Source organism: Armigeres subalbatus, chromosome 1, assembly GCF_024139115.2.
Source record: "Armigeres subalbatus isolate Guangzhou_Male chromosome 1, GZ_Asu_2, whole genome shotgun sequence".
NCBI classification, from domain to species: Eukaryota; Metazoa; Arthropoda; class Insecta; order Diptera; family Culicidae; genus Armigeres; species Armigeres subalbatus.
Genome location: NC_085139.1, coordinates 316,368,972 through 316,429,919, shown reverse-complemented (window position 1 = coordinate 316,429,919; position 60,948 = coordinate 316,368,972). Strand labels below are relative to the sequence as shown.

General features: G+C 42.7%; 1 protein-coding gene across 1 annotated transcript; it reads right to left on the bottom strand.

Annotated features, from left to right (window-relative positions):
- Positions 1-999: 999 nt before the first annotated feature.
- On the bottom strand, positions 1,000-23,488 carry LOC134217994 (cholesterol 7-desaturase nvd). Its single transcript, XM_062696873.1, has 6 exons — positions 23,309-23,488; positions 22,416-22,777; positions 2,424-2,628; positions 1,784-2,288; positions 1,432-1,723; positions 1,000-1,370 (listed from the first exon to the last, which is right to left on the bottom strand). Exons 2-6 carry the CDS (start codon positions 22,662-22,664, stop codon positions 1,209-1,211), a joined length of 1,413 nt encoding a protein of 470 aa, XP_062552857.1. The 5' UTR covers positions 22,665-22,777; positions 23,309-23,488; the 3' UTR covers positions 1,000-1,208.
- Between the last annotated feature and the right edge of the window lie 37,460 nt (positions 23,489-60,948).

The window sequence follows — 60,948 nt, the reverse complement described above, 5'->3', positions numbered from 1 at the left end:
GATCTTGTAGACCTTCAAGATCTGAACTCAAGAATAGTTTAGAGTACCGTTGATGTTCTGGTAACACTGTAATTTGATAACAATAGTTTAAGTATGTCTCAAGTAGCATTGCCAACTTCAAATTAGGATTGAGGCCCCGTAAAACGCTTTGTTGTTTATGTAGATCATCAAGATCTGAACTCAAGGAAGGTTTGGAAGCCCTAGAAGAACTCAAAAAAATATTTTCCCCCATATTTCTACTGTTTCATGGTTTGCATACGTTTTTGAAGCAGAATGTCCAAAATTTATGTTGAAACACAACGAAAAAAAAACCCTATTGAATCGGTTAAAGAAGCTTTTTCCCATCCCTTTTTCATTGAGATAGTTTCTGTCAGATGAAATTATATAAACTAAATGAATAAATAAATATCCAGCTAATATAAGCCAATTCTCCGCATACCTTCAGTTCTGTTTTCGCAACATTTTGCATTTTTCTATCACAACTCGGAATTTCCTCGGTGCAAGCATTATCACGTCTCTGGACGAATGTTTATCATATGCGCTGGTCAATCGAGGAATTCATGAATCGGCGCAGCTGCAACGAGTGACATGAACTGACAAGGCATCTCGTATTGAGGAGACCGGAGTGTGTTACGATTGTCTCCTGCTACGACTAGCTCCTTGCATCCTTAGTGTAATTATTCAATTCAACAAATTATAACTGCCAGAGGCAATCGAAATGTGATAATATCAATATAAAAAATGTATCATAGCAAATAAGAATGATAGTGTTGATCAATCACGCAACACCTAGGCTAAGAGATGAATGCATGCATTAGAAAATTAGCAAATAAAATGAGTACTAAAAAGAATAGATCGTGAGTACTCGACTTGATGGGTTTGGTTAGATTTCGAATTCATCGGTGGCTACTAAATATTGAAGGTCGACGACGACCTCCTCATTTTTCTCTAAATTAAATATTCCATACGTTATGCATCTAACTACAAACATCTATCAGATTCACAGAACTAATTTATTCGTTTATTCAAGTAAGCATATCGTCACAACCACTTTACAGTTCTAATGGCAGCAGTATTTCAATGTTCGTCGGAAATCACAGGTTGCCTCTGGTATCAGCCATCTAATTTAATTCTAACCTAAAGCATCTAAGATCGTTAAGCAATATAAGTAATAGGTATGATCTGGCAAGGCAACTTCCGCCCCCGATTCACCAGTCCAAGTTTTCCTTGGCCAATGTATAGCTGACGCTGTTCTCCGAGTAGAACTGGCTGTACCACTTGCGGTAGGACTTGATCAAGCGGTCCTCCTTGATCAGCAGTGGACTGTCGATGAACTGCTTGTGGTTCCAAATCATCATATCCCGTTCGAACTAAAAAAAAACAATATTTCTTATGAACATTGCATGAAAGTAGCTGCGAAAGTTTACCCACCATAACACTTTCGGCCCAGATGGCAAATTTTTGGAAGAAGGCATTGCCCAAGCTGCGTGGGGCGTAGAATCGATGCACGACCTTTTGGACGAGCGGTTCCACTGGGGTGACTGTCTGCAGAGCCACCATCGGACCAAGGCCTGTGTGCATCAGCAGCTGCACGTAGCCCGGTCCGATTTGGAACGCCTTGACGTCGACGGTGCAGAATTCGAACTTTTTGAAGAATTTAAACGAATGCTTCAGATCCATTCGGGCGATGTGAGGCGGATCGGACTCTTCCGGAGCGAACCAGCTGAAATGGGAGAATAAGTTCAATATTTCTATCAATAGTTACTAGAAGTTTTCGAGATACCTTGCATTCCAGGCGTGCATTCCGAATTCCGCCCAAGCAGGTCTATATGTTCGGAGATCACTACCGGACATACAGTTTGGCCCGTGAACCGCTGACAAGTGAGCAACGTCAGCCCCATTTTCCGGTATATCCTGGATGTGAGCGTTGACCAGGAACTCATTCCTCCCGTAGTACGCCCATCGGCCATCGTCGACTTCTGGGACAATCTTCATCTCCCACGGTTCAGCCGTTTCGTCCACGTGGTGCCACACGAAGATGAATCCATTGGCTTCCAACGATTTCCACTTTTTCAGCTTGGCCGATTTCGGAATCGAACCGGATTTCATGTACGGAATGTTGGTGCACTGCCCATCGCGACCGCTGAAAGACCAATGGTGGAACGGGCATTCAATGCAGTCACCTCTGACGACGCCACCAACTCCGAGATTCGCTCCTAAATGGGGACAGTATGCATCCAGGACGTTAACCTCGCCGCTGGCAGTGCGGAAGACGACGAAATTTTGACCTGCAATAGATGAGCAGATGTAAAGCTATGCAAATGGATTCGTGTTTGCGCTTCGAAAGGGGGCATATTCTTGGCTGGCTGCAACCGCGTGCAGTTGCGAGTAACGTGACGGTTGGTTGGCGAAGGATAACTCACCGAGACAATCGACGCTTTTGGCCTGACCGATGGCCAGGGTTTCCGACTCCAGGATGCTGTACCAGCCGTTTGGATACGGCGGTGGAATCCGTTGGCCTACGCTTCGGAGCCGTCTTATTCGGTTGATGGTGTGGGCTCGCTTTTTGTCGTTTCGGCGTATCTGCTCGTTATCCAGGACATGGTTGTAGCCAATGTCGGTAAGGTCCTGCGGATTTATAAGAAATGAAAAATTAAGGTTCCAGTCGATATTATTCAATAGCTTCAATATTAAAAACTCAGAAGAGTTTGTACATTGTGATTGCTCAATAAACTAGAAACTTCATCGCTGGCGGCGCCAGAGCACTGGTAATGGTGGGGCACTAGCATTTTAGGCGTGATTGGTTCATTAATAATTTGGCGTCAAAAAAAAAATTCAAATTCTGTGTGAAAATGGTTAGACTGTAATTGCGACATTTTAGAGGGGGGAGGGGGTGATTTCTAGCAAGCAATTCCAGAGTCAAAAGCGGGTTTTATTACTGATCAGAATTCTTCGGAAGTTCTCAAGAATTCCTTAGGAATAATTCGCTAGGAAATACGTCCAGGATTGATAAAAAAAAATTCAAGAATACTGCCAGAACTCTTTCGAAAATTATTTCATATTTACCATCGAAGATGCCATTCCCTAGGAACTTTTTTCCCATAATTCCCCCGGATTTTCATGCAAGAATTCCTAACGGAATTTCCAAAGGAATTCCTCAATACCTTCCTGACATTCTTAAATTTCTTCAGAAATATTTTTGTACATTCCTCTAAGAACTCTTTCGTAATTTCATTTATAGATTTCCCCAGAAAATCCTCCAAAATAACTTCGGAGATATATCCAGAAATTCGTTTGGAAATTCAAAAAACGAATTCCTGGAAAATTTCGAAGATTTCTTCGGAAAATACTTTATAGAACCTTTCATTCATTCTTTTGGAAATTTCTTTAAGAATTCCTTTAAAATTCGTCTGAAAATTGCTTGGGAAATACCTAAGGAAAATCTTTCGGATATTCCTTTAGGAATATCAACAGGAATTCGTTCAGGTATACCTTCGAAAATTGCTTTAGGAGAAATCCTTCCTAAATTTCTTTGGAATTTGATCGGAAATTGCCTTAGCGCATAACATCGATCCATAAAACTGACCGAAAAGGGGTAACTTTTCAGAGCGAAGGACTTCCGCTAAAAACTTTTCGGAGCGGAGGAATTTCGCAATAAACTGATCAGAACGTCAGTTAAACGTTGACAATATTCAGATCGCATTTAAAAACGAAAGGAGAGAAAAAAATCGCAAAAAGCGTGGCTCACTCTGAGAGCGACGGCTTTCGTATTCCTGCTACACAGGACTTGGTCGGTTGGTATCAAGATCCAGAGCGTGGGGACTTACAGCCCTGGGAAGACCAGGGAGGCTTGTTGGGGTGCCCGGAAAGTCCAAGCTGGATCTAGATCTGGTGGTACAGTCCTCTATTTTTGATGAAGCAGGCTAGCGATATCGTCAGCTAAGGCATCTCGTATGTTTGTCGGTATTCCGTAGCTGTAGTGAGGAAAGTCATACATCAGTAGATCACATATTCCACTGAGTTTTGTACTTCGCAAATGTCACAAATGGTCTTCCGCCGAAATTATTTGAGAATCGGATGTGGCCGGTGCGGATGCGGGAGATGACTCGCTGGTCCTTGAGACTGGGCATGTTGTTCCAGGGTGCCATGGATCCCTTGAACTTCCGCAATTGCGTGGTTTTGGAGGCAGGCCATTGCTTTACCCAATCGTGGTTGACGATCTTTTTGATCCAGGCTTCAACGTCAGCCGTAGGGAACCGATGCCCAAGTAGCACAGTTCAAATCGATTTAGTTGCAGCAACTTCAATGTGACTGGATTTGGTCGCATATGAGTCACAGTGACTGATATGTGACAAGTGTGCTACTCGGGATGTTGTGAAACGCCGGTCTTGGTGGCCGACTACAGCCAGATGGTCCACAGTAACATTGTCTGGCACCCTGCAGTGTTCGGGAATCCAGGCGAAGGATGTCGCTAACGAGGATGGCCTGGATCCATGGGTATTTCGGGTGGTCACTTTTTTTCAGTTTGTTTATTTGGTAGGCTCAAATGTCGTAAATACAACTCTACGGAGCCAGAATCATTTATAAGTAATTACAACAAATACATATTATTAATAATAGTTTCTTTTGGGCAGCGTAAAGGAAGGAGTTTTCACCCGGGGTATTTTTTTCTTCCTTTGCTGCAGCATCCATTCTCCTTCCGCTTCATTATCTTTCCGTATCTCCTCCAATTTTTTCTTCCCAATCGGCTGTATTCCCGTGTTTTCATCGCACCTCGGGGTCGGATCGTCCATTTCGATTTCGTTTTCTTCTTTCAGCACCTCCGTTCTTTTTGCAGTATGATTCAAAGACTCCACTACATCAGCGTACGAAGCGTTATTACTGCTTCGCTTTTCGTTTTTCTGTGTCTTATTGTGGTCCTGGTGTTGCTCAATAGATTGTTTTCTTCTTTTGCGCTTTGAGCAAGAATCCATTCGATGTCCTTCCATTTTACAAAGGAAACATTTGTCTTTGTTCCCGCTGTAGAATATATTACCCTTCCGATTGAGGAAGTGCAGCGAGGTAGGGATTTCCTTTTTTACATCCATATAAACGCCGCGTACACCTGTGTACGCGTCGAAGCACAAATCTGCTGGAAACTTTTCCCGTACCACATTCTTCACTTTGCCATTTTTTCCAAAACTGAAACTACCTCATCAGTAACCTCTGGTGGCAAATCGTATACACGCACATATTGAATGTAATCTCCCGCATGTGACATGGATACCTTTGCCTTTTTTCCATTCGCATAGTGAAACATTAGTTCGTCAGAATTGAACGTCAATGCGTGCAGCATTGCTTCTTCTGACTTGTATTTCATGAATACGGACTTTTCTTGAGCTATCCTATATACAGCTTCTATTTGGCCGGAATCTGTATCCAACGACTTCACAAAGTGAACAATTTCACCCATATTCGGCTTCTCACTTCCATTCGGGAAACTAAACTCGATGGTATTTTTAATTTCGCACATCGCAACGACAAAAGATACCGAAACGCTAGCAATAAAATTGCACAGTCTATAGCAAAGCTATTCAATAGACAGCTACCGCGTGGTTTGAACCGAAAACAACTACCTGTTGCTCGCTTGAAAGCTGGAAACAAACAATGGCAGAATCAGTCACAACTAGGACAGATATGTCGGAGGGGGTAGTAGCGGCAATCAACAGCTCTAGAGCTCAGTCAGTCAGTCCAAGATTAATTTCTAGATAATATATTTGGCTTTCCGAACAGTTTCGAACAGTACACCATTGAATATTTCTCCATTTCTCTCAGATTTCATTATATCATAGGCCAACTGGTAGTCTCATGTACGTCGCCAAGTGGCTTCATGAAATCTAAATTTGTTTTAATCAAAATCAATGCTCGCAGGACTTTTAAGTTTTCTAGATCGTAAACCATTTTCCGTTGGTCTTCCATACGCACCTTGTAGTTTCACAAACTACAATACATTTTTTTTCGGCCACCTTTCAGACACGCCTTATAGTTTTCTAAACCACAAACCATTTCCACCGATCTTCCAGACGCGCATTGTAATTTTGCAAACCACAAACCAATTTCTTACGGTCTTCCAGGCGAGGCTTTGATGTTCTTCAAACCACAAACCATTTTTCCAGCGGTCTTTCAGACGCGCCACCACAAACCATTTTCCGACGGTCTTCGAGACGCGTCTTGTGATTTAGCAAACCACAAACCATTTTCCGACGGTCTTCGAGACGCGTCTTGTGATTTAGCAAACCACAAACCATTTTCCGACGGTCTTCGAGACGCGTCTTGTGATTTTGCAAATCACAAACCATTTTCCGACGGTCTTCGAAGCGCGTCTTGTGATTTAGCAAACCACAAACCAGTTTCCGACGGTCTTCGAGACGCGTCTTGTGATTTTGCAAACCACAAACCATTTTCCAACGTTCTTCAAGACGCGTCTTGTGATTTTGCAAACCACAAACCATTTTCCGACGGTCTTCGAGACGCGTCTTGTGATTTTGCAAACCACAAACCATTTTCCGACGGTCTTCGAAACGCGTCTTGTGATTTTGCAAACCACAAACCATTTTTCGACGGTCTTCGAGACGCGTCTTGTGATTTAGCAAACCACAAACCATTTTCCGACGGTCTTCGAGACGCGTCTTGTGATTTAGCAAACCACAAACCATTTTCCGACGGTCTTCGAGACGCGTCTTGTGATTTAGCAAACGACAAGCCATTTTTCCGACGGTCTTCGAGACGCGTCTTGTGATTTAGCAAACGACAAACCATTTTTCCGACGGTCTTCGAGACGCGTCTTGTGATTTAGCAAACCACAAACCATTTTCCGACGGTCCTCGAGACGCGTCTTGTGATTCTGCAAACCACAAACCATTTTCCGACGGTCTTCGAGACGCGTCTTGTGATTTTGCAAACCACAAACTATTTTCCGACGGTCTTCGAGACGCGTCTTGTGATTTAGCAAACGACAAGCCATTTTTCCGACGGTCTTCGAGACGCGTCTTGTGATTTAGCAAACCACAAACCATTTTCCGACGGTCTGCGAGACGCGTCTTGTGATTTTGCAAACCACAAACCATTTTCCGACGGTCTTCGAGACGCGTCTTGTGATTTTGCAAACCACAAACTATTTTCCGACGGTCTTCGAGACGCGTCTTGTGATTTAGCAAACCACAAACCATTTTTCCGACGGTCTTCGAGACGCGTCTTGTGATTTAGCAAACGACAAACCATTTTTCCGACGGTCTTCGAGACGCGTCTTGTGATTTAGCAAACCACAAACCATTTTCCGACGGTCTGCGAGACGCGTCTTGTGATTTTGCAAACCACAAACCATTTTCCGACGGTCTTCGAGACGCGTCTTGTGATTTTGCAAACCACAAACTATTTTCCGACGGTCTTCGAGACGCGTCTTGTGATTTTGCAAACCACAAACCATTTTTCCGACGGTCTTCGAGACGCGTCTTGTGATTTAGCAAACCACAAACCATTTTCCGACGGTCTGCGAGACGCGTCTTGTGATTTTGCAAGCCATAAACCATTTTCCGACGGTCTTCGAGACGCGTCTTGTGATTTTGCAAACCACAAACCATTTTCCGACAGTCTTCGAGATGCGTTTTGTGATTTTGCAAACCACAAACCATTTTCCGACGGTCTTCGAGACGCGTCTTGTGATTTTGCTAACCACAAACAAACAATTTCCGACAGTCTTCGAGACGCGTCTTGTGATTTTGCAAACCACAAACCATTTTCCGACGGTCTTCGAGACGCGTCTTGTGATTTTGCAAACCACAAACAAACAATTTCCGATGGTCTTCGAGACGCGTCTTGTGATTTTGCAAACTACAAACCATTTTCCGACGGTCTTCGAGACGCGTCTTGTGATTTTGCAAACCTCAAACCATTTTCCGACGGTCTTCGAGACGCGTCTTGTGATTTTGCAAACCACAAACCATTTTCCGACGGTCTTCGAGACGCGTCTTGTGATTTTGCAAACCACAAACTATTTTCCGACGGTCTTCGAGACGCGTCTTGTGATTTTGCAAACCACAAACCATTTTTCCGACGGTCTTCGAGACGCGTCTTGTGATTTAGCAAACCACAAACCATTTTCCGACGGTCTGCGAGACGCGTCTTGTGATTTTGCAAACCACAAACCATTTTCCGACGGTCTTCGAGACGCGTCTTGTGATTTTGCTAACCACAAACAAACAATTTCCGACAGTCTTCGAGACGCGTCTTGTGATTTTGCAAACCACAAACCATTTTCCGACGGTCTTCGAGACGCGTCTTGTGATTTTGCAAACCACAAACCTTTCCGATGGTCTTCGAGACGCGTCTTGTGATTTTGCAAACTACAAACCATTTTCCGACGGTCTTCGAGACGCGTCTTGTGATTTTGCAAACCTCAAACCATTTTCCGACGGTCCTCGAGACGCATCTTGTGATTTTGCAAACCACAAACCATTTTCCGACGGTCTTCGAGACGCGTCTTGTGATTTTGCAAACCACCAACTATCTTCCGACGGGCTTCGAGACGCGTCTTGTGCTTTAACAAACGCAAAACCTTTTTTCCGACGGTCTTCGATACTTGTCTTGTGATTTTGCAAACCACAAAGCCTTTTTGCCGACGGTATTCGAGACGCGTCTTGTGACTTTGCAAACTACAAACCATTTTCCGACGGTCTTCGAGACGCGTGTTGTGATTTTGCAAACCACAAACCTTCTTCCGACGGTCTTCGGGACTCTTCTTGTGATTTTGCAAACCACTAACCATTTTCCGACGGTCTTCGAGACGCGCCTTGTGATTTTGCAAACCACAAACTATCTTCCGACGGTCTTCGAGACGCGTCTTGTGATTTAGCAAACGACAAACCATTTTTCCGACGGTCTTCGAGACGCGTCTTGTGATTTAGCAAACGACAAACCATTTTTCCGACGGTCTTCGAGACGCGTCTTGTGATTTAGCAAACCACAAACCATTTTCCGACGGTCTGCGAGACGCGTCTTGTGATTTTGCAAACCACAAACTATTTTCCGACGGTCTTCGAGACGCGTCTTATGATTTAGTGAACCACAAACCATTTTCCGACGGTCTCCGAGACGCGTTTTGTGATTCAGCAAACCACAAACCATTTTCCGACGGTCTTCGAGACGCGTCTTGTGATTTAGCAAACCACAAACCATTTTCCGACGGTCTTCGAGACGCGTCTTGTGATTTAGCAAACCACAAACAATTTTCCGACGGTCTTCGAGACGCGTCTTGTGATTTTGCAAACCACAAACCATTTTCCGACGATCTTCGAGACGCGTCTTGTGATTTTGCAAACCTCAAACCATTTTCCGACGATCTTCGAGACGCGTGTTGTGATTTAGCAAACCACAAAACATTTTCCGACGGTCTTCGAGACGCGTCTTGTGATTTTGTTAACCAAAAACCATTTTCCGACGGTCTCCGAGACGCGTCTTGTGATTCAGCAAATCACAAACCATTTTCCGACGGTTTTCGAGACGCGTCTTGTGATTTTGCAAACCACAAACTGTTTCCGACGGTCTTCGAGACGCGTCTTGTGATTTAGCCAACCTCAAACCATTTTCCGACGGTCTTCGAGACGCGTCTTGTGATTTTGCAAACCACAAACCATTTTCCGACGGTCTTCGCGACGCGTCTTGTGATTTAGCAAACCACGAAACATTTTCCGACGGTCTTCGAGACGCGTCTTATGATTTTGTAAACCAAAAACTATTTTCCGACGGTCTCCGAGACGCGTTTTGTGATTTAGCAAACCACAAACCATTTTCCGACGGTCTTCGAGACGCGTCTTGTGATTTAGCAAACCACAAACAATTTTCCGACGGTCTTCGAGACGCGTCTTGTGATTTTGCAAACCACAAACCATTTTCCGACGGTCTGCGAGACGCGTCTTGTGATTTTGTTAACCAAAAACCATTTTCCGACGGTCTCCGAGACGCGTCTTGTGATTCAGCAAATCACAAACCATTTTTCGACGGTTTCCGAGACGCGTCTTGTGGTTTTGCAAACCACAAACTGTTTCCGACGGTCTTCGAGACGCGTCTTGTGATTTAGCCAACCTCAAACCATTTTCCGACGGTCTTCGAGACGCGTCTTGTGATTTTGCAAACCACAAACCATTTTCCGACGGTCTTCGCGACGCGTCTTGTGATTTAGCAAACCACGAAACATTTTCCGACGGTCTTCGAGACGCGTCTTGTGATTTTGTAAACCAAAAACTATTTTCCGACGGTCTCCGAGACGCGTTTTTGATTCAGCAAACCACAAATCATTTTCCGACGGTCTTCGAGACGCATCTTGTGATTTAGCAAACCACAAACCATTTTCCGACGGTCTTAGCGACGCGTTTTGTGATTTTGCAAACCACGAAACATTTTCCGACGGTCTCCGAGACGCGTCTTGTGATTCAGCAAACCACAAACCATTTTCCGACGGTTTTCGAGACGCGTCTTGTGATTTTGCAAACGGAAATATATCACTCGTTACAATTTAACCATTTGAGATCAACTAACCTCATGAAATCAGCGACAGGATCCAAAAAATAGACTGGCAGGATCGCCAAAATGTGTGGCTCTAAATGGCCGGAATGAAGTTATGACAGCGACTCTCCGTGGATGTGTACGCACGCCGCGGAGGTCTGACTTGAAGAGGCAGAGCTATGGCTTGCTACTCGCCGATTGACACGCTGATGTGTGAATCTATTAACACACGCTGAAGGCATTTTACTCAAACCCCACACCCTTGAACAAGGAGAGGGTTCCTATGGTTTCCGGATGTGGCGGAAGCATACGCGGCGGCTTTTAGGCAAACAGCCGCTTGCATACGATGGCGGAATGGGAGGACACCTGCTTCGGCGCAGGCCGGAAGAAGTCCGGAAGCTATGCGGATGTATTGATTGAAGACTGGGTAGAGCATGTTTACAAGTTCACAACTTGCTACACAAGTCAGTTTCAGTACGTACAGCAGTCTGCTGTCAATCAGCGCTAGGTCGATACAATACCGAGCCTGTTATTCGTCTTATGCGGTCTTGATATAGCTTTAACAAGGTTGATCCTTGATTTGCAGCGGACTTTGACCGCTAGGAAATAAGGAACGAAGGTCAGTCCTCGATCGATGGAGACTCCGAGGATCTTGACGAGTTTCCGGTTTGGGATCGGCTGCCCATTAATCTTGAGACTAGGGCCGGAGAGTCGATGCCGTCCATTGCACACATGCCAGCGGACGGTTTTTCCAGCCTGCACTAACTGCTGCTTGGGTTCGGAGGTCAGCAAGATAGGCCGGTTATCAGCGGCGTCGCGGGAGGAGATACTGTTTTTAGGTATACGAATAACGTGGCTGAAGCGCTACACGTCGGGAAAAGTTTGATTGGTCCAGGCTTGATTTACCAGCTCGAGGAATACTATTTTGGCGGTAGGGATATCGGATACCCTATTCCATCCCGACCAGAAGACTTCCCCTTGCTTCTGGCAAAAGCGAAGGAGAGCTCGGCGAACGAAAAGAGCTGGTTTATTGGCGAACTCAGCAAGTCCGGCGGGATTATCAAAGGACTCCCAGTCGGCGGCATCATAACGCCATCGCGGCCTCTTAGAAGTGGTAGGAGGAGAGGCGTTGGCAGTGACCTGAATTGGAAAATGGTTGCTTCCATAGAGGTCGGAAGCATTCTCCCAATTTAACATGGAAAGGAGGGATCGGCTGATAGTGGTCACGTCGATGGCTGAGGCCGAATGGCCATTAAACAAGGTAGGTGAACCATCATTTAGGGGAACTAGTTCTGCCTCCTCGAAAGCATCGAGTAGGGCAACACCACGGAGGTTCGACCTTGTAGCTCCCCAGGTCGGGTGGTGGGAGTTCATATCTTCCAGAAAAAGAAGGGGAGATGACGAGAAGCGTTCCACAGGGGAGATAGACATTTACAATGTTAATAGGAATGCTACCTCGGAAATGGACTCCAACGACTGTGAGGTCTTCATGAAATTGAAGAACGTCAAAGGGGATCTCCCGGAGGATTCCTATCGCCACGGAATGCCGGATGTTTTCTTGAAAATCCATTTGTATTTGCCTCCAAGGGAGCGATCCATGGAGGCAGGTGAGATGCGATTGGTCTCATGGAGGTCTATAATCCAGGGTGAATTATTGTTTGTCTACAGTTCCAGGTTGGGCAGGTTGTTCCCAAAGGCGTTAATTGATATTCCATTGAAGACAAAGTTTCACCTCTAGTGGAAGCGTAAAGGTCGGAAAAGAGACCAAAGTAGGGTAGGGGTGATGATGATGTTGTATCAGTTTCGTTGCGCTGATCAAAAGGGAAGAGATCGCTTTGGAAGTCGGAGTGGATATCCTCGGAGGTATCCGGAAGGGTATTGTTGTAGACGGGAGTGTCTTGAGTGGTCGAGCCTGGGTGATCTCTAGACCCGTAGACAGGGCTGACATAAGGAGCTGGATTGGATTTGGTGACATGCTGGCAGTGGTAGGACTTATCACTCGGGTTGGAGTGCCCGAGGAGCCTAGGACACTGGATCTGTTGGGACTTAAACCGCAGGTTGATATCCCCGGGATATCCCGTCTAATGTAATTCTACCGGCGGACTCATACTCGCCACCGAGCTTGATCGAAAGAGAGGTTGTAGGTAGCACGTGCTGATGATAGGAGATAGCATTTCATTTGTAATAGCACGCTGCTGTGTAAGGAAGGCACAGCGAACCAGGGCCAATCGAGAAACAATAGTTCCAAGGTTAAAATACTTCAAACTTCCATTTACTTCCGCTATATTCTTTGTTGCGAAGAAATCTTCGCGCCGACTATAAACGTGCTCTCATAGGTCGAGAATTTCCAGACTTGTACTCGTTACAAATGGCGGGTCAGGAAATAGATGCCACAAACACCTACCTCTTCTTCAAGCCACCAGGAAATGTACAGACAAATGCTATCCAGGTAACAGGAAAACCACCAGCCTTCATCAATCCTAATCGAAATAATGGAAAAGGCGCTCAACAATCCGGAGGTAAAGGCCCGAGCCAACACCCCAATTCATTCGATCAGCAGTACCGATCCAAACAGGGAGTCAATGCAGGAAACCAGGGCGGAAAACAGCCATCCAAATGGGAAACTTCCAAACGTGATGGAAGGAGCAAGGATACCCAGATGGAGAAGCCGTGTTTAAGTAATGGGGTTTTTCAGGAAAGTTCATCGAAAACGCAGGGGAGTAATGGATGGGAGAGTCAATTGCGTACACATGTTCCATTGAACGATAAGTTTGTGTGCTTCAACTGCCGAAACCAACAACACACTACCGAGTAAAAATGTCTGGATTCGGAAAAAAACTCCCAGCGCCGGAAGGACAGGAGTCCTTCCAAGTAGAAACGCATCCTTCGTCAAACGACCATCTCTTACCTAACGTTATAGATACTTTAACCGCACTAGGGTACAGCCCTTTACCCGAATTCGAGGACGATACTGACGAAAATCTCCAATGTTCGTCGGTATTGTCAATCATCAACGATAACCGACCATACATAAAACCAAAAATCTTTGGTACATTCATTCGTACACTCTTAGATTGCGGAAGCCAGAGAACGTTGATCTCTTCGGAAACCGCTCCGCTGTGGAAAACTTCTTGCACCAAAATTTTCCCAAGCAATTTGACACTCACCAGCGCTTCAGGGGATGTTCTGAACGTGGTGGGTCGTGTGTTTCTTCCCTTTTGGTTTGAAGATCAAATCAAAATAATTGTAACCACTATTGTTGAAGTTATGCCGGTCCAGTGCATTGCTGGAATGGATTTATTTACATCTTTTGATCTGCACATTACAAGGGGAGAAGATATTCTATTCCTCGTAGATGTAGATGAGTGTACGAATAGTAACCCACCTTGTCTCGTCGAGCTAAGCTCCGAGCAGGTTGCGGCACTAGAAATAATTAAGAAAAAGTTCAAGCCAGCTATGAAAGATCAGCTGGAGGTAACCTCGCTGATTGAACATTCCATAAGACTGAAGGAGGAATTCAAGGATTCTCCACCTGTACGGGTATGTCCCTATCCATACTCCCCCACCATACATAAGGCATTGAACGAGGAGGTAGACCGACTACTCCATCTCGGTGTGATCGAAGAATCCTTCTCTGATTGGGCACTCAATGCAGTTCCTATCAAAAAACCCAACGGAACTGTCCGATTATGTTTGGACGCGCGCAAGCTCAACGCCCGGACTACCAGAGACGATTCCTCAGCACGATTGATCTAAAGGATGCCTTTCTACAGATTCCTCTGAGCGAAGACTCGAAACATCTTACTGCGCTCTGCATTCAGGGACGAGGCATGTTTCAGTACACCCGTCTCCCGTTCGGCTTGACAAACAGTCCGGCAACTTTATCTCGGTTGATGGATAAGATCCTCGGAGCTGGCGAGCTGGAGCCATGGGTATTCGTTTACCTGGACGATATAATTGAGGTTCCTTTCCTGGGGTATTTACTGTCGAGAGATGGAGTTCGACCCGATCCCTCGAAAGTCCAGGGTATCTTGGATTTCGAAGCCCCAAAGACCATCCGACAAGTACGACGGTTTCTTGGGATGGTGAATTATTATCGTCGCTTCATACCGGACTTCAGCTGACTCAGCTCAGCAAAATTATTCGGCAACGGAAAAAGAAGCGCTTGCGGTCCTAGTGTCGGTGGAAAAGTTCCGCGGTTACATCGAAGGTAGTCACTTCACGATAGTGACCGATGCTTCCGCGCTTCAATACATCCGTAACAACAAATGGCGTCCGTCATCCAGGCTCAGTCGCTGGAGTTTAGACTTGCAGCACCTGGACATGACCATCATTCATCGGAAAGGTACTGAGAACGTAGTACCCGACGCACTATCACGTAGCATATGTGCCATACAAACGTCTAAGTCAGGAACATCATCCTTCGAAGATCTGGTACGTAAAGTGGACGAAGACCCGGCGGATCATCCGAACTTCCGCCTCGAAGATGGTCAGCTTTGGAAATACATCGCCGTGGATGACGAACCTTTCGATGTTAGGTTCGAATGGAAAATGGTTCCTCCACCAGAGAATCGTCAAAGAATCATAGAACAGGAACACGAACAATCGTTTCACCTTGGAGTCGAGAAGACACTAGATCGACTGAAACTCCGATTCTTCTGGCCGCATATGGCCACGGACACGCGGAAATTGATCCAGAAGTGTGTCATCTGCAAAGCGAGCAAGCCTGCCCCAGTCCCCACCATCCCAGTGATGGGAAGACAAAAGCTGGCGGATCATCCATGGCAAATTGTCGCTATATAGGTCCACTGCCCAAGAGCAAGTCAGGATTTATGCATATCCTGGTGGTGCAGGACTTATTTAGTAAATGGTGCCAATTACACCCCGTTCGAAGGATCGAAGCGGGAAACCTCTGCAAAACGATTCGTGAGGGCTGGTTTCTGAGGAATTCGATACCAGAGATCGTTTTGACAGATAACGCCACGACCTTTCTGTCGAAAGAATTCGAGGCGCTGCTTAAGCAGTTTGGAATCAAGCACTGGACAACCTCACGACATCACAATCAAGGAAATCCGGCCATAAGGATGTACTGCCAGAAGGACCAGCGGAGTTAGGATACCAAGATTTCTGACATCGAGCATGTTTTTAATAACACGGTGCATTCCGCCACAGGATTTGTATTTGTATTTGTATTTGTATTGGGAGTTTGGCCAGCTGAGCATATAAAGGCATAGCCGGCCGAAAATTATTAAAAATTTCAAAACTCGATCGCGAGAGAAAACTAATGTGTCTTCCAATTGTGTAAGATGGCCAAATGAGGACGTTCTCTAGCGATCAAACCATGAGTGAGTATGAGGTATCTCTGTGAGTCTGTGAGTACAATTGAACGGGCAGAGTTGGAAGGAAAGGGTAGTGATCTTCCCATGCGAAACTATTCTACTCCGACAATAGAGGATGAGGCAGCGACGATTCTGTGACGGTTAGGTGGGACGAAGATAATTAGTCGACCAGCACGATCTGTCGATTTGGCAGAATCCTACGGGTGTTTGAGGAGTCGAAAACAAAACTCTGGATTCACCGTGATGGCGTGCCAGATCACGGGGATCCCCCCAATTGCGCGTACCCGAATCAATCACCTTATAAATCTTTAAAATCCTTAAATGATCAACCTTGTTTTTGTAAGATTTGTTTTATTTAAATTTCATTATTTTGTAAATTAAATTCACACTAGTTTCATATTTGCTGTTTACTCTTTTAGTTTATTTGTAGATTTAGTAGATCAAAAAAGAAAATCATTTTTTTTATTCAGACTCGGGGGAATTGTTACATTTTGCAATGTCCCATAAATTACTTAATGCAGCCCTTTATAATTGTAATTGTTTTGATGTAGGAGTTAGATTTGTGTAATTGTAAAATTTAAATAAAATCCCCTTTTTGCTATGCCGCCTGAACGCAAACCCCACTCCGACTCTAAAAGTAAAGCGACTCATCCCACTCCGACAAAAAGGAGAACGCCGAAAAGAGGATCGGAAAGTGATTTTCGATCGATGAGAAGAGTCCTGGGGTGGCATTGTGCATCTCGATTCGAACGTAATTCTATCGAGTCAAACATGTTTGGCATTACGGGTTTCGATTCGATCTCGAAAACGACTCATCGTTCGAGTATGATCGAGGAGGTACAAGAATAACGAGATGTTTTGGCATTATGGAAACTCGTTAGCACACTGAAAAACGACTCAAGTCGAATGAAAAACACTCGTCACCTTTATAGCTTTCGAATGTTGTTCGAGAGTTATTTCTTGCTGAAAGATTTTAATTATATTTGTTATTATTTATCTACGGGAAGAGAATAAATGTTTTATTATTGTCTCTTGAGGATAAGAATGTCATTAGTATACCTACTTTTATAGTTTCCAGATAACATGCAATCTCGAATCATCTAACGACTTCAATTAAATCGGTTTTTTGAAGTTTTCACGTATTTTTTGATTTCGATAAATCGTGTGAAAAAACGAGTATATTCCAAAATCGTAAAAATAGATGAGTTAAATAAAAAATCGCGCAGGAGATGACCCAAGTGCATTTAATTAAAATACATGGAAACATCAAAGTAATTTATTATCGAATCCTTCTTTAGCTTTAAATTATTTAGCTCAAATTTGGATCTGTGGCATATACTCGAATAAACATAAAACTTATAATTTGGGTCGTAACAATATCTCAATTTACAAAACATGTCGTATCGGCATAATGTTTTAATCGGTTGCAACTGCTCAATAAATAATATTGCTTTTTAAAGTTATTTCGCCCAATTTGCTTGTTTATAAATTAACTGCCAATTCATGCCCTGAAGGATGCCTTTCCAACAGGCAACATGCTACACGCAGATGAAATTACTCTTATTCTCTCTGTTTACTCACATTCGCCATGCGCTGAAGGTTGTCTCTCCAGCGGGCGGCATAGAGATGAGTGACGTTTAACGCTCGCACACTGATGTGCAATTCGGCATGTGTAAATACATGTTTGTTTTCCTTCTGCTCATAACCTCAAAAATGATTGGGTCATCACAATTATTGCGAAGGAGTCAAAAAATATATGGAAATAAACTCATTTTAACCCAAGCTTCGCTGAGTGGTACCATCCTATAGGAGTCCTTTTATCGCTACTCACACATTCGGACGTGAGAATCTCAATACTAAGGGTCTGTCTCATTTGGAGAATTAAACTGAAATTAAACTTAAAAGTGACATTTCAATAATTATCAAATAACCCTGCTCGCAGAGCAAGATTACTTTTGACAGATATCGAATCATTTTGCATCGATGTCTTATTGGAATTGCTGGGTAGCACCAGCCATTCTTATCACTGGGTTATTTGCTAATTTTCGAACTGTCACTTTTAAGTTTAATTCTCCAAATGAGACAGAGCCTAAACACGGAGACAGCTATCTCTGTTTACATTTAGTTTGACAGAACATACTCGCTTGTCATAAGACGAGTTAAAACAATCCCATTGAATTCCACCACTTAATTGTATCTTGACAGATACGTATTTTGACCTCAACAGTAAGGCCGTCATCAGTGTCTCGTACTTGACTCGACTTACGAGACGGCCTTACTGTTGAGGTCGAAATACGTATCTGTCAAGATACAATTAAGTGGTGGAATTCAATGGGATTGTATTAACTCGCCTTATGACAAGTTATGACAAGAGAAATTTATTGTTATCTTTGATTATTTAGCTACTACTGGGACTTCAGAAATTTTAATCTATTTAGTCCATGTGGTGGAATTCAATGGGATTGTATTAACTCGTCTTATGACAAGTGAAGACATTCCACTAAAAAGCTCAAAATAATTTTCTTATCAGAACATACTCGATTGAACTAGTACAGCACCATTCGAAATCTTGTACTGCGACTGAATGAAGTCGAACGAAATAGATAATGCCGCAATTTTTTCGAAACGAATCCAAAAACTTACGAATCGCGTGATTCGATTCGAGATGCGCAATGTCACCCCAGGTCTTGGATAGAAGGGAACGAGATCGGTTAGGTTGGTTGGTGACTGATCGCCGAAGTAGACGGTTGTCTGTATAACTAGTCCACGTGTGATAAGAATAGACTGAACCGTGATATCCAAAGACTACCCGTTGGTCTCATAAAGATTTTGTATGGACGTGGCCGAGGAAAACGAAAATCGGACAACACTAATTATCCGTGTGCCGTGTCCCGGGAAGAAATTTAAGGGTGCTGAAACTGTCCGTGTGTGAGCTCTACGCCAAAAGTCTAGACTGGCGCAGAACATTGGTAGTGCAAATATCTACCAAGTTGCGCCTTTTCCCAGGTGAAGTATAGTTGGCATCAGTGTCGGTTTCGGCCTTTCCGAGACTTTGTGTCGGTCCTAGTATTTGTGGGAACGTGATTGCTGGTGAAGTCACCGGCCTGGAAAGCGGCGGAAGGAACTCCTTCCCAACGTAAAACTGTCTCGATTAGGGAAGCCAGGAATTCCCCGGAGATGAGTCACCAGGTGAGTCGCATGCATCCATAGCAAGAACATCGTAACTTACAGGTCCTAAAGCGCCCCGACTATCTGGATCAGGCAACGGTTCAAGGATTGTAGCAGTGTGTGTTGTTTTTAGCTCGTTATAGGCAACAGGGTGGTGGGTGCTTGCGTATGTATTGGTTAATGTCTGGCGGAAAGACCGCCACTCTTCTTGTTGATCGTATGCTGGGTTTTTGGGGTATTTCTGGGTCCTCTAGTGTCTGGTGAAGTGTTCGTAATACTCCGTTTCGGAGTGTTGGAATCTCTAGAGATGTCTTTAGGTGCGGGGGATAGAGAACGTCCTGACCTGGGGAGATCTTGAACGTAGTGGGGAGGACGGTGGGTGATTCGTCGCTAGTGGCAGCGACAGATGGAAAAAAGCCAGACAATAACTTTGACGGTTGAACGGTAGAGAGAGAAGAATCGGTTTGGGGTTAATCGCGGCTCCTGGGGGAGGCAACTCTACACTGTCTTGTTGCCTTTTGAGAAGGTCATTCTCGATCCTCAGGGTTTCGACTCCAAATCGGAGGGATTCCAGCTCCGAGCGCATAGTTCTCATCTCTTGCAGCAGAGCGCAAACATCTACTGCTGACTTCAGCGTAGGACCATTCTGCCTTTTCTTCCTGTTGGAGGATTCTTCTGGCCTCCGGGTAAGTGCAACTGTAGTCGATTTTGATTCGCTGAACGTTGTTCTCAGCCCTGTAGCTAGGACAGGCCCGGCTAGAGATGCCGTGCTGATGGCTGTTACACTTACTACAGAATTTTGGAAGGTCGCACCTCCGGTCCTCGGTGATCGGGTGGGTACCCGAGAAATTCCCACAGATGCAGTTGGTGGCCTTACAGCGGGCTTTGGTGTGACCAAAAGACCAACAGCCAAAGCACTGCGTCGGAGTGAGATAGTAGGGCTGAGTGGGGCATCTCAAAAAACCAATGAAAATGAACTTCAGTCTTGAGGTCCCGCGAATGGTGAGAACAAGGAGAGGGTTGTTAATCATCTCCTCACCAATTTTCTTCGAGATACGGTGTTCTTCGTCTACGTCTTGCTCATCCAGCTCCATACCCAACTTCTCTGCTTCATAGTTAACGACATCCCGGCAGTACACAATACACTTGACCCGGTTGTGCACCGGATGGGGGATGACTTGAACCGCAGAACTGTCATCTAGCTTTTCCATTTCAGCTTCTTGAAATGGTTTTGGTTCCTCATTTTCAGTGCGTACGTTTTACTTTCGCATTCAGGAAAAGGTTTTAGAGTTTCCCTGCAGGAAACTCCGAAGGAATTCTCGGAGGAATGTATAGAGAAGTTGAAGGATTTCGAAAATTCCGTCAGTAGTTCCTTCGGAAACTCCTTAAGAAATTCCCCGGGCAACACCAGATCGTATATGATGTCACATAAGATGCTTACGATATTGTGTGTTTGTGTTGTCTGGGTCGTTCGGAAATTCCTGAAAGGAATTCCGGCGGAATTACGGAAGCCGATGGAATGGAACAACTGGAAGATTTTTTGAAAATTTGCTAAGGGAATTCCTGAAGAAAATTCCGGAGGAGTTTCCAAAAGAATTTTAGATGGTTTTATAAAAAAAAATCGAAAGAATTCCTAAAGGAATTTCTGGAGATATTTCTAGATTTATTTGCGGAGGATTTTTGAAGAAACTCCTTGAGGAATTTAGTAGTGAATCACTGGAAGAATCTCCAATGTGTTACTTAGAGAAATTTACGATGGAATTCCTGGAGGATCTTTTGAAGGTTTGCCTGAAAGAACTTTTGGATGACTAACCGAATTAATTCCTTGGGGTATTTTTTACGCAAAATGTGTGGAGGACTTTCCGAACGGACCTTTGGGTGAACTCATGCAATATCACCTGGATGATTACTGGATAAATATCCGAAGCAACTCCTGAAGTGAATTCCTAAGGAATTCTTGAGAATATCCGAAGAAGTATGATGATGGATCGACTGCAACTCCCATATTTTGAGATTTTAATTTTGGCATGAAGTCTTAATTCCAGATTCAAAACAGTGTTTCATCTAACTACTGTCCGTATTTTCAAATGAATAATTACTACAGTCGCCTCTCCAAATCTCGATATTGAAGGGACCATCGAGATAGGGAGAGATCGAGGAATGGAAGGAAAATTGAAATGGGTACTAGATCCAAAAAAAGCTTGTTGCTATGAAAAACGACAACAAAACAAATGTCATTTCTTATTGTTGATGTGTTTGTTATTGTCCAGAGATGGTCTAGTAGCCTAAAAATTTAAACATATCGACATAAGGAGAATGAATTCAGAACAAAATATCCTCAGAACACATCGAGATAGGGAGATATCGAGATGTTGAATGCCCGAATGTATGTAGTTTGAAGGGACCTAACAAACAATCGACATAGGGAGTGATTTCGAGATATAAAACATTGAGATGTAGAGAGTCGACTGTAGAAGAATTCCCGGAGGAGTTTCTGAAGTAATTTCCGAATGAATTCCTGTAGAAATCTAAAAACTTTTATGAAAATTCCATTTGAGTTTTTTCGTGGATTCCTATAATAATTATTCAGAAAATTTATTCAACATTTTCTCTTCGAAAACCTATTCAGGCTGTTCTTTGGAAATTCTTTCGAGAATTTATTTGGAAATTCCTCCTGAAATACATTCTGAAAATCCTCCAATAAGGTGGCTCAAAAAACACTTTTTCAAATTTTTTGATGGGCTCTAATATTCTCGCAGTTTTCTGCATAGCAATTAAATTCTACAAGATCTGAATGAGCATCATAGTTCTTCATCGTAAGTTGTGCCGTCCAACTGCAATTCACTGTTTTTCGATGTTTCTGCATACATTTTTGCATATAAACTTCCAACGAGTTTAGCACCGCCCAAACGTTGACCGATTTGGCTGAAATTTTGTCCATTTTGTCATCAGGGCATCAAAAAGTTTTTCCCATACTAATTTGAGCCACGCTATCCTCCAAGAATTTTTTTTTTAGAATTTCTCCAGAAAATGGTTCAGATATTCTTTTGAGAACTCCCCCAGGAATAATTTATAAAATTTCCCCGGGAGCTCATTTATAAATCATCAATAAGCGTAACATAGCTTCGTTGTAGCGGTAAAAGATTTCTAAGCAGCAATCAATCATAGAGTCTATGGTTTAGCTTTTATCACAATGAATAATCAAAAACTGCCGTGGAAGCCAAGTAATTAACTGATCCAACGATTTCAAAGTTCTTTCGACTACCAAAAATGTGGCATCAGTTTTTTTTAAATTGGCAAAATTCAGTCTTACACTGAGATTAATTAGGCACATTATATAATTTGATCAATTAAAATGTTTTAACTTACCCTTTTCCAGACGAACGGCGTGTAGTAAAACTTCCAGCACAGCCAAACAACCAAAATCAGTGCAATGGTGTGGCCAACAACGCTAAGCGCCACCGCGTGCCCCTGCCAGAGCTCATCCGGCAGCAAATCGAGCAACATCCGATCTAGTGTGCCATTTTTTGTCGTAGTCAAAAGCTCTAACCACTGCTTCCAGGACACGTTGTCTTGTGGTAGCCTACTGCCATGCCCGAAACATAGTTCATCACCCATTGCGCGCCAACAACTTCGATCGTAACACTGATTCCGCAAAACTCTATCCAACGAGCACCGCTCCCGATGATTGTTCCAGGTGGACTGATTGGACTGTCCAGATGCTCCCCAATCTGAAACGAAAAGCACACAAGCGCTTTAGTGTGATGAACAGTCGGCTTACAATTATGGGTACGATCGAGGGTCAGTCTGACAAGTAACGCGCGAACGTTAAGCCTTGTTGGCGTGTGACTTGCAACTGGGGCATCAATCGTACATCTAATACGAATAGTGCGGCTTTTCTTCGTTTCCCTTTCAGCATCCAATCTTTGTGGCCGAATCAATCAGTTTTTCTCTCACATGATGAATTAATTGAAGCCGGAGCGAATCACAAATAGAAAAGGAAGCGAAATGTTCTGACATCCTCGCGCCTATCCGAACGCCCCAACGCAGAATAACCGTATTCAAATTCGAAGGAAGCTGAATCGATTACACTGACGTCCGAACTGGTGGTATTGACAATCGGCAACGAGCTCGGGGATAACGAAGGGTCACACTGCCCGGCCTCTGATCAGTATGCTCAATATCACACAGCAGATAGATTCCTCTGACCGGCGAACCTTGAAATTGAAATTTTTTCACTCCAAAACAGAATTCGTTATCACCTTGGTGACCTTTTCCTGGCGTGGCGATCTGTCGCTGAGCGGACTGTGTTCTAATCGTTGGCTCCTAACTCGATACGGGCGCGATTGATACTAAACCTGGATAGGGAATGCTTAGTCACTTTTTTTCGTACTGACTAGTCTCAGTTTTATGCTGGCGTTCCCGTGTTCGGCGCTCCAAACTGCTACGTCAGTGATAAGGTGGGAGTGGGAACTGATAAAGGAAAGCTCTAGTATGCGAGCTGATCGAAACGAAACTATATCTGAAGTTGCGGATGATGATTGACAGCGTGGTAGTCGGTGGTGGTTTTAGACACCTGTTATCAAAGTGATAAATGTTGTGAATATTAGTCACTACCTAACGTTTGTTTACAACCTATCTATCCACGCTTTTCATAGTTTGATGGTCTCCAAAATAAGTCCCATTGAGTCACAACCCCGACCCGCCGATTTCAGATAACATAATACATATGTTAGATTGGACGATAGTCTTGTCTAGCCCTCTCCCGAAAATCACCATAATAAAGGCAAACATTACAAATATCTGGATGGGTTTCACAGTAAACTGCAATGACAATTTCAAAGTCCGCGGCCATCGCTCGATTGTCAACATTCATTTGTTAGGTAATATCGTAGCTTCGTTATCACAACCAATATGCCGACCATTTACGGACACCTGAACACTTAGAGCACACAAGAGAAATTCGGAATTTCGTTACAATTCGAAAAATCGTCACAAATTGTTTATCTAGGTTTATCCTATTTTAGTCTTCGTCAGTGTGATAACACAAAAATATCAAAGCACGATTTGCAAGTCGAAAATCGAATCGCATATATTCCACGCCTGTGCTCCATTCATAAAACTATTCAATCGAGAGAAAGTGACCAAATACCTTTGCTTAGAATGCGACTTTATTGCATTCCACCACGTGGTTCGCAGAATTATCAGATAGGATGCAACAAAGTTTCGTGGGTGGCGTGGCATCCCATGCATTTCCATCAACAGTACGAGAGCACTGATGGGCCGTCGAGGACACTTGCACCTAGGGGGTAGCGATGTTAATCGCTGCTGTCGAGTGTCGATGTTTAACAGCGCGCGAAGCGAATGTTATGCAGGTTGCCTAACTGGCAGGCGGTTCGCTTCCTTTGGAAGGCGAAAACATATATCAAACGCTTGTTGGCGACCACGTGGTCGGACTGGTTCTGTAACATTTTTGCCAGTGATTGCTTTTATACAGTTTACGAAGAAAACAAATTCATTTTTTTTAAAGGTCTGCTTCATTTTAACACTAATTTGATTGGAATAAAGATTTGTGAATCATGTAGAATTTGATATAAATAAGAACATGGCAGTGGAAGTCAAAGAATTGGCTAACCAAAAAGGTGTAATGCCAACGCCATCAGGTATCGTGGACATGACTTGAGTGATGATTTGGGATTAAGGTTCAAATGTCATACATCAAATCGACTTCTTTTTCTTGCTGTTCGCTTCTTTTTTTTTGCGGAGAGCCTACTTATTCGCTCAGATCTGATTTTGTACAAAGTACACAAACATTTCAAAAGGTATCAAACTCTATATATTTCCACAAAATATTAACGTCCTTTTCAATACCTGTACAGCGCACAGATTATAGTGATACGCATAAACAACCTCAAACATGCATCTGAGATTGATTTTTTGTGCATCCTTCTCCTAATTACACAATTTCCTACATGCATTTTACATGAATGTAATATTATGATGCAGTTGACTACCTTCTCAAATGTTCACCCAGATTCAATGGATTGTTTACATGACCATATTGTGGAAGTCTAATATAATGCTGAGAAAAGGGACCATTTGAGTAAGCACGTCTCACATGTCAGATTCCTTGAAGCTCAATGAGTAAGAGATATTCTGGGTTGCTACGATGCGTGAATACTTGTAATGAATGCCAGTGCGTAGGGTTGACATCCCAAGCAACCAGAAGTTCAGATTTTACTTAAATTTACTCTTAACCGAACTAATTGGTTCACTATGGTTCACAACAAGTTCCAAGCATCCTTAACGGAACTTTAAGTGAACTTTAAAGTTCCGTTAAGGATGCTTGGAACTTGATGTGAACCATACAAAAATTACATACATACAAAAATTACTTAAAATGAGAGCTGATTAAGCCAAAATAGCCCTTCTTATCCGAACTTCTGGTTGCTTGGGATATAACCGCTACCACGTGGCATGCTCTGTTTATGTTTATCATGTAGTACCACACATCTTCCCTCGGTTATTTTCATTGCACATTTGAATATCTAATAAGACTTCCGCCATGACATGAGCAGTTTGCGCCACTATGAACTAAGTCAAACGTTAAAAATCAGATATTTTTTTTAAGTTCTTCATTTTCAAATAAAATTTTGAATAAAACTATACAAAAAGTAATTGATAATAATGCTAGATGCATATATGCTCTGGCATATATCTGCAATCACCTAAAGTTGGTGGCGTATCAATGAGAAATCTTCTCCATCATGGAACGTACAGTTATCGCATGATTGTCCCATTGATAAATTCGAATAAAACTGGCGAAAAATGTAGCATATCTGTATTGATTGGTATGAACTCTAGAGGGCGCAGATGCAGTTTCAGTTAACATTTCTATTGTCTTTACTTTTCAATCTATAATGCTATTCAATTTAGACTCTATTGACAAGGAATAAACCATTAATCAATGAACTCTCTCTCGACCTTTTTAGCGCGGTATTTTTGGCCAGCTCAGCGCGATAGTTAGTATCCGCTTCATGAGACTCTTCCATTTCGCTCAGCACGGTCCACTTGACCTGCTCTACGTGGTCCAAATTGACCCGCTCTGCGCGATTCACTTGACCCGCTCTGCGCGGTCCACTTGACCCGCTCTGCGCGGGCCACTTGACCCGCTCTGCGCGGTCCACTTGACCCGCTCTGCGCGGTCCACTTGACCCGCTCTGCGCGGTCCACTTGACCCGCTCTGCGCGGTCCACTTGACCCGCTCTACGCGGTCCACTTGACCCGCTCTACGCGTTCCACTTGACCCGCTCTGCGCGATCCACTTGACCCGCTCTGCGCGGTCCACTTGACCCGCTCTGCGCGGTCCACTTGACCCGCTCTGCGCGGTCCACTTGACCCGCTCTGCGCGGTCCACTTGACCCGCTCTGCGCGGTCCACTTGACCCGCTCTGCGCGGTCCACTTGACCCGCTCTGCGCGGTCCACTTGACCCGCTCTGCGCGGTCCACTTGACCCGCTCTGCGCGGTCCACTTGACCCGCTCTGCGCGGTCCACTTGACCCGCTCTGCGCGGTCCACTTGACCCGCTCTGCGCGGTCCACTTGACCCGCTCTGCGCGGTCCACTTGACCCGCTCTGCGCGGTCCACTTGACCCGCTCTGCGCGGTCCACTTGACCCGCTCTGCGCGGTCCACGTGACCCGCTCTGCGCGGTCCACGTGACCCGCTCTGCGCGGTCCACGTGACCCGCTCTGCGCGGTCCACGTGACCCGCTCTGCGCGGTCCACGTGACCCGCTCTGCGCGGTCCACTTGACCCGCTCTGCGCGGTCCACTTGACCCGCTCTGCGTGGTCCACTTGACCCGCTCTGCGCGGTCCACTTGACCCGCTCTGCGCGGTCCACTTGACCCGCTATGCGCGGTCCACTTGACCCGCTATGTATGGTCTATGTGGCCCGCCCTGCGCGATCTTGAATTTCCGCTTAGTTACCGCGCTATACACTTTTCTTCTGTTGCTGCACTTCGCCAACAGTCTTTTTTACTCACTGTTAATCTGTTTCCTTCTTTTGGATGAGCAATTCGAATAAAAATATACTCTAAATGGTCCCTTTTCGACAAAATTGCTTTATTAGGTTCCTCTTAACGTTACAACGATGAATAATTTGCAACTCCTGGCAGGATCATTGTGGAAGTCTAATATAATGCTGAGAAAAGGGACCATTTGAGTAAGCACGTCTCACCTGTCAGATTCCTTGAAGCTCAATGAGCAAGAGATATTCTGGGTTGCTACGATGCGTGAATACTTGTAATGAATGCCAGTGCGTAGGGTTGACATATAACCGTTACCACGTGGCATGCTCTGTTTATGTTTATCATGTAGTACCACACACATATGATCGGCCTTCTCTCTGTGTACATGAAAAGTGATGCCGTCTTAGCATTACATTATTATTTTAGCATTACGTTACATTATCAACTCTTGAATTATGAAAAAATAAATAACCTGCGTTGCTTATGAATGCTTGCGTTTTTATAGTTCTAGCTCACATCTAATATTTAGTGTCAATATATAGCATGAAAAGCATCATTTTCATAGATTATTGCTTGATGTTTACGTACATATTCGAGAAAACAAACATAACATATAGAACAAATCAACACGCAACACTGAACGATGATTTTCGAGTATCTGCAAAGTATAAGAGAGCGTGAGAGTAAATCGACGGTTTCCCCCCCTGAAAAAATATTTTTTCAACTTTGCAATATTTTCTGCAAAAGGCAGTTTTTTCAAATAATATTACGAAATTCATACAAATGAAGCATCCCACGGATGTATTGAAGTCACCACTATATGTTGATGTAGTTTTAAAACAAGAGTGCTTCCCCGATTCAGCTGAGGAATGCATTTTCTCCTCAGTGGGCGGATTTTTTCCTAGGGGTGGTACAAGCACGTGGCTGTTTTCTTGTCAATGACTGGATTACGGTAATTTGGGCCTTAATGATGCACAATTAGGGTGGTCGGTATTGGCCATTTTTGACAAATACCGGTTTTCGGTATTTGGTGGAGTCAATACCGGTAATACCGGTAAAATACCGGTTTTTGTAAAAATTTCAGAAATGTTAAAAAAAAACTTTTTATTTTGACTTTTGTGTGAAAAATAATATTTATTGACAAACTTTAAATGTCCAAGTCATTACTTGTTGGGTTTGTAAAAAGAAAATTCAAGAAGACATAACATACTGTGTGATTCATTTCCCAATCCGCATTAATCGAAGTTGTCAAGCACCCTTAAGGACAAGCCTCCCAGAATCCAAAACTAAATACGCGTTTTCAAAAGAACCCCATTCAAGACGGAAGCCAAACAAAACTGTCAAGCAAAGCTGTAATAATAAGTTTGAATGGTTTGCCCTTGAAAATGGGGTACCCTTGAAAACGCGAGTGTATTTAGTTTTGAATTCCGAGAGACTTGTCCTCAATCATAGCAGGAGAATTCTTCACGGATTGCTCGCAAGAATCCTGGCGTCAACGTAGTAGCCACCGGCAACACAAGTGTTTTGCTCTGCTGTCTCATCACTAATTGTTCTTAAACTGATAAACCAGTAAAATCAATCATAGAAATATATCTTATTCGTACCTATCGTCAGGTATGGTCGTTGTCTCAGTTCCAACGTTGCATCAGGAATAATTAGTTGCTTCAAGATCTTGTCTGCTTGCTTAATCAAAGTAGCTCTGGATGCCTTGAAAAAAATGCCCAAATTGTTTCTGATCAATTACTTTACGGCAGCATTGTTCAAAAAAGCAAAAATATCGACGTATTCTCATCGTCTCCCTTGGATTAGTTCTTTGTGAACATAGAATCAGTTGACGGCAATTTCTGTGGCTTGGTTTGAAAATTGCTCCAACATAAATTGGAGCGCCACGTTGGCTTCATGATAGAACGCAGAACTCATGGCAGAACAGTTTCACAGCAGCTTGAACAAGTTCGAGGGCTTGAATTGTTTGTCCAAAACATCGTCATCAGTGAAGTTGATTTTGGAATGAAGTTTCAAATCGTTCAGAGTTTTCAACGAACCTCTCAAAACATAGAACTGTTTGAACTGTCCTGTTTTGGTATCAGCGAATTCAGAAGGCACATATTTTTGCAGCAAGTCATTTTCACAAGTGTTCTAAGTTAGACAACTGCTACAACACCTACCTTTTGACGTAGAATACGTCCTTCGGGAAAACATAGGGGGGGGGGGGGTGTCATTCTGCAGAATTAAATTTGAGACTGTTACGAAAAGTGGTCAGGAAGTATGGGCTCAGCCATCTCAGCCATCTTCCAACCGATTTTTTCACAATTTCGGCTATTCTCGACAATGTAAACAATGTTCGTTGAAGAAAAAAGTCATTGGCAATTTGACAGATGCCTAAGAGAATGAAGAGTACGATGATGACCGAATTTTGCTGTAGCGTGAACGTCTTCAATGATGCTTACTTGTGCAAAGCTTCATTCATGCGCGCATTCAATTGTTGTAAGTGTTTGTTGCAGTTTTTAGCTGATACATTTTGGGTTCTAACTATTCAAGATTTTTTATATTGACAATTTTTTAATACCGAAAATACCGGTATTTCCCGTAACTAATACCGGTATTTTCGGTACTCAAAATTGGCGGGTAATACCGGTATTACCGGTTTCGGTACTACCGGTTAGACCACCCTATGCACAATGTTGTGAGTATTGATGCTTATTTCTGCTCCTCAAAAAAAACTCTTGCTCTTGCTCATTTTCTACTCGGCGAGGAGTTTTTGGCAAGCCTGGTGATGAAATTAAACATAAAGCTCTTCAATAGGCGTATAACGAACGACGATGACGTTAGTCGATCATTACCGGTTGAAAGAGAATATGTTTCCGTTGTAAAGGATGGTAAGCGTCTACGTATGTATGTATCAGCGGCGTAGCCACAGGGGTGGTTTTGGACATAACCCCCCCCCCCAGAGACAAAATTTTCAGAAGATTTTTTTTTGACGTAGGACTACGCCTGTCTTTTCTATATTGGGGTACACCTTGCGATTGCGAAAATCGAAGATCATCACGAAAATATGATAGGCTTTGAACGTTAATATCTCAGCCGTTTCTCGATGGATTTCCAATTTTTTTGGACCATTCGATCAAGGATGAGTCAACCCGAGCAACACACATGTTGTAAATCTGTCTATTATACTCATATGCGACTAAATTTGGTCATATATGAGTTATTTCAACCAAATCAATGTGAATTGTGCTGCTAGGGAACGCCTCTTTGTATTTATTAAAAAATACTAATTTTTAACTGTTTAATATCGAAAATTGATAAAAAAAATTATAAATAGGTAAACCACAGATAACAGATATTGAGGCTGGCATCCGAAACGTGTGTAAATATCCGCAACCGTTAATTCAAATGTATTTTAATTTGGGATCGCGTTTGGCAATCGATTGGAGATGGCGCAAGGATCATTGTTATTGAAAACGCAGCCCGAATGCGGCTGTCAAATGCATTGGCTGCGTTCAACGGTTGTTAATCAGCTGCGTCCGTATGTACTGCCGCAATCAGTTGAGTAGATGACAGTAGTGGGCCAACGTATATCAATTCAAAAGTTTACACAGGATTTTCAATAAAATTTGTTCTAGCCTAAATATCTGTTATCTGTGGGTAAACCAACCAATCACGTACATGCATCACTAGCATAGACATCAAAAATCAATCACTTGCGGGTTTGGATCTAATCCTCAGTTTGAAAAAGATTTCACGCAGAGTGGAGCGAACACAGCATCACGAAGGCGCTGGTAACATTTTCAACGGTAATCCATCGCATTGGAGGTCAGCGATGCCAGATTGCTTCAACATCAATTCCGTAGATTCGCTCAAAAATTTTGGCTGTCGCTATTTCGGCGTTCCTCCTCTAATTTTTCTCAATGCATAGAAATAACAACTAACCGTCCAAAATGTATAGTTACTGCTTTTGTTATATTCTAATCACAGACAAACATCGCAAATTACTTTACCACCACCTTACGTGCATGCTACACGAAATGAAGTTTAGTACAACCATGTCAACAGAAGGCGCTAGTGTGAAATGTCAAATACAAAGATATACGATGCGTGAGCCTCTGGTTGTGAGTTCATTCATAATTTGGCGTCAGCATAAGAACTATAACTAATCCAGTACAGAAGTAAAGAAGTAAAACAAAACCCTATTTTGATACTGAAATAAAGATTGCTAACGAAGAAAATCCTCAAAATATCAGGATTAAAATCCATCCATTACCAAACTTCTATTCAATCCAAGAGTTCCTCCAGAAAATCCTCGAAAATAGTCTTGAAATAATCATTCTGGTGTTATTTCGTAAATTTATCCAGAAATTCTTTGGAAAGTCTTCTAAAATTTTTTCTGTAAATACCTTACACAATTCTATGGGATAAACCTCCAGGAATTAATTCGGTAAGTCATCCAAAACATTCTTCAGGCATACCTTAATTTTTTTTGGAATTCTATCAGAAATCCTCTAAATATTCCATCAAAAACTATTCAAGGAATTCATTTTTAAATTCCAACAGGACTTCCTTTGGAAAATCCTTCGCAAATGAATTCAGAAACTTCTTCGGAACCTCCTAAAGGAGTTGCTTTCGAATTCCACTAACTTCCCACAAATTCCTTCGGAAATTTCTATAGGACAACCTTAGTAAGTTCCGTAAAGAATTCTTCCGGATTTTTTTTCAGAAGTTCTTCTAAGGATTATTAAGGGAATTCCTCCTAAAATTCCTTTAGTAATATTTTCAGAAACATCTTCAGGAATTAATTCAGAAATTATTGTATTATTTTTCATGGAAATCGCTACACGAAAAATTCCATTTATTCAGAAGTTTATCCAGTAGTTCATTTGGAATTTCATCTATAAAATTCTACGACTAAGCTCTAGGAGTATCCGAACGAATTACAAATGAACTTCCAAAGTTTTGTAGATGAATGTTCGACATTCAAAAGTTATAAGGAGAATTTTCAGAGGATTTCCTGTAGAAACTTTCGAAGAAACTTCTGGAGATATTTACTTCGAACTTTTCCGAAGGTACTCCTTGAAAAATGTGCAATTACCGGCGGATTTTTTGAAAAAAGTTTGGAACTCCTAGAGGAGCTCCCGAAAGTATTTTTGGAGGAATTTTCAAATGAATTACATATTAAAGGATTTTCCGAAGCATAACTTGAGTGGATTTTCGAAAAGTATTCCTTAAAGAAATTCTGGGAGAATTGCTAAAGGAATTTCCGAAGGAGTTTCTAAAATAATTCCTTAGGGAACTTCCGGATGAATCCCTGAAGAGTTTTTCGAAGGAATTAACATTGAAATGTCAAATGGGAATTTCCTCCAAAATTGACGAAAAATCAGAACAATTTTGGCGTGAGCAAACAAATTTGAGGAAAAATATTCAGTTTAGTGGATCGCGTGCACCATTGTGTCCCAGTTGAACTCCGCCAGTATAATTTTTTAAAGCAATTATGTATATGTAATAAAATGTTTAATAAATGTTTGAGCTGTGTTATGAATTGTGCAGTCAACAATCCAGACGACTGGGTTTGCTTGAACCTCGAAATTAATTACGTTTATGGCAGCGCACTCTAATTATCTCCCTCTATGTTGAAAAGGTTCCGGTAATTCAATATAAAGGTCCTTCGAGCCGGATTATTGGGAAACTATACGGTTCGAAGGACCAAATGTAGGGTAGCCGGCTTACCTCCTTCGCTGACTTCCAACTCCACCTTCCTTTACTGACTTCCAACTGGTCGAAGGTGGATCCTAAATTCCACAAAGATTGCACAATGCAGACACGACTGTTCAAACTTATCTTCAGGATTATAACACAAGAGCAAGAGTGTTATTCAAGAATTTAAAAAGGATGTTCGATTTCACTGAATGAATTAGTTATTTGCAACAAGCCTCATGGATTATACACAAGAATTATTTTCAATGTGATTATATTCTGGATTTAAGGTAGTGGTAATGTTGGTCAATGATCGACCAGAAAATTCAAGATTCCACGGTATCAGCGTGGAAATTGATCTCTCTTCAGCTCTGATACTGGAAGCAAGACAGAAGTTCGTTCGATTCAAATCGTAACGAAAATTGCCCACGGCTCGCTTTTTAAAATCCACTTCTATAAAAAAAAATTTGCCGTATCTCAATGGAACTATCAATTCTAATGTTTCCGCCTCTAATTCTATCATGAAAATGCGGTTAACCTTATGCAGAAGTAATCTACACATCCCATAAATCAAAGAGATTCGAAGTTGTTGAATTGTTTGGGTGTATGAATGCGCCATTTTTTCTACGGATAAATCCACTTTAAGTCATCATAAAAGTCATCATAAAATTATCAAACTAGTGAAGACGAACAAATTCCACTTAAAGAAAACTTGGCTTTTGCGCCAATTCCTCGAAAGAAATTGCCAAGATTAATTTTAATTTGCCCAGCTTGTTAGTCGGCCACGTCGTGTGGCCGAAAACCGTTATTGCGGAATCTGCTCAATCTTATTCACTTTCAACACTAAACGATTCGTCAACAAAACGTCAAACTAATTACGAAACTTATTAACCGAATCAAACTTCCTCACAACATTTTACAAAGCTAGCCGTACACTTTCATTTCGGATCCAAATTCCGAACTAAAAAAACGACTGCTTCACGCTGCGAAAAAGTAATGCCTGTCATTGATAATGCCACATAGAGTAGAGTGGGGCAAGAGTACGCACTTAGTTTTCAATCGATCATGTGGCCCTTATGAAGCAAGCTTCTGCATATCAAATCAGTGTCGATGATTCATATACTCTTCCTTTATGTTACCCAGTGGAAAAAATATTGAAATTATTTAAATTCGTTTTAGTAGAACCCTTATTGCAAGACAAGTGAAAAACGCACTCTTACCCCACCGGTGGGGTAAAAGTGCGCATCGGGTGGGGTAAGAGTACGCATTTATCCAATCATGTGCTTTGAGTACACATTAACACAAATAAGAGTTAATAACATTTAATTGATGTTTAATGAGCATATATTAGGGAATGTTTAAAGATTACGTAACTCTTAAAGGGGGTCCTAAAAATGTGCACTTTCATACGAAAAACCATTGTTTTTATAAATACAAAAAACTACAGAGGTAAAAATATATATCAGGTTTCGCGTGGCGTATACAAAGGCATTTTCCACCAATCACGTAACGTAAAATTTGGCTATTTCATCACCCCTCCCCCCCTATCTTACACTATTTGTATGAATCCTCTAAAAATTATATGGATCGTCACACATCTCACAACCCCTCCCAGCAAAACGTTGCGTAATTTATGAATGTTTCTTTTGATTAAATGAAATTATCATTTAGATGAAATTGTGTTTTCGTACTATGTTTAGGTGTACAACAAGTCCTAATACAATTTCATTATTTCGCTTCAGTGCTTTGTTCGCTAAGTCCTTTCTAACACCAAATTACTTCAACTTATCCTAAAAACTTGTGATAATTTCAAATTCTGTCCCTTTTTTCTTAGTTGTGGATCTTTACGCTTTGGAAGAAGTCTTATTTCGGCCGGAGATACGGGTTTGACATCATAACTTGAAGATTCATATGCGTACTCTTGCCCCACCGGTTCCTGCGTACTTTTACCCCACAGTCCCAAAAATTATTCAAGTGATGGTTTTGACTTCTTGGAAAACCAACCGGATTGGTGTTCTGTACCATAAAGTACTCTATACAATAGGTTATCGAAATGGTATAATGTTCACCTGATTGAACGTATATATGGTAATGAAATACTAGTTGCGGAAATCCAATTATTTTTAGCAAAATGACCAAAAAGTTATCTAACTCCATATCTCCCTTGTTGTTTGTTCAAATCGTTTACAATTACACATGATAATAGTTGGCCAGAATACCTGTCAAACTGATGCAGTGCTGCTAGTTTATCTTTTTTCATTACTTCAAAAAATCGAAAACGTACTCTTACCCCACGCGCACTCTTGCCCCACTCTACTCTACTTTGCAAATCTTCACTACACTTAGGTCGGTTTCAGTTTCATGGTGCGTATGATCACTTGTCCACGTCGTCACCAACCACATATTGCAAAAACTATTTAATTACTCTTACATTGTTGGTTGTAGTAACAACTACAAATCCCAACCGTTGATCGACGGTGGTGGGTGAGGAAAGGCTGGCGAACCGCTGTCCGTCTGGCCTGCATGGTTCACTCGTTGACTATCCATCCGCAAGGCACCAGAGATGGGTAGGCTTCTATTGTCTATCCGGAACAAAGATATACCGCTTTTTATACCGAAGTTGGATTTTTCTCCAGATACAGGCAACTTTCCCAACTTCGGAAGTAGTGCGCTGGATTCGCCTAAAGATGCGCTTAACAACGCATCAATTAGTTTGACAGATAAAACTTCGAAAGAAAGTTTGGTTCGGAAGTCCCGATTTCCGAATTCTAAGTTGGTGCTACCTACCGATAATACCCACAGCACCTGCGACGACCGCTTGCCGCATCAGCAACTGCACGATGCTGGCTGCTATCCCGGCGACGCCTTCCTTCAAAGCCAAGGCTGGCTGTTTGTCCCGGGATACCACCTGGGTCGACATGAGATGACATTTCCATCATTTACCTGGGTCTTTATTTGTAAACATTGCCATTTTTCTTATATGATGTTGAAATAAGATTCTAACAGGTGTTCGGATTCAATAAGAATGCTTATAGGGCACTGCACGGAAGAATCTCTTTCTTATTCGTTCTTCATTAAATTTGGCTTTTACTGGCCTTGTTGTTTTCAATTTTCTTTGCAGTAAAAAAGAGACAAAGCAGTCCGTGCAGTGCCCTATTGGAATCATTGGAGAAGCGCGAAAATAAATTCTTTTGGAGTTGTTGAACATCCAATGTCATTTAACTACATTTAACAATGTTCTTCGTCTTCTTCTTATTGGCATTACATCCCCACACTGGGACAGAGCCGCCTCACAGCTTAGTGTTCATTAAGCACTTCCACAGTTATTAACTGCGAGGTTTCTAAGCCAGGTTACCATTTTTGCATTCGTATATCATGAGGCTAGCACGAAGATACTTTTATGCCCACGGAAGTCGAGACAATTTCCAATCCGAAAATTGCCTAGACCGGCACCGGGAATCGAACCCAGCCACCCTCAGAATGGCTTTGCTTTGTAGCCGCACGTATTACCGCACGGCTAAGGAGGGCCCATTTAACAATGTTTTTTTTTACATTTTTTTTAACAATGTAAAAACGTCGTATGGAAAAACGAATAGAAGAATCGCTTAAGAGTCCATTACAACCAGAAAATAATGCTTCAAAGGGTAGCCAGTGCACGACGCACCCTCGAGGTTAGCTGCGTGTCCTTGCAGCATCGAACATCGTGACTCGCTTTTTTAGAAGAACACCATGGTATCGTGCCAGCGCATTGCCGGCTTTCCAGGTGGCCTTACCACGCCCTATGTCCTCGGAAGGTGGGAAGGGTAGACTTCGCGCCTGCTTCCCTCTGCACGACTGGTATCAAGAATGATGATGCCGCGTGCACCCCAAATTGACCTCTCTGCGATAGGGTCTGTTCGCCAACACACAGAGGGACTTGCCGACGCGGTGCCTACGCCTACCCCAGCCTTGACGAGGACCCCTTTCCGTCCTCGGGCTCGGAACCCGCCCGGTTGACCGACGCCGCGAAAGCGACGATACCATGTTGTTCTTCACGCGGCCACTTGTTCGATAAAAGCATCGAGTTCGACCACAGGACACCGGTATGACCCATGAAGCCGACTCCGAACCCTTGGACCACCTCTTGTTTGCGCCTGAACTAGCCATCCTTGAGTCCACGCGCCACCTTCTGTGTAGGTCCGAGACGATTTGGACGATAGCCGATAAAAGGGCGTTCCAGCCAACTTCATCTTTACACATCCTCCGAACTAGGTTGTCCGGGGTAGACCATATGTGGCAAGCATGAGGTCACGCATTGCGCGAAAACGTGGGCACACGAACAACACGTGTTCCGCCGTTTCCTCTAAATCTGCCCCCCTCAAGGGAATTGGGTGCTCCCCCCCCCCTTTCAAGGGATATGGTGCCACCTTTCAAGGGCACCCGAGCCCCTTGAGGGGGGGGGGGCACCCAAGCACCACCAAGTCCCTTGAGGTGGGGGGGGGGTCCCAAGCCCCTTGAGGGGGGCAGCCGAGCCCCTTGAAAGGGAACACCCGAGCTCCCATGCCCCTTGAAAGGGGGCACCATGCCCCTTGAAAGGGGGCACCATGCCCCTTGAAAGGGGGCACCATGCCCCTTGAAAGGGGGCACCATGCCCCTTGAAAGGGGGCACCATGCCCCTTGAAAGGGGGCACCATGTCCCTTGAAAGGGGGCACCATGCCCCTTGAAAGGGGGCACCATGCTTATGAAAGGGGGCACCATGCCCCTATGAAAGGGGCACCATGCCCTTGAAAGGGGCACCATGCCCTTGAAAGGGGCACCATGCCCCTTGAAAGGGGCACCATGCCCCTTGAAAGGGGGCACCATGTCCCTTGAAAGAGGGCACCATGCCCCTTGAAAGGGGCACCATGCCCCTGAAAGGGGCACCATGCCCCTTGAAAGGGGGCACCATGCCCCTGAAAGGGGGCACCATGCCCTTGAAAGGGGCACCATGCCCCTGAAAGGGGCACCATGCCCCTTGAAAGGGGGCACCATGCCCCTTGAAAGGGGCACCATGCCCCTGAAAGGGGCACCATGCCCTTGAAAGGGGGCACCATGCCCCTATGAAAGGGGGCACCATGCCCCTTGAAAGGGGCACCATGCCCTGAAAGGGGCACCATGCCCCTGAAAGGGGCACCATGCCCCTGAAAGGGGGCACCATGCCCCTTGAAAGGGGCACCATGCCCCTTGAAAGGGGGCACCATGCCCCTGAAAGGGGCACCATGCCCCTGAAAGGGGGCACCATGCCCCTTGAAAGGGGCACCATGCCCCTTGAAAGGGGCACCATGCCCTTGAAAGGGGGCACCATGCCCCTGAAAGGGGCACCATGCCCTGAAAGGGGCACCATGCCCCTGAAAGGGGGCACCATGCCCTATGAAAGGGGCACCATGCCCCTGAAAGGGGCACCATGCCCCTGAAAGGGGCACCATGCCCCTGAAAGGGGCACCATGCCCCTTGAAAGGGGGCACCATGCCCCTGAAAGGGGCACCATGCCCCTGAAAGGGGCACCATGCCCCTGAAAGGGGGGCACCATGCCCCTTGAAAGGGGCACCATGCCCCTGAAAGGGGCACCATGCCCCTTGAAAGGGGGCACCATGCCCCTATGAAAGGGGCACCATGCCCCTGAAAGGGGGCACCATGCCCTTATGAAAGGGGCACCATGCTTATGAAAGGGGCACCATGCCCCTTGAAAGGGGCACCATGCCCCTTGAAAGGGGGCACCATGCCCCTTGAAAGGGGGCACCATGCCCCTTGAAAGAGGGCACCATGCCCCTTGAATGGGGGCACCTAAGCCCCTTAAGGGGGGGCAGCCGAGACATTTGAAGGGGAGGCAGCCGAGCCCTTTGAGGGGGGGCACCCAAGCCCCTTGAGGGAGGCACCATGCCCCTTAAGGGAGGCACCATGCCCTTTGAAAGTGGGGCATGAAAGGGGGCACCATGCCCTTTGAAAGGGGGCACCATGCCCCTTGAAAGGGGGCACCATGCCCTTTGAAAGGGGGCACCATGCGCTTTGAAAGGGGGCACCATGCCCTTTGAAAGGGGGCACCTTGCCCCTTGAAAGGGGGCACCATGCCCTTTGAAAGGGGGCACCATGCCCTTTGAAAGGGTGCACCATGTCCCTTGAAAGGGGGCACCATGCCCTTTGAAAGGGGGCACCATGTACCTTGAAAAGGGGCACCATGCCCCTCAAGGGGGAGGCACCATGCCCCTTGAAGGGGGGCACCCAAGCCCCTTAAGGGGGGGCACTCGAGCCCCTTGAAAGGGAGGCAGCCGAGCCCCTTCAGGGAGGAACCATGCCCCTTGAGAGTAACCCCATGTCCCTTGAAAGGGGGGGCACACCAGCCTCTTGATGGGGGGCGCCCAAGCCCCTTGAAGGGAGCAGCCGAGCCCCTTGAGAGGGGGCACCCAAGCCCCTTGAAAGGGGGGGGGGGCGAGCCCCTGGAAAGGGGGGGCATCCTATCTCCTTGAAAGATAGGGCTACCATGCCCCTAGAAAGGGGGACACCATGTCCCTTGAAGGGGGAGGGGGCACTCAAGCCCCTTAAAAATCCAAAATATAATACATAATCATAAAGTTCTACATATGTAAGTTTTCACATTAATTCTGAAGAATCATATCTTGCGCATCGTCTTTATAATTAATTTGCAAAATAATATCGATCTTGAGCTTTCAATTTTAGGCTTTTAAATTGTACCACTTCGTAATCCTTACAAAAACATATCTCTTCAAGTAGAGTTAAGAACAAGACACTGAAGATGGCCTAATTCTATAAATTGAACTTGATGAGTAGTACTAAGAGTGAAATCAGTAGTGATTCAGTTTCATTCCAAATCATCGACTACTTTTCTAGTTTAAATCTGGAGCAAAATTGAACAAACTACACAAACGGTGTTCTGTTCTTCGGTTTAAAGCTTTTGAAACAAACTTCACAGCACTTTAACGGGTTTACAAACAGTTTATTTGCTTTAAACACTTATTAGTACTAAACAAACAATTTATTGGGCAACTAACAATACATTTATTACATTTACTACTTCTAATTTAACTTCTAATTAATTTCGGTGACCGGTTGAGTAAGATGGAATTTTTTGAATAATGCTCCAACTTTCGGGAGGTGCTCTTTTAAAAAGATAGATGGCGGGAAAATAAGGGTTCGTTTCTAATCGGAGCTTTTGAATCGATCTAAACCTATACAAAGCTACATATATGTGTTGAACGTCACAGTGCAATAACTTTACGCCTACCCTAATACTAATACACACAAACAAACATTTATAGCAAACTCTTTACTACAACAGAAATCATTCTGTGGCTGTCAAGAAATAGGCAGAAATGGCAAAGTGGATTGATCCGTAGATACAATTACGCATTCATACACTCCAAATAATCTAAACGTTGCTTCCACCTGAATTTTCAGGTACATTTTACGTGCACACGTAACTGCAAATGCTTCAGAAAATTCAGGTGAAACTTACGTATCCGGTGAATTCTATCCAAAACTCAAGTAGAACTTGCCTGATTTTCACGTAGAATGAAAATTCTATCGAAAAATCAGGTAAAAGTTACGTGAATTTCAAGTGGACAAAATCTACGTAGTTGGAAACAAAGTGCAGATTTTTTTTTGGGTGTACACCAAAACAATTCAGCTTCTCCGAGCTGCTTAAGCAAAAACCGTAATCTTAAAGGAACTTTTGGTTACTTGGGTTCTTACGAACGAGCGTGAGGTGATCCAAAGGTGGCGGCAGCACTACGAAGAACACCTGAATGGCGTTGTGGCAGACGAAGATGGCGGTATGGTGATGGACCTGGGAGAACGCGCGTAGGATATAATTTTACCGGCTCTCGATCTCCAGGAAATCCAGGAGGAGAATGGCCGGCTGAAGAACAACAAAGCCCCCGGGGTCGACCAACTACCAGGAGAGCTATTTAATCACGGTGGTGAGGCACTTGGGGCCGTCCTTAGCCGTACGTAGAGATGTCGTAAAATCCCGATTAATCGATTAGTTACTAATCGATTACTCTTGATTCTTGTCGATTATTGAATCGATTAATCATTGTATAGTAATCGATTCAAAATTAATCGATTATCACAACGATGAATCGATTAATCGAAATAATCAATTAATTTTCGACATCCTTATGATGTCGTAAAATTCTGATTAATCGATTAGTAACTAATCGATTACTCACGATTCCTCTCGATTATTGAATCGATTAATCGTTGGGTAATAATCGATTCAAAATTAATCGATTATCACAACGATGAATCGATTAATCGAAGTAATCGATTAATTTGCGACATCTCTAGCCGTACGGTAAGACGCGCAGCTACAAAGCAAGACCACACGCAAAAAAATGCGTTCCCGAATTCGTGAACCAGCAAAAATACACCGTGATTTAATTCATGGATTCGGGAACACCCGTCACGTTTTCCAGAACGTTCCAGAAAACGTGACTGTATTCCCGAATCCGTGACTGTTGTTCACGAAAAAATACACCGTGATCTCGTTAGTTCACGAATTCATGAACGCTTTTTTTGCGTGCAGGATGCAGAATCTCTTATGTTGGCTCTATGTATCTCAAGAGGTGCTCAAAGCTCTTGCAACCATATGTTCTACCGTTAAGCTAAGGAACGCTTTCTAATTAATTGAAATCTATAGTTATTTTCATGCTTTAATGAGGTTCCAGAATCTTCCACACAACAAATCCCGTTACCACACGAAGAACATTCCAGTGGATTGCCTTGTATTCACATGATCTAAAAATAAAATTTTGTTATGGTCGATGGCGTAACTTGACGAACGAGGTAAAGCCGCGGCTAAATAACATTTCACTGCTCAAGGCATTCATCAACGTTGTTCCTCCAGATTCAGCTCAGCGAAAACGGTTATCCATCCATTCGGTTGCGCAGAATGACAACATTGGATTGACATGGATACATGTACAACGAAGTAACCCATTTTACTTTCGCACCGCGTGCTGTGATAATGCTCATGCTGAAAGTACCTCGCAGAATTGTGATCGTGACAACCATTAGGGTAGATGATCATATTTCTCCAGTGAGAATTATGATTGAAATTATGATTGTATAGAGGTACATAAAGAAAGAATCTATACACATCATTATGAATATAAAATCATATGAAATTATAAAACATGTTAATTCATGTCGCTATAAAGTAGAAGTCAGTACCCTATATACAGGCGAATTTGCAATAAACTCAGAGCTGTTCGGATAAAGAGCTGTGAGGCGGGAGGAAGTAAGCTCTCAAACTTATAAATATGTTCCAAAGAAAGCTTCTTCAAATAGCGGACACATATCACAAGACCAGGCACATTCTGCATACCCGCCTACTTGGCACACCCCATCCGTTGGCGTTGTCGAGTTAAAACGTTCCTAACCGAAAGCGTACGGTTCCCATTCCATGCGCCCAATCGAATTCCCCGACCGCGCGGGCTGCTCCCCAGAGTCCAGTTTTATTCCGCAGTTATAGTGCCAAACATCGCGCGAGAATGTGCGCGCTGAAAAGAAAACAAATTGAACCCGATTCTTACGGTACTTTTGCTTCTCACTTTCTCCCGGTGCCCACACAAACCTGCCTCCCTGCAGCGGCCCAATGGTTCCTCGGGCAGAAATTGGCTCGCTAGTTGGTAAACAATCGCGCGCTTCTAGAACATTCTTCCAGAGCACCGCCACGCCAATTGCGCGAAACTTTCGCTGGAAGCATCCGGCGTAATCGACCATCATCGCTCGCCGGCCGGCCATGCGCTTTGGGGCACAGCATGGGAGTCAGCTTTGGCAACGGCGGCGATCGACCGGTGCGGTGTGCGTGCGGCGTTCTACGCACGTTGCGTGTGAAATGTTTTGCGTTTGCGGCTGGCGGCGCGCTCAAGTTCAATGTTGTTTTGGTTGGTTTCGTTGCTTTTGTTGGGATGATGAATCATTTTACCAACTGACGCGTAGAGGCACGACCTAGGCACTTGTTCGCATCGTGTTTGTGGTTTTTGTCTAGCTCATTGGTGTAATGTTTGGTAAACCCCTGAGGGTGGTTGGATTTTGTAATGATATCTATTGATAATTTTTGAGCTTTGTAGTAGGTATGTTTTGGTGGGAATTTCCTAATTGTGCTAATTGTTGTATATGATGCGATGGGGTTTGAAATTTTCGAGCGGGAAATTTTATCGATTTCTTTGCAAACATAATATACAAATGCATTAGTGGTAACTTGGCCTTGAAACCTAAAAAATAGCAGTCAAAGCCAATACCAATAATGATTACTAATAATATCAATCAATTAGGAATTCCCATCAACAGCATACCACGAAGCTTAAAAATATGAATAAATATCAATTAATAGCTGTGGAAGTGAAGGTTGTACTAAGCAGGGAGGCGGCAATATCCCAGTTATGAGGTGCGAAGCAAGTAAAGATAGAAAAGATCCAATGATGAGCAGAAACTTTTCTGAAAATTTAAACTATATGTCACTATTAGAAATAAATTCGAATAGAACTTTTAAATGAATTATTTGTTTGTTTGTTCAACATATTGCGATTATCTTTGCGTACCCCGACGAGGCTCAGATTGTTCCGGGCGGTGGATCTATCGGGAAATTCCCTGTTGTCAGAAGTTTCATCAAAACCGACGATCCGCCTGAACGGGTGACTGGTTGAGATACCTTCCGGTTCAATGGTCCCCGGTGGTGGATCTAGGCTATACCGTCCAACTATGCCGAGTTTCCCGCCAACGGGAGCTTCCAAGTAACAATATTTTCGTGCTACGTGCTCACAGTACGCACAGGTTCGACGTAGATAGTGTGACATATACCTTACGCGATCTATGCAGATACCACCTGAAGCATCCGTGGCCTGTTGAAAACTGGGTCAAGCAAAAGATCAGCTTTCCATGGGGTTTGTTAATCTAGGCCATCACGCTTGGAAAGGGAGAGTCCCTCTGCCCTTGGTCGAGTTATCTCACTGTCTCTGTCATTCGGCTACCGGTGCTGCGTTAGACCTGTGCGCCGCCGCCGTCGACGACGACGGTTTTGGCTCGGCGCGCCGCTGATCATAATTTTGCCACGCCGATAACTAATCGCAATAAAAAAAATCAATTAACTTTAGTCGACTCGAGTAAAGTAGGCGAAACACTGAAGATGGCCTTACAATTGAGAACGAAATACGTATCTGTAAAGCAATACAACGTGGTGGAATTAATTGAAATAGTACCAATCTCGTCTTATAATAGTTAATAAGTATTTTAAGGTGGAACTCGTCAAAATTCAATTTCAAACCTACCTCAAGTGATGGTGTCTTTTATTCAGTGTGGTGACATACATTGTCTTCGTTAATGAATAGGTTGGTTAATTATTTTGTGAGTTTGAATGCGGCTTTGATTTAAGTCTGAGATTCAATCTACTAAGTAAAATAATACATTAAAGGTTTAACTGATTTTTGGAATTCGTCTAAGCCAAGGCTTCATTCAGTCGGGTCCCTAAACCTGTAGGAGACTCGCAAATTATGTTTGTGGTACATAAGGTTTTGTGAAGGCTTGAATACATGCCAAACGTGCCCTCATTCTTATAGAATCTGCGTTGGTGTAGGCAAATCATTGCAGTTCAGGAATTTCAAATTAAGTAGCACATTAATTATGTCGACAAATTTTTGTTAATTTTTTTTTCTTGATTAATGACTTGTGAGGGACGTCCTTTAGAATTTTAAATGCGGATTTTCTCAGAAAATCCTTTACGAACTTTATTTTAGAAATTCCTTATGGAATGCATACGTAAAAACTGATTTAGGAATACCTGCGAAAATGTTGTTAGGAATTCGTTCGGAGACTCTTCAAGGAATTTCTTCGTAAGTTTCTTTATCAATTCCTCCGGTAATTTCTTAAGGAATTCCTCAAGAAATTCCATAAGGAGTTTCTTCGAAAATTGTTTATCAACTCTTTAAATTTTTAAGCAATGCCTTCGGAAATTTCTTTGAGAATTCCTTCGGAAATTCCTCCTTATGAAATTTCTTCGTTAAGTAGCACATTAATTACCTCGATAAATTTTTTTTCTTGAATAATGACTGCTCAAGTGAATAATGACTTGGAAGTCAGATTTTTTCTTTTGGAAAAGATGTTTAATTTTGATAATAATATTGGGGACCTAAACCACTTACGTGAATCTTAAATAGAAGCACTACGATGGCTTGAAGTCAATTTAGTGGAAAACAATCGGATTTTGTGATTTTTTTGACAATGAAAATCAGGATGAAAAAATCTCGATTTAAAAGTATGCGGGTGAAATGGACATAGTGTGTGGGTAAAACGGACATGTTAAGAAATTAAGCTTAAAACAGTGAATTTAGTTGATGAATTGTATGCATAGGCTAAGCATCTCTAAAATGAGCCTCTGGAAATAAAAATGTTGGATAATAATTAATATATTGGTAACTTACAATGATTTTACTAAAAAGCATGTTACATCAATAAAAATCACTTAAAAATGCCATTTGTCTGAACAAAACTCGGAAATTCGAATTTCCTAATGAATGCTTGGTGTTTTCGGAGGTAAACAATACAAACTTTTCAAAATAAAATTTCGTTGAAAAAATGTATGTACTTCATATGGTCCATATTACCCACACCAGAACGTGTCCGCTTACTCCACCATGATCCAATTTCTTTAAAAAATCTCCAAAATCGAATTTTGAGATAATTCATCAATTCAACCCGTACACAATTTTTGGATAGATTAAGTTCAAGATCCCCGAGGATCATGCGGATTAGTTTTGCTAATTTCTGTTTTAAAAGCTTAAATACTGCACATCAAAAGGTGGTCGAAAATTTCTTCACAGTTTCCAATGCGGATTTCTTCAGAAAATCCTATACGCACTTCTTTCGTAAAATCCTTATACGAAAACATTGATTCAGGAGTTTCTAGGAAAATTTTGTTAGGAATTCGTTCGGAAACTCTTTCAGGAATTTCTTTGGTAGTTTCTTTAGCAATTCCTACGAAAATTTCTTAAGGAATTCCTCAAGAAATTCCATTAGGAGTTTCGTAAAGCAATGCCTTCGGAAAATCTTTGAGAATTCCTTCGGAAATACCTCCTCATGAAATTTCTTCGACAATTATTCCATGAATTCCTTAAATACATTTTTTCCAGATATTGCATAGAGGATTTCTTCGAAATTTCCCTAAGGAACTTCTTCTGGCTGTTCCTTTAAATAATTCTCCAGGAATTCTTCCAGAACTTCCTGCAGGAACTACTTCGAAAATGCCTTCATTAGTTCTTTCCGAAATTCTTTCAGTAATACATAGGGAAATTTTTGAGTGTTTGCTGTTTTTTTTTGTTTCGAAAATTCAATTAGTAACTTCATTGGAAACTGTTTCATTCTCTAATTAATTTTCTAAGGATTTCCTGGATGAAATTTCAAAAGAATCTTTGAAAGATCTACGAAGAAATCTTGGAGGCTTTTCGAGGAAACTTTTAAAGAAATCTCTGGAGAAATATCAGAAGAAATTGTTGACGGTTATTTTTTGATTATTTAAAGAAAAAAAATCTTGAGGAGTTCTCAAATGAATTTTTGGAGGAGTTTTTGAAGAAACTCCTGGAGGGTTTTGTGTAGGAATTTCTAAATGAGTTTTTGGAAGTCATTTATAAAAGAAAGCCGGAATGGATTTCCGAAAATAATTCCCGTTGGAACTGCTAGAAAAGTTTATGAAGTTATTTCTAAAAGACTTCCCGAAATAATGCCTCAAGGAATTTCCAGAGGAATCCATAAAAAAAATTCTGAAGGAGTTTTTGAAGGAATGTCCGGAGGAATTTACGAAGGAATTTATGAAGAAATTCCTAATAACATTTATCAACTCTTTAAATCCGAAAAAATGCTTCAGAAATTCCTCTAAGAACTCTTTTGGAATTCCTTGAAAAGCTCTAGGACGAAATTTCCTGAAAAAGTTCTAGGAAGAATATCCGAAGAAACTTCTGATGGATTTTTCAAAGTAACTCCTGAAGGAACTTCCGACAGTCTGCGAAAATTCCTTCAGACATTCCGTCAAGACTTTGATCATATACCATCGCGTGCGGAAGGGTTTCTATCGACGAGTACTGTCTCTGAATATCTAATATGACATCAGCATCTTGTCGAGTAGGAATTCTCGTAAGCTTGGAAGTCTCCTTAAAAGAGGCTTGGAAGCCTCCTTTCAAGAGGCTCGGAAGCCTCCTTTCAAGAGGCTCGGAAGCCTCCTTTCAAGAGGCTCGGAAGCCTCCTTTCAAGAGGCTTGGAAGCCTCCTTTCAAGAGGCTCGGAAGCCTCCTTTCAAGAGGCTCGGAAGCCTCCTTTCAAGAGGCTCGGAAGCCTCCTTTCAAGAGGCTCGGAAGCCTCCTTTCAAGAGGCTCGGAAGCCTCCTTTCAAGAGGCCTCAAGCCTCCTTCAAGAGGCCTGAAGCCTCCTTTCAAGAAACTCGAAAGCCACATTCTAAGAAGCTCGTAAGTCTCCTTTCAAGAGGCTCGGAATCCTCCTTTCAAGATAATCGGAAACCTCCTTCAAGATGCTCGGAAACCTCCTTCAAGAGGCTCGGAAGCCTCCTTTCAAGAGGCTCGGAAGCCTCCTTTCAAGAGGCCTGGAAGCCTCCTTTCAAGAGGCTCAGGAAGCCTCCTTTCAAGAGGCTCAGGCCTCCTTTCAAGAGGCCTGGAAGCCTCCTTTCAAGAGGCCCGGAAGCCTCCTTCAAGAGGCTCAGAAGCCTCCTTTAAGAGGCTCAAGCCTCCTTTCAAGAGGCTCAGAAGCCTCCTTTCAAGAGGCCCGAAAGCCTCCTTTCAAGAGGCTCGGAAGCTCCTTTCAAGAGGCTCGGAAGCCTCCTTTCAAGAGGCTCGGACGCCTCCTTTCAAGAGGCTCCGGCGCCCCCTTTCAAGAGGCCCGGAAGCCTCCTTTCAAGAGGCCCGGAAGCCTCCTTTCAAGAGGCTCGGAAGCCTCCTTTCAAGAGGCTCGGAAGCCTCCTTTCAAGAGGCCCGGGAGCCTCCTTTCCAGGGGCCCGGGAGCCTCCTTTCAAGAGGCCCGGAAGCCTCCTTTCAAGAGGCCCGGAAGCCTCCGCTCAAGAGGCCCGGAAGCCTCCTCTCAAGGGCCTCGGAAGCCTCCTTTCAAGAGGCTCGGAAGCCTCCTTTCAAGAGGCTCGGAAGCCTCCTTTCAAGAGGCTCGGAAGCCTCCTTTCAAGAGGCCCGGAAGCCTCCTTTCAAGAGGCCCGGAAGCCTCCTTTCAAGAGGCCTGGAAGCCTCCTTTCAAGAGGCTCGGAAGCCTCCTTTCAAGAGGCTCGGGAAGCCTCCTTTCAAGAGGCTCAGGAAGCCTCCTTTCCAGAGGCTCGGAAGCCTCCTTTCAAGAGGCTCGGAAGCCTCCTTTCAAGAGGCTCGGAAGCCTCCTTTCAAGAGGCTCGGGAGCCTCCTTTCAAGAGGCTCGGAAGCCTCCTTTCGAGAGACTCGGAAACCTCCTTTCAAGAGGCTAGGAAGCCTCCTTTCAAGAGGCAAGGAAGCCTCTTTTCAAGAGGCTCGGAAGCCTCCTTTCAAGAGGCTCCGAAGCCTCCTTTCAAGAGGCCTCGGAAGCCTCCTTTCAAGAGGCCTCGGAAGCCTCCTTTCAAGAGGCCTCGGAAGCCTCCTTTCAAGAGGCCTCGGAAGCCTCCTTTCAAGAGGCTCAGAAGCCTCCTTTCAAGAGGCCTGGAAGCCTCCTTTCAAGAGGCCTGGAAGCCTCCTTTCAAGAGGCTCAGAAGCCTCCTTTCAAGAGGCTCAGAGCCTCCTTTAAGAGGCTCAGAAGCCTCCTTTCAAGAGGCCTGGAAGCCTCCTTTCAAGAGGCTCGGAAGCCTCCTTTCAAGAGGCCCAGCCTCCTTTCAAGAGGCCTGGAAGCCTCCTTCAAGAGGCTCAGAAGCCTCCTTTCAAGAGGCTCGGAAGCCTCCTTCAAGAGGCTCGGAAGCCTCCTTTCAAGAGGCCTCAGAAGCCTCCTTTAAGAGGCTGGAAGCCTCCTTTCAAGAGGCTCAGAAGCCTTCTTTCAAGAGGCTCAGGAAGCCTCCTTTCAAGAGGCTCAGGAAGCCTCCTTTCAAGAGGCTCGGAAGCCTCTTTCAAGAGGCTCGGAAGCCTCCTTTCAAGAGGCCTGCAAGCCTCCTTTCAAGAGGCTCGGAAGCCTCCTTTCAAGAGGCTCGGAAGCCTCCTTTCAAGAGGCTCGGAAGCCTCCTTTCAAGAGGCTCGGAAGCCTCCTTTCAAGAGGCTTGGAAGCCTCCTTCCAAGAGGCTCGGAAGCCTCCTTCCAAGAGGCTCGGAAGCCTCCTTCCAAGAGGCTCGGAAGCCTCCTTCCAAGAGGCTCGGAAGCCTCCTTCCAAGAGGCTCGGAAGCCTCCTTCCAAGAGGCTCGGAAGCCTCCTTCCAAGAGGCTCGGAACACACATATTGTACATCGATTACAGTAACTTATATATGACCGGACTCAGTCACAATATGGTTACTGCAACATGATTGGCTCAGCTTGTGCTGTTTGGGTAGTCATGCTTGGCCGGCATAGAAAAGTTTCCAGTTGTAGAGTCATTGAAGAATAAGAAGAGGGTAAAAAAATCCCAAAATTAGATGTGATTTCTCTAGTTCCGAAAATTAGATGTGATTGCTGATCGTTATTTTTAGGATTCAGAATCCAATATTTTTTGGCTGGCGTGATAATTTTGCCAACAAAGAAGACAGAAAAATCCGAAAATGAAGTATAATGCTTCCTATCCACCTGACCATCCCGCCAAACGGAATTGTGATCATTGCGATTTATCGCAATTCATTTATCGAATTCATCTTTTCTGCAGGTATTCCATAATAAGAATTGTGATAATCACGCCAACATAGATGTTGAAAAAAATTATTGCGAATGTTTCGATCCCCAGAAAACATTATTCTTTTTGTGGCCACGCAGAATTGCAGTTATTGCAATACAGAACTTTTTTTTTTTGCAGTCGTCCGATCATGCAGGATTGCGATAATTTTGCCAACGTAGAGGACAGATAAATTTTGGAAATTAAATGTGATCATTCATATCCAAAGTAATACTATTCTTGTAGCGGACGTCGTACCGAACAGGATTGTGATCATTGGGATAAAAAACTAATCTTTTTGCGGGTGTCTTATCTTGTGAATTGTGCTAATTATGCGAAAATAGTATAAGTTTAAAAAATTCTGCTATCTTGCCGTTTCTCAAAAACACTATTTATAATATTTATTATTATTATTGTCTTTATTAGCGTGACTTGCAGCCCTCGGCTGGCTCCTCTCTGGAAACACTATTGTGCTTGTGGGTCTCCCACCACACAGAATTGTAATTATTGCAATACAGAACTAACTATTTTTTTGGCAGGCGTCCCGTCATGTGGAATTATGTTAATTTTGCCAATTTAGGGGTCCAAAAAAAAATCCGAAAATGAAATGAGATCGTTCCTATCCATGTACCACTATTATTTTTTTTGTGGGCGTCCCATTAAACAGAAGTGTGATTATTGCTAAAAAGAATTACTATTTTTTTCGAGTGTCCCATCATGAGGGTTATCATAATTTCGCCAACGTACCCGATCAAGAATGCATAACAAAATTATGACAAAGGGAGTCATTTAGGCCGATACAAATATTTAAAAACAATTATGTCCCCCCCTCTCGGTTTTTGTTTGCTCTAGAATAATATTTTGAGTGGGCAAAACAAAAACAAGTTCGGGCAATTTTGAGGAATTTAAAAACATTCTTTAACAAATCCGAGAACTTTTATTGAGTTTTTCCATTTTAATATTTTTTTATCACCCTTGACCTTTCGAAGACCAGTAGGACATTTTTTAAATTAAATATATGTAACGGCCTTGTTTCAGAAAAATATTGTAACAAAATTTAGTTAGTTGTTAAAGTTGTTAGTTGTTAGTTGTTAAACAACAAAAATCCCTCTAGCCGTAACATAATTAATTATAATAGAGGCTGATACATTTAAATCAAAATTAAAACAAACGTTAATATAATTCTTCGATACAAAAATCTCATCAAAAGTTCTTGCCTACATTATGGATTAAAATCCGGTTTACAAACGACGGATTCTTATTCATAATGTAGGCAAATAACTTTGTTCCAGCTGTGTATATTGAATGTTGGTGGTTATCTCCGTTTAATTCCTCAATATCTGTATACAAAAAAATGTAGGCAATTTCGCCGAAAATAAACGTAACATATGTTGTTATATTTTGATATGAAATTGAAGTGGTCTAAGATGCATTTTCATCGAATCATCTAACTGTAACACAAGTTATTTTAAATAACAACCATTGATATGATTGAGTTAGAATTTGGATATGCCTTGATGGTAGGAGAGATGTTAAAAAGAAACATTATTGCTATCGTTCCGATTCTCAGTAACACTATTCCTCTTGAGTACCTCCCATCACGCGGGATTGTGATACTTTTGCCAACGTGAAGGACAGAAAAATCCGAAAATAAAATGTTCGTTCCTAACTACAGTAACGCTATTCCTTTTTGCGGATGTCCCACCAAACAGAACTGTGGTCATTGCGATAAAGAATTGATTTTTTATGCGGGTGTCCCATCACGGGGATTGTTATGATTTCGTCAACGTAGACGTTGAAAAATACAAAAAATAAATCGTTCCAATCGTTGTGATCCATAATCATACTTTTTTTCTTGTGGACGTCTCACCACACAAAATCGTGTTTATTGTGAAACAGAATTAAATAGTTTTTTTTTTTTCAAAAGGCGTTCCATCATTTAGAGCTGTGATAAATTCACAGCAAAATAAACTATTCTGCATGCGGAAGACTATTCTTTTTTTCTTATGAGTCCTAAAATGTTTAAAGGCATTCGATTTATTTTTTTTAATCCAACTTTCCAGAACAACTTGTATTTCCTCTATCATTTTAATTTTAAAATTAAAATCAAAAAAGTGCTGTAGGCCAGTTCACACTGCAACACTTTTCTATATTTATTTGTTTTTTAAAGTAAGTGTAATCAGTAGCGATTCAATTTCATTCCAAATTATCGACCACTATTATAGTTTGAATATGTGGCAAAATAGAACAAACTCGCTAATTTTCCCAGCAGTCCAATCATGTTTTCAAAATTTTCAATTAAATGAAATAATTATGTTGCTGCTAAAAAGGCGCCGTAATTGCAAAGTGAATTGATCCATAGATAAAATAACGCAATCATACTCATAAATAATTGAAAAATATTTTAATTTCGTGATTCATTCGTGGTTTCAATCTGCAGAAAATAGAGCTGAGGGTTGTTCCAGTTTTAAGTTTTTGACAGTTGACTGGTAAAAAAAGGAATCTAGAACAGCTGCTGGAAAAATGAATGTTTCAGATTCATATTTAAACTGACAGCCCCGAACAATTCGAATCACTGCTGATTTCATTCATAGGGGCATCGGAGAACATTCGGGTGTCTCACCTAGCAGAATTGTAATCCTTGCGATCGAAAGTGAAGAATTTTTCTTACGAACGTCCTAATACACAGAAATGTGAAATTTCATAGTAGAATAAACCATTTCATTTGCGAGCGTCCCGTCATGCAGAATCGTGACCATTGTGATCGACAATAAAACTACTTTTCCTGCGGCCGTCCCATCAATTTAAAAAAATACTAAAATCTATGAGGTGATAGTATGAGCGAGCTTATAAACATCTTACTTTATCGAACCATGGATTTTAGATACTATTTACGACCCCTAGTTCGTAAATTTACACCAGCTCCGAATTAAAATCTTCTGGAACAAGAAATAAATTGATAAGCCACCCTTCCTCACCACAGTGGCATTTGTTTCATTTGGAATAATGATTATAACCAATTGCATTGATCTGGCTCAGGCAGTCGCCCTACCGTGTTCATCTCCTGGATTATAATAATCAAAAGCTTAGGGCATAATGGTATTTATGGAGGGTTACAATATGGTTTAATGAAATTAATGTATATAAATTAAGAAAGGATTGACCAATCGAGGTCAAACCGCATAATTAGTTCCACGTTATCTAACCACAAACGCATCATTTCCCAATGCATCGCTAGTGGTTAATTAGTGGGGGCACAATTTATGTTGTTTTTGTTTTGATTTCCTTCGATACATGGAATTTTGTTTTTGTTTTCGGCGACCGTGTGGCTCCAGCAGCAAAACAACATTCGCCCTGTCAAGCCAGCTAACGGTAAATTTGAAGTCAAGATTCAACTGCAATCATCATCACACCACCATCACCACCACTACTGACTGGATCCATACCGCTAGTCCTCGTTGAAATACGATCAAAACAGATTTGAAACACTGGAAATCGCGAGCAGTGACCGATCAATGGGTTCCAAGTATCGGAGGCGATGAAATAGCTTCTAAATCAAAATAGAAGTTGCTGTCACGGATAGAAAAGTTGTTGTTATTTACACAGCTACCGAATATCTTGGACGAACCAGTTTAAAAAAAAAAGATTTAAAAGGTTCAGAGGTACAATATCTGCAGTCAAACATGTTTGACAAGGACTCTTAATCATTATGACTTACAAAATGCACCAATATGATCAAAAACAAGTTTGTTTTATACAATTTAGAGTTTTTAAACTTCTTCGCAAGTCATTTGTGAAAAAATCATATTTATCATTCTAACTCCTATAAACAATTTAAAGTCCCGCATGCCTAAAATATCAAGTGGCGGTTAGTGTGATGATTGATGCAACACGTGGTCCAGTTCCAGTTCATTTGACATTGACTGTGCAACCGTAACCGAGTTCCCCAAGGCCTTTTTAGTTGTCATCCAGTTCCAGTTGGGTTTTGAATCGGTATTGTCCTAAATAGTTAACGACCGACAGGTCAATGGACGGCTTGTTGTGAAAGTTCTGAATCTGTTCCAACGGTACCACCGCAGCTTGCTCACAGCCTGCGCTCGCCACCGATTGGGTCCCAAAAAAGGAAGGAATTCTAACAATTTTGTTTTGATAATCGTTCACATGTGACCGCGCGGTGAAAATTAGGGCACGCTCACATGATGTAGTTTTTTCGTGTTATTGTGCAATACAACACGGCTTGCCGCAGCGAGAGAAACCCGGTGCCGCATGGTCCACCTTGGCGTCAGGTCGGTCGGTCGGTCGGTCGGTTGGGTGCTGTCAATTGCGCAACTTCTCCTTCCGCTTGCACGCTCCCTTTCGCGCAATCCGCCCACCCCGCGCCAGCCTTACCATTGAGCGGATTGGAAATTCCGCCGAGGCAAACTTTCTCGCTCATGCCAATCAGTTAGATGGCGCTGTTGATCCTTGAGCCGCGGCACGGCCGTCAAAGCGCTATCAATCAATCCTGAGCGCCTGACAGTTGACCCGATCGGTGATCAACGCGGTTTGGACCAAGATGAATACACAGCTTGGTGTTTCAATGTGCTCAATCTATGGACGAGAAGAAGGCGGGGGTGAAAAATTCATTTTGGTGCAAAACATAAACAAACCGGCTGGCTCTCCCATACTAAAATCCAAGATGGCTGAATCGTGAATTTGGCAGATTGTAACACCTAGTGGTGTATTCATCTTGGTTTGGACCGCGAAAGAAATTGCACAACCACTTCGCAAATTGGAACAGTCGGTATGCAGAAATCGCTCTAAGGTTGTCATGGTACCGTTACTTTTCCATCGAAGTGATCGTGGTAGAATGCGCTTTCGTTTAGGCTTCCTTCGCTTGACATTTTAGGGCAAGGTTCCCCATAACTCATGTCGCAGATCTTTCTTTTCGGAGGCATTGCAATGCAATGCGACCTGTCCGAATGATCGAGCACACCGTTTGAAGTCGCGAAAAAAAGAGTCACACGGAGTTGTGCGACCGATCGGGTTGTCATGCAAGGGGCCAGGGCGCAGCGGAACAAATCCAATTGCCAATTCTCAAGCGATTTTATGCGGTTCGTTTCAGATGCATTTTCGCAAACTTTCTTTTTTATTGTGAGCTCTTGTGCGGCGCGCTGTGGGGTTGCTCAGAAGGCGAGGAATCGAGTGTAACAGTACTTTCTTTTTCGATCGCACTGTTGTCCAGAAGATCGCCAACGCCTTCATGATCGGTGCTGTTTGTTGGTGTTCTGAGACCGTTGGCCATTGCGTCAATTTATGGGAATGAGTATTAGCAACAACACTGGCTGGCTGGCCGGCCGTGTTCATTAAAAACATAACGGGATGCGGACCGAATAGAGGAAAGAATTCTGCGAGGAAGGTTCTCGAGTTTTCGACTGTTGCACGTGCAGCATGCTTCATGTAGGCTCGGTGTTCTGATCGAAGGGAAAGATGTGGGAGATTTTTGATGTCTATTCTTATTGATACTCAGAAGTGATTTATTTAGCTGTGCGGATCTCGTAGAATGCTAATTTTCGAAGTGGTTCCAGGAAGGTTGTTGAGAGTCTTGGAAGACAAACCCTGCAAACCGACACTGTGATCATAATCGTTTCCAGAAATAATTTGAATGCTATAAACGATTCTAGAAAGCGAAGGTGGCATATTACATCACCGTCTTGGTGACGCAAACAGGATACATTAGGCCGTGGGGAATAGTAAAATGTGAATTGTTCTGGGTATGACGGTGACATCATTGGCAGAAATGATCCCGGATTTAGGTTTCGATAATTCAATATTATAATTTTGGAGGTTTGCTGCCTTCTTCTGCCTTATGGTTCCCTTCCTACAACCAGTGCAAAGAATTTTGAGAAATCTAGGGAGGACGTGTCTGTAATAAAAGTTCTAGTAACAGGCCAAGAAAATCAGAAAAATTCAAATTAAATCTACCCACCTAATGGTGATGAACCTTTCTTCTGATCCCTTTCTTTTCCTTCAACACTCTTGTTAGCTTATTGCTTATATCACTAAGCTTAAAATCAACTTCTAACTTATTGTTAGTGGCTATTAGCTCTTAGCTCCATTTTGAATGTATTTGCATTGCACCGAATAATACACCGCCTTAGGAAACCTTTTCCCCAGAAGGATCAAAATACAGAAAAACGAAAAGAAAAATTGGAATTTGACAAGAAAATGAGTTTTTATGTTAAATATCTTGACTGCGTATATGCAAAGTACATGTTTAGAAATGGACAAATTTAAATGAAATTTGCGAAAAAAAACTACTCTCTAGATAAGCCACAACAATTAGAAAAATTAAGCACGACAATTGAATCAATTGAGAAAAAGTTCTAACAGAAATTCGAATGAGTTTCCCACGGGAATTCAAAAGAATTCACCTCAGAAATCGAAAAGTATAACCATCATAAAATCGCCATCAACCATAAAACCATCATAAACCCACGTAACACTTTTTTGTTTAAAAAATGTGCGAACCGGATGATTCTTTGATGTTATGAATGTTGGTGGCCACAGTAAGAAAGAGTAATAAAAAGATAGCATGATGCTTCAACGATGACATTGGCTATTTTAATGAACTTCCCATTTTTTAGTTGTACAATTTGACTGAGCACGCGCAGTTTGAAGTTTGTATGAAAACTGCTACGAGGACAGTAACTTTATATATAATAAATGTAGTAAGGGAACAGAGCGACTTTGTTGCGAAACGTTTTGATACTGGCAAGAAAAGTTATTTAGAAAATACTGAATAGTGGGTAATTCAATTTAACCCTTAGAAGAGTAACATCAAAGATGAACACTTTCGTTTTCTTTATAACATTGGTTACAAAAGTTATAACGCTTCGTAACAGCAACTGATCTTCACCTTGGGAAGTATTCTATGAAGTTAGCCCATCGATTATACGTAAATAGCTTTTGGCCCACCTCATAAAACGTTCTTTCACATAAGTGAAGATTGCCATAGATATATTATCTTTTAGCATTCTTCTGCGTAGTTTTTCGTCAGTTTTCTTCGACTAGTGTACCGCCGAAGTATCAATGCAATTTTTTTTGGTGGTGCATTTAGGCCGTTTACGTCACAGAGCTATTGAATTTTATATCAGAAATCGCGAAAATACTTCAAATAAAACTTTGTAAAATGTTTATTATAATTATCTTTAAAAGGCATGGTTTGATTTTTGTATTCGATGAACCTAGAAGAATCGTTTTGCTCACTGAGCAGAAAGTACAAATTTGGTAAATTTAGATTTGTTCAACGGATAGTTGTTGATAGATTGAGGTTAAGAAATCGCCTGTAAATTATTTAAAGAATAAATCGTAAATAAAATCGATATTAGCATACTCTTTCGACAGCCAGCTGGCAAGAGTTTAAATAAAAACAGGTAAACAACATAGTCTGTGGGTCGAATTGCCAGCTTGAGGCAAACCTCCATGACCTACCTTACCCTACCCAACCACCAACTCCGTAGAACTTATGCGGGCGTCGCCAAGTCGGGGGCCTCTCGTTAAGTAAGTTCTACATCAACATTTCCTTTCCTATCCCTAGTTACGGTAAAGATGGGCGTGGCCGGGAGTAGTAATCCTCATGCTTATGCCATTTTTATCTTAGATTGGAATCAAGGGTAATTCCCCACCTCGATTTCCGATAGCAATCTGGACAAGGATTCCATAAGAAACATGAGTATCACTAGTGTCCAATCTATGAAGTATACCGTAACAACGCTAACGCTAATAAGTGTCATAATGCTATGTAAATTGCATACATTTAGGACGAACTTGTTAGAAAAGATCCATGTCCGCCTAGAATAGTGTAATTTTTCACGTCTTTATTATTTAAGCGTCGATTACTTTTCATTATTTTTTTCTGTGTGGACCAAAACTGCGTGATTTCTCCAATCTCCGGAAGGCCCTCGCCAAAATCGGCTTTGTCGTTTCGGAAGTGGTTGTAGAACTCCCTTTCGTTGATATTGAACATTCGATTTTGCTCCTTCCTCTTCGAACATTCTCCATAACATCGCAGTCGTGTAGCTAGAGAACTCAACCGCTGTACATGGGTGTCGAGGATCTCAGTTATGTTCGCTTTATGTTCGGTTCTATTTGATGTCCTGATGCTCTGGACAAAATTTCAGCCAAATCGGTCAACGTTTGGGCAGTGCTAAACTCGTTGGAAGTTTATATGGAAAAATGTATGCAGAAACATCCAAAAACAGTGATTTGCAGTTGGACGGCACAATTTACGATCAAGAACCATGATACTCATTCAGTTCTTGTAAAATAAAATACAGAATGTTATGCTGAAAACCGCGAGAAGATTAGAGTTTATTACGCAAAGATATTAGCATTTTACTGGAGTGTTGTAGGGGTGAATTTATTTCTTTTCAAAGGTAAAAGAAACGAAATTTGCTCAAACCCCACTGCAGAGAAATGCTAATAACTTAGCCGGGCAAACTCGAATCTTCTCGCGGTTTTCTGCATAACATTCTGTATTAAATTCTCCAAGATCTGAATGAGTATCATAGTTCTTCATGGTAAGTTGTGTAGTCCAGCTGCAATTTACTGTTTTTGGATGTTTCTGCATACATTTTTCCATATAAACTTAAAACGAGTTTAGCACCGCCCAAACGTTGACCGATTTGGCTGAAATTTTGTCCAGAGCATCAGGGCATCAAATAGAACCGGATAAGAGGGCGGCCCATCAAAAAAATTGAACAAAGTTTTTCCATACTAATTTGAGCCACCCTAGTGCTTATTCACGAATACTGAATTGGATGAATTGAATTGGAATGGGATTAAAATTAGATTGGTTGTGGATAGAATAATTCAATCATTGAATTTTATTGGAACGTGAGTAGCATGTTATTGAAATTCTAGTGATGAGAGATTGGAATGCGATTGAAATCTGTTTAGAGTTGGAATTGTATTTGAATGTGAAGTGGATTTGAATTGTATTGGAATCGGATTTTCACAGTCCATACAGGAATTCCTCCGGATGCTCCTCCCGGAATTTCTTCTTTCTGGAATTCCTCTGGAAGTTTCTCCCGGAGTTCTTCCGGAAGTTTATCCTGGAATTCCTCCATAAGAATTTATCCGGAACTTTCTCCTTGAATTCCTGACTTTCTTCCGGAATTCCACCGGAAGTTCCTCCAAGAATTGCTCGGGAAGCTTCACCCGGAATTCAACCGAAAGGTTCTTCCCGGAATGCCTCAGGAACCCGGAATTCCAACTGAAGTTTCTCCCGGAATTCCCCCAAAGTTCCAAATTCAAGTTTCTCCGAGAATTCCTCCGAAAGTTCATCCCGTAATTCCTCCGGAAGTTTCACCCGGAATTCAACCGGAAGTTCCTCCAGATGTTCCTCCCAGAGTTCCTTTCGGAGTTCTTTTGAAAATTTCTCCGGAAATCCCTCCTAGAAATACTCCAGAAGTTCCTTCAGGAACTTATCAGAAGGTTCCTCCTGGAATTCCTCAGGAAGTTTCTCCAGCAATTGCTCCGGAAGTTCAATCCGGAATTCAACCGGAAGTTCATCCGGATGATCCTCCCGGAACTCCTTCGGATGTTCCTCCCGGAGTTCCCCCAGAAATTCCTACGAAAACAACTCTGAAAATTCCTTCAGGGTTCCCTTATGGGTTTCTCCGAAGTTCCCCGGAATTCAGAAATTCCTCCAGGAAGTTCCTCCTAGATTTCCTCCGGAAGTTCCTCCAGGAATTCCTCCGCAAGCTTCTCCAGCAATTCTTCCGGAAGTTCCTCCAGGGACTCCTCCAGAAGTTCCTCCAGGAACTCCTCCGGAAATTCCTCCCGGAGTTCCTCCAGAAATTCCTTCCAGGAAATCCTCCTGAAATTCCTTCAGAAGTTCCTCCAGGAGTTTTTCCGCAAGTTCCTCCAGGAATGTCTCCGGAAGTTCATCCAGGAATTCCCTTGTAAATTTCTCCGTAGTTCCTCCCGGAATTCCCCCGTAAGTTGCTCCAGAAATTCCCCAGAAAATTCCTCCAGGAATTTATCCAAGGATTTCCGGCGGAAGCTCCTCAAAGAATTTCTACGAAAGTTGCTCCGGAAGTTCCTACAGGAATTCCTCCTGTAGCTCCTCCAGGAATTTCTCCGGAAGTTCCTTCATTAATTGCAAAAAAAGTGCTTCCTGGAATTCCTCTGGATGTTCCTTCAGGAATTCCTCTGGAATTTCATCGGAAGTTCCTCAATAGATTTCTCCGGATGTTTCTCTAGGTGTTCCTCCATGTATTCCTCTTAGAATTCTTACGGAAGATCCTTCTTGAGTTCCTTTTGAAAGTCCTCAATGTATTCCTCGTAAAATTCTTTCGAAAGGTTTATTCTTGCAATCTGGGGATTTTCCATAGTAAATTCTTTAAAATTTCTTCAGAATATTTTCTGAGAATCTGTCAATGATATCCACTAAAAGTTGCTTCAACATTTCAAGCGTGAATTGTTCCGAAAACTTCCACGATTTTTTTAGGATATGCTCCCTCGGAAATCCTATCAGTAATTCCGCAATCAATGCCTCTAAGAAGTTCTATAAAATTCTCTCTGGAGTTCATTAAGAAAATCCCCTAAAACCCTTTTTCCAACTCAACAAACATTACCTACTCAATCTATGAATTTCCCGCCGAAAATCCTAAAACAAATCTCCAGAAAGTTCCAGATATTCAAATGAAGTTCATATGGATTTTTTCATAAAACCTCTGACTCTGAAATTCATGAAGGAATATCTATTGGCGTTATGGGAGCAGTTCCATAAATTCCCGAATAAAAATGTGGGACATTTTTGCCTTTCTCGTACACTAAGTGTACGTAAAGGCTATAATATTGCTTCAAAAACAAAATTTTGATAGGAGGCCCGGAGGGCCGATTTTTATATACCGATCGACTCAGCTCGACGAACTGAGGTGATGTCTGTATGTGTGTATGTATGTATGTATGTGTGTATGTATGTATGTGTGTGTGTGTATGTGTACAAATTTTGTAGACACACTTTTTTGAACTTCCCGTTGTCCGATTGGCTCGCAACAAGTTGCAGTCGACGCGGAATTCAGTCCCTTTGTTTGCTATTAAAAATTAGATCAATAGCTCATCGCAATCTGGAGTTATGGCCAAAAAACTGTTTTTGCGTAAAAAAAAATAGCAAAATGTTCTATACTGATTACACCTAGATTCGAACTTCTGACCTCAGGGGTGGAAAGCGCTTGCTGTACCACATAACCATCGGATCACACTTGGTATGAGTAAATATAAGTCGTACAGTATTCATCAAATTGGTATATGTTCATTTCTTTTCAAAGCCACAGAGTTCACTCTGCTAGGGTGACGGTACCAATATTGGA

What these genes read in the sequence shown, in the direction of transcription:
- LOC134217994 (XM_062696873.1), bottom strand. Translation starts at nt 22,664, where the DNA reads ATGGGTGATGAACTATGTTTCGGGCATGGCAGTAGGCTACCACAAGAC. An exon ending in CGCCGTTCGTCTGGAAAAGG is followed by an intron (nt 2,629 to 22,415) that starts GTAAGTTAAAAC and finishes ATAAATCCGCAG; the next exon opens with GACCTTACCGACATTGGCTA. An exon ending in CAAAAGCGTCGATTGTCTCG is followed by an intron (nt 2,289 to 2,423) that starts GTGAGTTATCCT and finishes CATCTATTGCAG; the next exon opens with GTCAAAATTTCGTCGTCTTC.